General features: G+C 33.0%; 2 protein-coding genes across 3 annotated transcripts; both read right to left on the bottom strand.

Annotated features, from left to right (window-relative positions):
* Nucleotides 1–19,774: 19,774 nt before the first annotated feature.
* LOC124360828 (PHD finger protein 7-like) lies at nucleotides 19,775–39,991 on the bottom strand. Its single transcript, XM_046814766.1, has 7 exons — nucleotides 39,628–39,991; nucleotides 32,834–33,167; nucleotides 29,408–29,593; nucleotides 26,663–26,764; nucleotides 24,963–25,087; nucleotides 23,850–24,027; nucleotides 19,775–19,902 (listed from the first exon to the last, which is right to left on the bottom strand). Exons 2-7 carry the CDS (start codon nucleotides 33,032–33,034, stop codon nucleotides 19,795–19,797), a joined length of 900 nt encoding a protein of 299 aa, XP_046670722.1. The 5' UTR covers nucleotides 33,035–33,167; nucleotides 39,628–39,991; the 3' UTR covers nucleotides 19,775–19,794.
* Nucleotides 39,992–49,927: 9,936 nt separating this feature from the next.
* On the bottom strand, nucleotides 49,928–65,430 carry LOC124360825 (protein Spindly-like). Of its 2 annotated transcripts, none has more exons than XM_046814761.1 (10): nucleotides 65,273–65,430; nucleotides 63,533–63,602; nucleotides 59,725–59,886; nucleotides 57,226–57,387; nucleotides 56,037–56,216; nucleotides 55,168–55,374; nucleotides 53,957–54,055; nucleotides 53,188–53,300; nucleotides 52,261–52,433; nucleotides 49,928–50,355 (listed from the first exon to the last, which is right to left on the bottom strand). In XM_046814761.1, the coding sequence occupies exons 2-10, from the start codon at nucleotides 63,578–63,580 to the stop codon at nucleotides 50,210–50,212; spliced, it is 1,290 nt and encodes a 429-aa protein (XP_046670717.1). In that variant the 5' UTR covers nucleotides 63,581–63,602; nucleotides 65,273–65,430; the 3' UTR covers nucleotides 49,928–50,209. The 2 variants fall into 2 exon arrangements, with proteins under 2 accessions (XP_046670717.1, XP_046670716.1); XM_046814760.1 differs by having other exon boundaries at nucleotides 65,281–65,427.
* Between the last annotated feature and the right edge of the window lie 6,659 nt (nucleotides 65,431–72,089).

Genomic DNA, 72,089 nt, shown 5'->3' with positions numbered 1-72,089 from the left:
ACAAAAACCAAATTGTCTGCTTATACATTGCAAATTGCCTTTTGGCTCCGTGACTATTATGAAAGGATCTGTTATTAATTGTACATTGAATTAATTACTCTTACCGGTCATCATGCCGCCCATTTCCCTGACCTACTTAAATGACTAAATTATATAAAGTTGATATTAATTCATTAATTCATATACCACGCAAGATATCATTTCACATTGAACACATTCCACACAAAACTGCCACCAAGCAATATATCACTCGCTTCAATGATGACAAGCCAGGATAGCGCGGGCCGCCTGTATATTGCATGTCAGACCTCACTCGTCCAGTAAGTCATATGGAAAGCATCAAGATGACGTACAATAGCGAGTAATTTGCATGTCGGTCTTGCCAGCGACTTTACGATTATCAATACTATGATTTAAAACTACTATTTGTGTTTTGGCATGCAATGAATATTTAAGTAATATGAATCAATTTGTATGTTATAAAATCAGCTATTTTACTTTAGTATTTCATTTTATATCAAACAAATACCATTATCAAAACTAACATTGCCGTATTTTAGAATCTATAAAATGGTTTAATTACCACACATAACGCAGCTATGGTGGGAAGGGCTGATTCAATGTAAATGTTGAGTTTAGGTCCAGTTCACCTTTCTCTTACGTGTAGCATCTGAAATTTGATGCTTTTGCAGACTTGACTCATATAATCTGCATTCATGTTCGCCTAAATGGATCCAAAAATAGTCGGCGACAAAAAGGTCAAAACAAACCCCCCTCCCATCGTTTGGACACCAGACACACCCAGACTATAAAATATAGTGTAATCCAGGTGAAGAGGTATTCTCATTGTCTCATCAGGTGAACAATAGTTTAGTTACCGTTCAAACGAGAGAACAGTTTTAAAATCGTGTCGTTATTCGTCTTTCTGCCCATTAGAGCAATACATGTTGATAGTAATTTCCTAGAGATTTGGTACTTAGGTTCCTCCTTGTCCAAGTAATAGTCCTGTTGATTCTGGGGAGTAAACGGCAAAGGGCAGCCCATCCTTATGAAGCGGTAGCTTTTGATAGAAAGGTCCTAGGGACTTGAATGTTTCATGTAATTTTTGTAATGCAAAACCTTCGAGATTGCATGCCAGGTCGTGGGTAACTGCTAATATATATATATATATATATATATATATATATACCTTAAGGTTCGAAATATATAATTTATTAGAACCAGAATTGCTCCTACAAGCTCAAAACCTTAACTAAGAATTATTCACAATTTTACTTAACCTGTCATTTTCTTAACCTGCTAAAAAGTATATATCTTGTAAACTATACAATACAATTCCCAACCATTCAGAAGACGGCCAAGAACGTCAAACTTGATGCTAGAATGCAGAAAAACAGTGTTGAAGGATCTCGGAGTTTAGCCGATAAGCTTGGCACGGAACAGCTGTGGATTTAGGAGATTGTTCCCATCCGCATATTTCTATCAGGGGCATACTCAGGAATTTATTTCTGAGAGGTGATAGTTTAAAGATATACATGGTAAGAATTAAAACAAGGTAAAAATATTAAATTGTAAAGTTAAATGTGATATATAATAAAAGTCAGGGATTGCTACTAACTAAGCAATGGTATAGGTTTAGAAAGCTTTGTTAATCAGAACATGTTGTCCAAAATAGATGTAGGTATTTTACTATAACATATTCAAATAAAGTAAAAGACTTTGCATCCACTAAAATGTTAAGGAAAGTTAAAGACCTTTTTTACAATCCCATACAACGATTATTTGCTGGGTTTATTAGCAGATAGACATCGTTTAAAGTAAAAAAAAACTATAATCTGTTTTTCATAATGTACATATTAGTCAATAAAATCAGTCAAAATGTATACAATTGTTTCGTGTATTCGGGAAACGGAGGAAAATGAAATAGATGCCAAGAAACGTAGTTTTTAAATATACGAAAGTTTTAAACCGTATAATTTTAGGCAAACGACACCGAAGTAATTTCATGAATTCAACCACCAATCATAAAAACTAAGGAGGTTATTGTTCAATGAATAATAAAAACAGGAGACTGTACTATCATCACACTCATTCATCTTAACACTGCAGTGTATAAAGGTAATCAAAGTAAAACCCATTCATAAAACCCTAACCATGGTTGGGTTCTTTTTATCGGGGTGCAGTAACTTGCAGTAAATGAAGTCCGTTAAAACACAAATAATTAATCAATTATATACTTATCATTAGCTTAGATATATTTTTAAGCTAACATATAAACGCGTGTTTAGCCTTTCGAGTTCCAACTTTGCACTTGGAAGGACCCTGACTTCCCGATGGTTATTCCCATCCCGAGATAAAATTCTGGAACCACCACTGACAAAGACTATAGAATAGATTCAACCTCGAACAATAAATAATATAATAATATTTCTTCATTCTACCAACAAAATAAAAGTACATACGTTTTTTAATTTATTTCTTATGAAAAATCCAAATCATATAACAGTAGTGTCCATTTGAAACATAAAAATACTTCTAAAACAAAGATGAGTTTAGTTATCTCGTTATAAAGTGTGGGCCAACCTCCGAGGTCATTCAGTGATAAATTAAAATTAACGATGTATCAAGTAATTAGAGTATTTAGAGTAAAACTTTTAACTCAAAATATTAGTTAACTTGATCAGCTAAGGCGATAATAGAGCAAAGAGCGAGATTCCTTTTGCTATCGGTTGCGGCAGTTTGGGAACCTGCCATGCGATGACGCAATTTTATCCACCCCACCCCCATACAAACAAAATAATGTTTCATCAATGTTCATTGTGCTGAGGTGTTAACAAGAGTATAGCTGTTCTATATGACGTTACTAACTTTTAATGGCAGGTCTATTAAATTCTGTCATTCTTAACATATTCATTGTGACATATGCTTTTTTATTGTAATTCATGTTTTATTTATTTTTTTGATTTGTTTTAAATAGTTTTTAAAAAGCTCTGTAACGGAACAAAAATAACGCAGAGGAAACAAAAAAACTGTATAACAATACAATTCTAGAAAGGTATTTAACAATAACGAAATCAAAAACAACAGTGGACAATATACTATAGACATTATAGCAATTATGTAACAAATATACATTAGTGATAAGTAACGAATCATTTTAAATATTTTTTATTTATAACATTTTTTAATATTATTAGCTAGTAATGTTTTATATAAGTTTTCGTAAATTAACAATTTTTTCTTTGATGTTAAGAGGTACCGTATCAGTACTTAGGTCTACATATTAAAAATAAAATCTAAATATTGCCTTCTCAACTTTATGTACTATATATATATATATATATATATATATATATATATATATATATATATATATATATAATTCTAGAACCACCACTGACAAAGACTATAGAATAGATTCAACCTCGAACAATAAATAATATAATAGTATTTCTTCATTCTACCAACAAAATAAAAGTACATACTTTTTTAAATTTATTTCTTATGAAAGATCCAAATCATATAACAGTAGTGTCATTTGAAACAAAAAAATACTTCTAAAACAAAGATGAGTTTAGTTATCTCGTTATAAAGTATATATATATATATATATATATATATATAATATATATATATATATATATATATATAAAGATTATATTATTTATTTTTTACAAGGACAACAAGCCTCCGACAAAATCTTGGAGTCTCCTTACTCTTAATCACGAGGGAGACTCCTGACGTTTGGCTGTATTAGCCTATCAGAGAATTGGCTTTAATTTTCTTGTTGTGGTGCGATGTTATTTTCGGGGCAAGCGAAAATATTCGCAACTTGCCAGATAGCCAGTCGAGCTGGGTTAGAAAATTCCAGGGTTCGAGAATTTCATATAACTATTATTTATTGTTAGGAGTCGAATCAGAGGGCCCTGCGGAAGAAATTGATACTTCCAAAATAACGTTGGGCTTACTTCATCACATCAACTCCAATACAATTTTGAAGAAGAAAAAAAAAATAAAAAAAAATAATCTTGCTCAGAAAAATAAAAATTTCTTGTTCTAGGAAAGTTATTGTTCAAGCGAGTTCGATTTTCGAAAACAACTGTATTGTTTATTAATACGGTCGGTCAGTGAGGAATTACAAGTAAGCTGAGTAGTCTCCACTGATAACTTGGTCGGGGAGTCGTATACAGTAATTATTGTAAGAGCCCGGGGTTGGAATAATTAATCGGTTAAATAATGATGGTTAGTAGAAGCAAAATACAAAATCAAAGCAAAATATAAATAGCAATGGCAAACAAAAGCAATATTCAAATAACACCAATAGCAAAATATACAATCTTATAAATTGAAGATTTAGCCATGCACCAATATCACAGTGCAACTACTATATACATAAAGCAAGCACTAACCATTAACACAAAATATTTCTACGGGATGCAAAAGCTAGATGAATTTATAATATAAAAAATAGACTAAGCTGTATTTATTCTGTAGGCAAGTGTCTAGCTCCAAAATAAAATATCAAGTTTACTTTTCAGGCATAAAATTTTGGAAAATAAAAAAAACAAAGTAATCACTTATAACACACCATGCAGAATTACCCTACCACATGCAGGCTAAGATAAAGGTAAATGATTTAAACCATGCGATAAGGCTACGAAACTACTATAAATATCAGGGCTCTATAAATATGAAAGAAAACTTGAACACTCACCCTATCTGCACAGTTCACCAGAAAAATAAACTAAAATATCGTTAAATAAATATTTTGATGGAGGTTATCGAGGTGAGGGTGTCAGGACGTTCGCAAAAATAAAAAGAAAGGGTTGCGAGTCCCAAATTATATAAAGGAGAAAAATAAAAATAATTAATTACAAAAATATAAATAATTAATAAAATGAAAATTAGATTGAATTTCAATAAGAAAGAAAAATATTTCCGAGTAGATTAGAGATTCGCCAAGAAATGTGATAATAATCAGACAACAGAATGATGGTCGAGAAAACTTTATACCTAATATAAAAATTTACATCGATTGAACATAAGATTTGGTTTATGAGGACGGGGTCGGTGGGAAGAAAATATTTATAAAAGGAAGTCGTGGGTCTAGGATGCCAGTACTATCGCCGGAAAGAAAGCAGTGGTAAGGCGAGTCCCGACTGTTATAATTTTTTCCGGGTAGGAGATAATTGGTAGGAAAGTTCGTAAAGGGAAACTCGGGATGAGGTGTCAGATCGATCGCCAGGAAAAGAAATGCGAGATCTGAAAAATTTAGAAAGGAAAATTTTAACACAGTAATTAAAATTTAGTCGAAATGACAAAAAAAATAATCTGAGTAATTGAAATTCTAAATATAAGTTAAATTGAAGAAAAGAATAACTTTAGTAATTCAAGTTGAAAAAGTAATTAAAGTTTCAGTAAATTGAGAAAGTCAAATATATTCTATTTAAATTTAATGGTACCCTTAAATATCAAATAAATTATTAAGAGTATATTTAAAAATCAAACAATTATCTTATCAAAATAAATCTATAACCATCAAACATTACTAATATATTTCAGATCGATTAATTTTCATAAATGACAAATAAAATATTAAATTCTGTTTCACATAAAAAAATTTGGAAGAATTGGTTGATGGCGGAGATAAAACACTTTAGTAAGGAACAGGGTCGTTGTTCCTTACCTGGTGCTGGATATCGGCGGCGGGCGTCGAGTCGCGATGTAGTCGTTCAGCGAGCGGGGTCGGGGGAAGGGGTCGAAGTAGTGGTGAGCAGCGGTCGTCGGTGGTGTCGCGGTCACTGGCTGTCTCTCTGTGTCTTCAATCGGCCGTCATTATATAGGTTCGCGCGATCGCGGGGGTGGGGGAAGCCTTCTCCTCTCGCCGTGATCGGAGGGGAAGCGGCGATATCCGTGCGGGCACGGACCTGCCAGATAGCGTCTGACTCATCGTCAGTAAAATAATTATTTCGCTCCTCTTTACGATAATTATAAAACTCAAGTCGTTATTCGTAATTGTTAAAAAAAATGTCTGTTCTAATTTTACAATTTTACTAATGAATAATTTAGATTTAAATTTAATTTTGTATGTTGAAAAAAAAAATAACATGTTACACCCCATCTGTACTTCGGGAAACAAAAAAATAAGAAAAAAAGTTAAATGTGGTATTTGTATATAGATAAACAAAAAAGGTTACCGTAGTTTAACCTCCTCTTGTATTCGTTTTGAAAGTTTCTGAAATGAAATGAAACAAACTAAAGACTCTTTTCGTACGAAATTAATGTTTTAATCAACAAATAAAATAAAATGATAACATATTCTGGTAAGAAAATGTAACTAAAAACAAATTGCAATCTGCATAACAAAAAAAAATTATTTAACAAAACTAAAATTTACACTAAAATATATTACGGGCACAGTCTTTCACAATACATATAATTGCTAGAAAACAAAATCAGATCTCGCTTTACTAATAAAAATAAACAAAAATCGAACTCGAAAATATAAAATCTCTAAGGGAAGGATATTAGACACGCCGGGTACAGGAGAGTGGCAGTCTTACAAGGAAGAATTTGGGATAGAAAGGTGATTTGTTGTAGGAATACTAGTCTACTAAAGTAACTCTTGGCGCCAAAACAATAAACACATCGGGCAACCAAGAAATCATACAATAAAACAGATTAGTAGAAAGGAAACTATGGGCACACTATGGGGCAACACAGGGATCTAGTGTGCCTCCAAGGAAGAGTACGTCTTCAGATCCTTCGTATGGGCTCGGCCTACGTCTTTTCCTTGGAGATCTCGAAGTTCGAATATATTCCATCCTATCTTTCTATGTAGGATGTATGGTCCTTCAAACTTTGGTGCCAATTTTCCTGCTATATTCTCAGCCGCTGAGGAAAGTGTATGGCTGCGCCTCAAAACTTGTTGGCCTATTACAAAACTGTTATCTCTTCTTCTGAGATTATAGTAATGAGCTTGGCGAGTGTGTGCTTTTTCCATGTTTAGCTTACATTTTTCCCTTAATTTTAGCATGAAGTTCATTCGAGTTTCATGTATATCGATTTCGCTAGGTTTAACCGCACCTTGAGTGGTATTCTCGAATACTTGGCCGTAGATACAGTTTGGAGTTTTAAGTTCTCTACCAAAATTGAGCATGGCCGGGGTAAATTTTGTTGACTCGCTACAACATGTATTCAACGCAAATCTAAATTCATTTAAATGTTGATCCCAACTACGATGATCATTTCGCACGAACTGAGAAATCATAGTTTTTAATACGCGGTTCGTTCGCTCTGTTGGATTACTCTGCGGACTATAAGGTGCGGTTGTTTTGTGAATTATTCCCCAATCACTTGTAAGTTTTTGGAAGATTTTTGAGAGGTATTGCGTTCCGTTATCTGTCAGTACTACTTCTGGAGCACCATATCGCATCAATATAAGGTCTTCGAACTTTTCTGCCACCTTCTTAGCAGTTGCTGATGGTAATGCTACAATTTCTACCCATTTGGTAAAGGTATCTTGGAACACCAGGATAAATCTGTTTCCTTTACGAGATCGAGGTAAAGGTCCCATCAGATCGCTGGTTACTGTGAACCAAGGTCCTTGGGGGCGTCTGAAATGCATTTTCCCCACCGGTTTACATTGGTTCCACCTTGTATCTCTGGCAAGTGTCGCAATTTTTTACATATTTTTCGAATATCGTTTCTCCATCCAGGCCAAAAGTATCTGGCACTGATTTTCTGAATCGTTTTGTTTACACCTAAATGGCCAGCTGTTGCGCTGTCATGATTTTCTTTCAGTACATCGGACATTAGAGAATCTGGTACGCAAAGTTTCCAATTGGTTTTTGGGTCGGTACTTGATTTATCGATTTTTCGGTATAGTTTATTTCCTCGAATGGTGTAATCTGCATATTTATTCGGACTTGCAGATACCTTCCGAAGCATTTTCGAGTGCCAATCGGGCATAAGTTCGCCTGAAGCTTTTTCTAGCCTTGGTTCCTTGGTTTTTTTGAGCGATAGTTGCCTCCGAGAGTTATTCGAACTCTCGTTGGCGGTGCTACAACCAACGGTTGAACCGACTACAGGATCACAGCTTGACGTGTCGATCGGATACCGGGAGAGTGCGTCTGCTACTCGGTTCAGGACTCCCCTGCGGTATTGGACTTCGAAGTCATGTTGCTGTAGTTCCAGCATCCAGCGAGCAAGTCTTCCAGATGGTTTCTCCAAACTCATCAACCACTTTAAAGCTTGATGGTCAGTTATCGCAATAAACTTGTACCCTTCGAGGTACGGACGAAATTTTTGAACGGCCCATACCAGAGCTAGGCATTCTTTCTCGGTTACGGAAAATTTCTTTTCATTCTCGTGTAAAAGTCGACTCGCATATGCAATAACCTTCTCCCGCTTGCCAATAGTTTGAGTAAGCGAAGCCCCTAAACCTTCATTGGAGGCATCCACGTGGACCACAAAAGTTTCCTTGAAGTCAGGGCAGGCTAAGACCGGTGCGGTAGAAAGTTTTGCTTTAAGGGAATTGAATGCTCGTTCTTGAGAATCCGTCCATTCCCATCTATTCCCCTTTCTTAAGAGTTTCGTCAATGGCTTAGATATGTTTGCAAAGTTTTCGATAAATCGTCTGTACCAAGACGCAAGTCCCAAGAAACTCCGTACTTGTTTTACAGTTTTAGGTGCTGGAAAATCTACAATTGATTTAACCTTTTCTGGATCCGTCTGGATTCCTCTCTCGTTTATTACGTGGCCAAGGTATTTCAACTCCTTTTTACAAAAGTTACATTTTTCCATATTTGGTAATAATACTGCATTTCTAAGGCGTTCGAACACTTCTTTGAGAAGTTTTAAATGTTCTTCGAAAGTTCGGGATACCAGCACCAAATCGTCTAAATAGGCAAAAGCGTAAGGCTCAAACTCAGGTCCTATCACTTGGTCTAGCAATCTCTGAAAGGTAGCCGGAGCAGAGTGTAAGCCAAATGGCATGACCTTGAATTGGAATAACCCTCTGCCGGGAACGGTGAAAGCCGTAATTGGTCTACTGTTAACTTCGAGAGGTACCTGCCAATAGCCATCCTTTAGGTCGATCGTGGATATATAGCAAGCATTTCTCAGTTTGTCGAGTATCGCACTTATTTGGGGAAGGGGATATGCATCCTTCTCACTGACCGCATTAACTCGCCTTAAGTCGATGCAACACCTTACTTTTCCATTCGATTTCTTAACCAGCACTAGTGGAGAGCTCCAAGGACTAGATGATGGTTCAATGATGCCTGACTCCAGCATCTTGTCAACTTCTTTGTCAATGATCGCCTGCATTGCCGGGTTGTGATAATAATACCTCTGTTTAATGGGTGTATCAGTTTTAAGGCGAATTTTATGTTCCACTAATGTCGTGCGACCAATAAAACCATCGAACAAATTCAACTGATAATCAAGGAATTCTTTCAGTTTTTTTTTACTTTTTACTTCTGTTAGTGTCATAACGGCATCAGTATGAATAGTCTTTGAATTATCGCATCTAGTCACTGTTTCTGCAGTACTTTCATGAGGAGTGATATCGATCAGTTTTAAAGGCGTTATAACGTCCATACCCAAAATCATCGGCGTAGTTAAGCCTGGTAGAAACAGGGCGCGTACCTTAGTTCTAATATCGGCTATTTCACAGTTAAATTCGAAGGCCTGAGATATCTGGCTATTTGAGCTATCGGCCATATTAACATTAACATTTACGTTCTTAGGCCTACCGCCTAACTGTAATAGATGATGAGCTACTCTTTCCCCTATAATAGTCACCATTGATCCCGTATCAAGCAGTGCACAAAAGGTAGTTTCTTGAATCTTAATAGATACAAATGGTCTAGGATCGTTCGATTTAACTTCTGCACAGCTGCTTTTGTTAAATTCTTTTATTTGGTTGAGCCATTTGGGCCATTCGATTGAGGTGATTTGTTGCCCCAGAGTCCCGGGACACCTCTGACGCTCCGGGCTCCGGAAAATGTTTTCCCTGCCTGCAAGGGACACTGGACGGTTCGGATTCCTACTTTTTTACAGTTAAAACAGCGAATGGTTTTAGGGAGAGGACACTGGTGGTATTTATGCCCTTTAGTTTCGCAATTCCAACAAGTAGGAATGGTAGTCGTATCTGTAGTAAGATGCCTTGGCTGAGTAGTGTTAGTCGGGACAGTTGTAGAGGGCTCGAACCTTCGTTTATCGGTAAAAGATTTGGGTTTATCGTGATACAGTTCTGGCTTATCTATCATCTGTACTGGGTATGACTTAAAAACTCTACGTTTTGTGTCGTATGCTGTCTCAGGTACCATGGATTGAGCCGGATTTGGAGGAGGTCGGTAACTATTCTTCTCTCGCAAATAACTTTCATAACCTTCGGCAAGATGAATTAATTCACTAATCGAGTGAAAACTGTCCCTTCTGATCGTTAATTTGTATTCAGGTCTCATGTTTGAATATAATCTGTTTAGTGTTTGGTTTACAGAGAAGCCACCACGTCGTCGAATTAGAGTCGTAAGGGCTACAATAAATTTTCGCATTGGCTCACTCTCGCCCTGAGTTCTTCGAGTTATTTCCTCATCCAAGTTACGTCGGTAATCTGGAGGAAGATACTGCTCTTCGAAGCTGATTATAAAGTCGTCATAATTTGTCCAAAATGACTTATTATTTCGGTACCAGAAAAGAGCGTTTCCCTTGAAAAGTTCCGGTAATGCTTTTAGTAGACGATCGGGAGGTATTTCGTAAGATTCGGCAAGTTCATTGAGACACTCAATGAAAGAGACTGGGTCTCCATCCCCATCGAATCTCAAATTCCATTTCCGAACTTGATTGCAGATATGAGAGATATCCGGATGTCTAAGTTCAGATGTAGGCCTGCTGACCATGTTAGCGTCACTGTCCAATCCAAAATTCGGGTCACAAGGCTCATCACCTGTGAGGGATCTTGCTGTCGGCATTCTCAACGGGTGAGGTGTTGTTATATCTGGTGTGTTTGTTTGGGCTATGGAATTTACAGATTTTTTCGTGCATTAAAAGGGCTAATCGTTCCTGCACTAGTCTAAAACTAGCTGTAGGAGGGAGGTTTAACATTTCTCGAATGCTAACTTCCTCATGTTGTCTATGACCATCAATATGAGAGGCACTAATCGGTCCTAATGCTGAGGACACTACATTAGTCGCGAGGTTTTGTTCGTATGACAATAATTCTGTTCTTAGTGGAAGATGTTCAGGAGGTGTATTTCCAGACCTAAGAAAAGTCACAAGTCGCTTTCGTAGTTCAGCCACATTACCATCCGGATTCAGATTAAATTTTCTCAACTCTTCCTGTAAGTCGTTCTTTTGCAATTTATAAATCCAGCCCACACGAGGATCATTCTCCGAAGGGGAAGGAAGCATAATTTGGGGATTGGGAATAGTTGTAGGGGGGATCGGTAGGCCCATTGCAGTAGTAGTAGTACTAGTAGTAGTGGTGGTGGTAATAGTAGCAGTAGGCGTAGTAGTAATCGGTGCGACTGTAGGGGGACAAAGTTTTGGTAATGTACCAACAGAAGCCTGTGGTGTCGTAACCCGAGTTGAAGTCGTAGTGGTTGTGGTTGTTTTTCGTTTGTTTGCGTCCCCTTGTCCATCATTTCCGTTTACGTACATAAAGAATAGAATTTGATAAGGGCGGAGAAAGAGGTTTAGTAAGTACATCATTATTGTACGTATAAAATTTTCTTTAAAAAAAAGTTATTGTAAAACTTTAACAATTTTTAGTCGTAAATTGTAAAGTATATTCACAAAAAAAAAGTGTAAAGTAAATCGTAAAGTTCGTAAATTAACGTATATTACAGTCCCAGTTGTTCGGGCGCCACTTTGCGATGTTATTTTCGGGGCAAGCGAAAATATTCGCAACTTGCCAGATAGCCAGTCGAGCTGGGTTAGAAAATTCCAGGGTTCGAGAATTTCATATAACTATTATTTATTGTTAGGAGTCGAATCAGAGGGCCCTGTGGAAGAAATTGATACTTCCAAAATAACGTTGGCTTACTTCATCACATCAACTCCAATACAATTTTGAAGAAGAAAATAAAATTAAAAAAAATAATCTTGCTCAGAAAAATAAAAATTTCTTGTTCTAGGAAAGTTATTGTTCAAGCGAGTTCGATTTTCGAAAACAACTGTATTGTTTATTAATACGTCGGTCAGTGAGGAATTACAAGTGGTAAGCTGAGTAGTCTCCACTGATAACTTGGTCGGGGAGTCGTATACAGTAATTATTGTAAGAGCCCGGGGTTGGAATAATTAATCGGTTAAATAATGATGGTTAGTAGAAGCAAAATACAAAATCAAAGCAAAATATAAATAGCAATGGCAAACAAAAGCAATATTCAAATAACACCAATAGCAAAATATACAATCTTATAAATTAAAGATTTAGCCATGCACCAATATCACAGTGCAACTACTATATACATAAAGCAAGCACTAACCATTAACACAAAATATTTCTACGGGATGCAAAAGCTAGATGAATTTATAATATAAAAATAGACAAAAGCTGTATTTATTCTGTAGGCAAGTGTCTAGCTCCAAAATAAAATATCAAGTTTACTTTTCAGGCATAAAATTTTGGAAAATAAAAAAAACAAAGTAATCACTTATAACACACCATGCAGAATTACCCTACCACATGCAGGCTAAGATAAAGGTAAATGATTTAAACCATGCGATAAGGCTACGAAACTACTATAAATATCAGGGCTCTATAAATATGAAAGAAAACTTGAACACTCACCCTATCTGCACAGTTCACCAGAAAAATAAACTAAAATATCGTTAAATAAATATTTTGATGGAGGTTATCGAGGTGAGGGTGTCAGGACGTTCGCAAAAATAAAAAGAAAGGGTTGCGAGTCCCAAATTATATAAAGGAGAAAAATAAAAATAATTAATTACAAAAATATAAATAATTAATAAAATGAAAATTAGATTGAATTTCAATAAGAAAGAAAAATATTTCCGAGTAGATTAGAGATTCGCCAAGAAATGTGATAATAATCAGACAACAAGAATGATGGTCGAGAAAACTTTATACCTAATATAAAAATTTACATCGATTGAACATAAGATTTGGTTTTATGAGGACGGGGTCGGTGGGAAGAAAATATTTATAAAAGGAAGTCGTGGGTCTAGGATGCCAGTACTATCGCCGGAAAGAAAGCAGTGGTAAGGCGAGTCCCGACTGTTATAATTTTTTCCGGGTAGGAGATAATTGGTAGGAAAGTTCGTAAAGGGAAACTCGGGATGAGGTGTCAGATCGATCGCCAGGAAAAGAAATGCGAGATCTGAAAAATTTAGAAAGGAAAATTTTAACACAGTAATTAAAATTTAGTCGAAATGACAAAAAAAATAATCTGAGTAATTGAAATTCTAAATATAAGTTAAATTGAAGAAAAGAATAACTTTAGTAATTCAAGTTGAAAAAGTAATTAAAGTTTCAGTAAATTGAGAAAGTCAAATATATTCTATTTAAATTTAATGGTACCCTTAAATATCAAATAAATTATTAAGAGTATATTTAAAATCAAACAATTATCTTATCAAAATAAATCTATAACCATCAAACATTACTAATATATTTCAGATCGATTAATTTTCATAAATGACAAATAAAATATTAAATTCTGTTTCACATAAAAAAATTTGGAAGAATTGTTGATGGCGGAGATAAAACACTTTAGTAAGGAACAGGGTCGTTGTTCCTTACCTGGTGCTGGATATCGGCGGCGGGCGTCGAGTCGCGATGTAGTCGTTCAGCGAGCGGGGTCGGGGGAAGGGGTCGAAGTAGTGGTGAGCAGCGGTCGTCGGCGGTGTCGCGGTCACTGGCTGTCTCTCTGTGTTTTCAATCGGCCGTCATTATATAGGTTCGCGCGATCGCGGGGGTGGGGGAAGCCTTCTCCTCTCGCCGTGATCGGAGGGGAAGCGGCGATATCCGTGCGGGCACGGACCTGCCAGATAGCGTCTGACTCATCGTCAGTAAAATAATTATTTCGCTCCTCTTTACGATAACTATAAAACACAAGTCGTTATTCGTAATTGTTAAAAAAAATGTCTGTTCTAATTTTACAATTTTACTAATGAATAATTTAGATTTAAATTTAATTTTGTAGCCTATGTTGAAAAAAAATAACATGTTACAGTGGTTTGAGTGAAACAAACAGAAGACTGTGAAAATACGGTAGACTGTATAGTTTTCGATCAAGCTTTGTGTATTGATTCTCTTCTACATGTTGTTCCGTATACCTTTTAATCAAATCAGTACATCCTTTACCATTTTCACTATCCCATCACTCCTGTGTTTCTCTCTTTGTATCATGCAATATTAAAACTAAAACAAACAAATTTTTTGCTTTGCTGTAAAGAGAGAAAAGTAGGACAAATAGAGTCAAATAGATTAAAAAGAAGAATTAAGTAAACCTTGTACTTACATCTCTAGTAATCTAAATCTTATATTTTATTATTTTATACAATGTTAACTCATTCTGAACTCGCACTTATGGAATTTTAATGAATTATCTGCTGTTAAAGCACCTTCAATTTAATGACTCTACATTATTTCCACCATTTTGCTTAAGCCTGTCGGTTACTATTTTGCAATATGCAATTAGTGTAATACCTCTTACAGAAATAGGGCGCCGGAGAAGTTATAAACTGTATATGTTTAAGCGCAGCACTTCCCTTACTTCCCTAACAGCTTGTATTTACTGCATCGCAAGCGTCACTTTATATGCATTAAACCGTTACCATTTCCAATAAATTTACCTGAGCTCTCCATATATGTTTCTAGAACATTCTTTACAAATCAGTCTTTAAGGTCTTGCACAGGAAACACGGTTTTATGTGTCAGAATTGCTGGTCTAGCTGTGAAATATCCAAATTCTGGTGTGTTGGCTGAGTTCATTCACAAAAATATTGCTAGATAACGAATAGATTATACTCACTCTTCCTATCGTAGATTTATTAAACGAATTAAAAAAAAAATGTATACTAATGCATACAACATACTTTGCAGTTTTGGCATTGTCAAAAATACATTAAATATTTGGATCAATGCCATATCTTTGAGAGCCGTAGCAGAAACTACATTTATTAAGTAATATTGTAATAAAATTATTAGTATTTTTAAAAGTAAACAATGATAGAATCGTAATTTAAAATCAAAAAAGTTTTGTGGTATGTGTGAAAAAGAGGTAAACACCAATTTTCATTGCTTTAGATAACTTCGCAAAAAATACATAACATTACATTATACTATATAACATTTAAAATTAGCATTTCATAGTGTTGATTAATACGAGTTATTTATTAAATACCAGAGTAAATCTTATAACACAAAACAAAAAGCTGAAAGAAATCTGAAATGCAATATGATATTTGCATGACTTCTGGTGAGCAAATGTTTTTCATTATTATGTCGACAACATATGCTTTGTTTTCATCATTTTCAGGAATATTTTGATTATTATCATTATTAGGAGGAGAAGTGTTCAGTGTCTAATGCACTGTAAAGTATTTTTGTTTGTAAAACTGTAATGTGTTGATTTAAAACTATCAATCAACTAACAATAAATATCCAGGAGAAGTGACTTTCTAAGATAATAATGTTCCAAATAAATTACCGCACCACCACACAATCGCTCGTCATTCTATACCGGTATCATTAGCTGTGTTTGTGGAATAAAGCCGCGCGATCTTCAATTCTTTTTGCTCATTTGATTAATGTCCTCCAAAGGCGAGGTCGTATATCATGTCACAGTTTGATACCGTTTCTTTTACTTTTGCTCTAATATATCTTCCAACACTTTTATACTTAAACTTTTGTAATATTATTTACAAATTTAAGATTACTTGTACGTGTGATTCTATAATTATTGGTATCCAATATTATTAGTATGTTTTCACATATTATACAAAGACCTTAAATTCCAATATTTTTTATTCATTTTATACTTATGGACACATTGTATATAAAGGACATAAAGGATCCAAGCATGTAAAAGGAAAAATTTGACAGCCCCTTGTTTACACAGGTTGGCACAAAGGTGTCTCGTGAAGGGGTTTGTGATTTAGGTGTTGTTAACATCAACAATGAAAACAATAACATTACTCAGGAAGGGAAACTTTTGTATTATAGCTGAACTAATACAACCTCCATAACTCTTCACTGAGAGTTTCCCACCTGCACGTTCTTTTGTTTAGAAATACATGAGACAAACAAGAACATATATACAGTACTTTAAATCGATATTTCATAAAAATTGTCTTATTAAAATTATTATAACGAGTATGCAGAATTACTTTGTATGCATGCATTATTTATCATGCTCGTGAATATGCATCATACTGGTATTTAACTATTACTACTGTTATTATTGTAGAAGTTATATCATTGAGTAGTTTGATGAGATTGCCCCTTTTTAAACTGATATTTAAAAAAAATTATTTTTAGGTTTTAAGTTACCTTTTTTTTAAGGAAAAATCGTCCTTCTCGACGTATTGTCTTCCTGTCTCTCTGTCTGTCCAAATAATAACTATGAATGAAAAGGTCACCTTTAAAAAAAAAAGTTCACCAATAAGGCCCTAGAACCTTCAACCTTGGTAACTTTTACAGGGTTTTTGGGGGTGGGGGGGGGGGGGGGTGGGGGGGGGGGGGGGTGGGGGGGGGGGGGGGTGGGGGGGGGGGGGGGTGGGGGGGGGGGGGGGTGGGGGGGGGGGGGAAAGAATAAGTAATAATACATCTTTTCATGTTACAATATGAAATTTTGATAACTTAATACAGTACATTTCCCTCTATGTATCATCAATTGGTTTGCTAACAGATGTTCCAACCTGATTAGAAAGAGATTGAATGACCTGTCACAACCAAGATGACAAGCCAGGACAGGAATATCTATTCAAAGTCCAGCTATAAAATATAAATAACATGGAATAAATAATAACCAACAAACATAAAGCATGCAAATTAATGGATCATTAACTCATTAATGGATCGTAAATCATTTTTATTTTTGAGATTTTCTTGGTTGGCACGACTCCTATATTTCTTCTATCAGCTGTTATAACTTACTAAACTTGACAGCTGTTCTTTTCTTATATATTTCTGCCAAAAAAACACTATTTTGTTTCTAATTACCAATTTTTTTGCTCATTTTGCTAAAATCTGAGACCTAAGATTTCTTTGTGTTAGCCATGGACATCATGCCAAGAAAGAGATAAGCTATTGTAACAATGACTGAAAGGGGGATTGCTAGTGAGTGTGGTGTGAGCCACGAAGTTGTGAGCAAGATTGACAATTTGAAAGAGTTCAGGCTCATTTTCCCTACAAGGAGATGGGACAATTTGGTAGGAAGAGATCAATTGCTGCCAGGAATGATGTTTCTCTATTGAGACAAAGTAAGATTAATACACCCAAGAAAAAGTTTGAACTTCAGAAATATTTGGCAGCCATCAGACCTCAAATTTATGATTCAAAAATCCATTGTCACTAATTGCATAATCATCGGCCACTGAAAAAAAAAACAATTGCTAACTGTAGGTTTGAAGGAAAAGTGCCTTAAATGAGCAAGAAAATACAAATATTTTTCTCAATATAGATTTGAAAAATTTTTCTCTGATTTAAGTAATTTTTTGTGCAAGCAGTTGCGAGAGGTCTAGGTGATGAGAAGACCTCATGTAAGCATATTGCTTGTTTTGTGAAACACACGCCTGAAATAAGATGTTTAAAAAACTGTATCCAGATGGTTCGGGTATTTTCGCAACAGTATCTACAATCCCGTCACACATCAAAAAATTTACAAAGTTCTTCACACAGAACGTATTAAAAGCACAAGATTGCACGGGAAACTCCCTGACTTAAATCCCATTAAAATCTTTGGCCTACCTGCAAAGGAAGATGGATTTACACAACAAATGACAGAATGATTTCTTTTACTTTTTAAAATCTGGTTCGGGGGATGAAAGGATTGTCCTGGTCAATTTATAGCCTAGATAGGTGAAAATGGTAATAGACAGGGTGGCCACAACACTAACTAGTAAATGTTATTTTGTAAACAAATATTCTGCTGTTTATACAAATTGATTTTTTACTTATAAGAATTGCCTTGAATCCATTATTTTTTTACAAGTGTGTACTGTCACAGACAGTATTCTTACTTTTTAATCTAACATCAGGACTTTTAACTGTTTTCCGACTATCTCCACAATAACAGGTTGGCCACTCAAATTATTTTAAATTCCAGTTTTTTTTAGGTTTCTCTGGTAAAAAAACTAACCATTCCCACTGTTTATTTTCAAATTATTTGCTACTGTAATACTATACTCGTCAATATTTTTAGTACTACAATTACGGTCTTGAGCCACCATTTATTTTGAACTAATTTGTTTACATTTCTGTGTTTCAATTTTCTTATGTGGGCGACAACATTCTGTGGTAGAAAAACTATCCAATCTGGAAAAAAAGAACACACACACACAAACACAACAAACAGCATTTTCCGGCCATCATCTCGGCAGCACACAATAGTTCGGTTCTGCCACCATTAGAAGTCTGCAGTGCACCAAACTCTGTGTTTCAGTAGAGTACAATATATAGAATTGATATCAGTTTCAACCAATATTTAAACTGGTACAAGATTGTTTCGATTAATTTAAAAAATTGAAAACTAAACTAAATAATTAATGCTGATCTGAATTTAATAATGTTTTAAAACAATAACAAATTGATAAAATATTTTATAATTTAGAATATTCCTTGAATATAACTTATCATATCATGAAAATAGCTATTGCAAAACATTGCCAAAACAAATACCATAAAATAAAGCTAGCTGTAATACTGTCAACTTAACTTGTCCATCTGCAATTACAAAATAACCCAATACATCAGATCCTTGTTTTTTACACAGTATTCAGAATCCTTTATATCAGATTCTGGCCTTTTTCACATGTAGTAGACCAGGATTTGATATATTAAACTCTATTCTTAAATAGTTACAAATAAACTCCTCTGTTTAGCAAAAGGAAATGAAGATAATAAATTAAAGCGATCTATTGAATGTACCATTTATCCCACTTAATTCATTGCTATGGTGGTTAGATTTTCACGGCGTAAACCCTTCTAGTAGTTCACTGACACTATACTACCCCCCTTTACACCCAAGAACCCACTATGTCCAAATCAGAATAATAAATATTTTATTAATTAAAAAAATAATTATATAGCTGTTTATTTGGTTTTTTAATAGTAAATAAAGATATAGAAAATATTTTACCTATGTATGAGCCTAAAAAACCAAGAAACAAATTCTGTGCAAAACATATTGAATCTATAACAGTAATACATGTATATTTTTTTATTTACTTTTATGCTGTCATTGTAACAATAACAATAAATCAACAAATAACACTAAACAAGAAAACAATTAAGATAACCACAGTAGAACACTAACCACTAAATATAGACAAACCAGACAAAATTGCTGTTTTTTTCTCAGATACATTAGCTGAAAACTGTCTACGGACATCCAAAGTGAAAATTCACAACACTTTTGGAAGAAGATTCTTTTAGCAGCCAGTACCATTACATGATAACTACAATGTATTTTAAGAAATGTGATCCTCGCAATTTATGACTCAATCATGGAATTGCTCCAAAGTAATGCTGAAGCACTAAAAGGGTTAATTGAATTGTGAGAAGATACGAGTTCCACTTTTCTATACATAAAAAAACACTTACTGTTCAGGAATGTATATTCCAAACTCCTTCATGGACTGTTGAAATACATCCTTATTATTGCAGAGCGGACATTTGAAGAAATAACCGGCACTCGTAGCTAATTTCTGAAAATATCAATAAATTATTAAAAGAATTATTTAGCTTAGTACAGTTATTTACTAAATATCCATGTCACAGACACACATAACTTGCTGTGAGTATACATCCACATAAGCGAAAGAAAATATATTGAACTCTTTTTATCAGAAAAAAACGTGACCCAGCAGACATTTTTATTTTCAATGATTCGTATACATAATTTAAATGGACTTGTTTGGTGTGGAGAAACTAGACATTTTATAAATCTTAGATTTTAATGTCGAAGTTTTTTTGTTCTTCATATGTATCTCTATTTCATACATTTTGGAAACAATCAAGACTTTTTATAATTTATTATTAATTATTTTATGAACAGTATATACCAGTTTTACTTGTACAGAAAATTACTGATTCATTTCAACACGTGTTGCAATGAACCGTTACATCAGCTGTTACTGTACATTTGACTTCATTCATCTGTTTTTCAGACATGTCAATTAACAACAAAAGATATGACTCTAGTATGCCACAGCGCGAACAGCTGGTAGTCAGTAGGGGTATAGCTACACCATATCAAATAGATTTAAACTATCGTGCAGGACTCAAAATAGAGAATTTAAAGTTGTTTTGCTCCACGTTAGGCATTTAAAATACATAGTTAACTATTTTTTCCTGCATAAATTGCAGAGAAATAATTGATACCTATAAAAGAAAAAGAGATTGACATTGAAACTTTATTTAACAGTTTTCTAAAAACATATAACAATATTTGGTATCTATCATCTCCATTAGTTAAAATTGGTGTTAAAAGCAAGCAGACAAAGAAACTTTTGTGGTACAATGAAGATTTAAAAAGAGGTAGAGAAATAATGCTAGGTTATTTTGATGTTTTTAAGAATCTTAGAAAAACTGGGTCTCAGCATATGGAAGCCGCATATAACCTTTATAAATTCTTCAAAAAAGAGTATAGAAAAAAGCTCAACCTAGCAAAAAGGGCTTGTTTTGAAAATCATATAGAGGGAGCTAGTAATAAATGTAAGGCTGCCTGGGAGGTAATTTCCTCAGAAACACAAAACAACACAGGTGTGACACCAACAAACACTTGATCCACACCTAACTAACCAGTATTTCATACAGTCGGTGGCAGACATTCAAACTAACATTGATAACACTGACATATTGGCAACCAACCTACTGGCTAACACTTTAACTAACTGTGTACCTCAATTTACTTGGTCATTAATCACCCCAACTGATGTAACTAAGGTAGCTGCTAAATTGTCAAACTCTAAAACTTCCGACTTTTATGGTATATCTAATTATATTGTCAAGAACACAATAAAACACATCAGTTCACCATTAGCTTTCATCTTCAATCAATGCTTATTACATGGATATTTTCCTGATCTTCTAAAAATTTCCAAGGTATTGCCAGTCTACAAAAAAGGGGACAGATCTCTGCCCCAAAGCTATCGCCCAATTTCTATAGTCCCCATCTTATCAAAAGTTTTTGAATCTATAATGTATCATCAACTTAATCAACATTTTGAGTCCAATAATATAATCAGTAATAACCAACATGGCTTTCGTACCAATAAATCTACAACTTCTGCCGTTACAGAAATAGTCGTTAAAGCACTTCATGCTTTTGAACAAAAGGAGTCAGTTGCTTTAACACTCATTGATTTAAGTAAGGCGTTCGATTGCGTGAATCATGGCATCCTCCTCGACAAACTTAAGATCTATGGTATATCAGAAAATTCCATTAATATATTGCAGTCATATCTATCGAATAGAGTACAATATGTTTCTGTTCAAGCTCAGCAGTCTACCACTCTTTCTGTGGCCACAGGTGTACCACAGGGTTCAGTTTTAGGACCATTCTTATTCATCATTTTTATAAATGATCTGCCCTCTAATGTGTTGTCTAACATTGTTATTTATGCTGATGACACCACTCTTTTTTCATCTAATAAGCAGTTGAATACTCTGAAAGAAAACATGGATGCATCTCACAGCTTGGCTTTTAAATTGGTTCACTTCTAATAGACTGATATGTAATCAGGAGAAAACGCAAAATCTGCTTCTCAGCTTATCTGAAAATTATGAAGATCAATCTGTAAAATTGTTGGGTTTTCATCTTGACAGCAAGCTTAATTGGAAATCACACATTGACCATGTATGTAGAAAAATATCTAGAGTCTTGTATCTAATGTGGAAACTGAGGGATTTTGTTAGCTGTGAATATTTGAGAGTGGCATATTTTGCCTTTTTTCAATCACACATTTCCTATGGCATTGTTTTGTGGGGTCACTCCAATGCTGTGAATGATATTCTTCTCATTCAAAAAAAAGTAGTTAGAACCATCAGTAGAAGCAGCTCTCTAGAACATTGCAAACCACTTTTTATCAATCTCAAATTCATGACAGTTATTAACCTTTACATTTTTCATATACTAGTCTATACAAAATTACAAATTACAGATTTCAATACCAGACAAGATTTTCATCAACACAATACCAGGGGTAAAAACAAATTAGATCTCCCTCAGCACAGGCTAGTCAAAACCGGCAACTCTTTTAAATTCAATTGCATAACTTTTTATAATAAGCTGCCTGCATCTGCTACAATGACTCCTTTCAATATTTTTAAACTAAAGATAAGTAACTGGCTCATATGCAATCCATTCTACTCTTTAAAAGAATTTTTAGATTCTGACATAAATATCATTTTTTGATTAGTTTGATTTGTAGATTTCTGATTTTTCTATACTGTATTAGCTATAACGTAATTAACAAACCATGTGCACACTCTTCATAGATTATATTAAACCTGTTACTTGGTCATAAAATTAGTATAATTATAGTACAATATTGTAATAACTAATTTTGTTGTTGTAAATATCAGTGCTGTATATTTTGACGATGCCTATTTCATATTGTTGTGACCAATGGCTAATAAACTTCTTGATTCTTGATTCTTGAGTATGTACTGTATAGACTATTTAAAAAATATCAAATACATACTTAAAACTTGTTTAAAAAAGTGTTGTATTATTAATTTAATTCTTTTGTAGAAAGTTTTAATATAGATACAATGTTTTGAAATAAAATGTTCTACTGATTTAAATGTCATATTACAAAACAGAGAAACGTTTAGTTTAAACAATATTTAAAATTACATTGCAAAATATATATATATATATATAAAAGTATAGCACAAATGATACATTTTCACCAAAATTAATTAGTGGCCTAGACCTGTAGGGGCTTAAATAATCATTATCTCAATGGAAAACAACTAATTCTACATCACCATTCATAACTACGCAATATGTTAGTTTCTTGACAAGTGCTGTACTCTAGATGAGATACTAGGAACTATTTCGACTGGATAATGTCCCAGTTCTTTTTTTTCACTTGCTTTTCACATTTCTGCACATGGTTATTTGTCGTTATATTTTAGTATCGTAGCGAACATAGCGAGTTCAAGTTGTAACATCAGTTGCAGCGAAATAGATCGTGAATTTCGCTATAGACATTCATTTGGCTTCGACATAAGTCAATGTTATAAGTATGCTGTTTTAAAATTATTTTACATTGTATCTTTGCTCTAATGTTAAAAATAGAATGGTTACATCACAAATGGAGACAAAAAACTAAAAGTATTTTATTTATTACATTGTGGTGCTTTAGTCAGTATTAGTTTTAAAGGCACTTTTCTAAGCTTTAAAACAGTGCTAAAAACATAATTTTATTAAATAAAAAGTTAACCCCTAGTTTTTTGCTTGAGCACCTGGATAATAGGTCTTGCTACGAGCACGTCGGCACTACTTAATACATACGAGAGGGTTACATCAGGCGACAATGTGGAAAACATGAGACAGTTGGAGTGTTAAAAAGTAACTCTTAGCTACATATAATTAATGTGGCTATTTATCTATCTACAGCTAAATCTTCTGTCAACTGCTTACTTGTACGCAGTCTCTGTGGAAGAACGCACTCTTCTGACAACAAGGTGCCCACAGAGTCTCGTGGATGGGGCGAGGTATCACTTTCTCGTAACAAATGCCACACATTGCGCCTTTACTTGATTCCGCCAAGATCTTCTCACTTATCCTCTGTACTGGCCGGTGTTTCGCACAAAAGGATCTGTGAACCAGCATCTCTTATTTGAGATTGTTATGAGACATACAAATATTCAAAAACTAAATAATTGATATTTACAATGCTTTTATTGGTTGTTTAAAACAAAAATCTGAAACTAATTTTGTTTTTCATTGATTACCATATTTAAAAAGAATATATTTAACATGAAAAACTGACGTGTTTGGATACGTATTGATAAGATCTCCCATGATTCAACGATACATAATAAAGGTGTAACAGTGTTTGGAGTTTAAATTGTTCTTTTGAGACAAAACTCACAGTTGTTTCACTACAGTCGGCTCTTAGTCTTAACATTTTAAATTAATCACTTTTTTTAGTGTTGGCCGGTGTGTTATCTGACAGTAACGAAGAAAGTGAAGTAAATATTTTCAGTTGTGAAAGATGTTATGATTTTATTTTGAATAAGCTATTTTGTGATGCAGACTCAGCTATGATATAGGCTGTCTCGATGACCCAATATATATATATAATATGCCGAAACATCAATAACAATAAATAAATAAATAATAATCTAAATAGATTTTATAGGTATATGATATTCCAGGAGCAAATAATAACTGTAATGAACAATAATCTCTATTCCTGGCTGTTGAAGAATCCATTTTATAGCTTAAATGAATGTTTCAAAATTAAAAATATGGATTTTTAATGATTATTGCGTTTTTGTATTCTGTTACAATCACTGTAGTGCCATATAAGATTAATTTATGTTAGTTTTATGATTTTGATGTGGCTGTAATAATGAGCTGCATTTATCACTTTGTCAATGATGTACATTTTTGTGGCAAATAAAAAATCACGAAATTAAATTAAACAATAATTAAGTGCCAAAAAAAACCTGGGTCAGGGGTACCTGTACTACAACAACGCAGTACTCAACAGGTTAATCACTTTATGTAGTCTCAAACTTCACTTACTTGAATTCACCGAAGAATTGATGAAGGGTGCCATGCTTCATGCCACAAGGCAAGTGGAACACCACCTTACACCTGGAGATATCACAGCCCAACGTAGCTCCTCCTTCTCGACAGAATGAACAATACTGAAGAAAAAAAAAACCTTGGGGTTAGTTCTCATTAAAACGTGTTAATATCCATTGTATATATCCTTCACACAAACATTTTGTCCATGAGGTGGATCAGTTTAGTTCCTACATTCTTAATGAACTCTTGATCGTGAAACAGTTTTTCTTTCTAGAGTGTAATTTTTTAATCTTATTTGCAACTAAAAATGCTAACAGTTCCTTCCAGTGTAACCACATAGGAACAGCGATGTGTCACTTCTGTTCAGCTAGTTTCCTTTTCGTGCGAGAGGACATGACTTGAGATTAGTGCCCTAACTACTTATGGATTTCAACAGGAGGCAGTCCCTATCCCCAACCTAACCCATCCAGAATATCTTGTCACTCAAGAACAATGCTAACAGTATTGCTAATTGCACTGTAAATCCCTCAGCGTAGACAAAGCTGCATTCACAAGACAGTTATCCTTGGGGAACACTAGTTACAAGCAAGTCCAAATTGTTGCTCCCTGTTACTTTACAACAATGGAATTGACAGTAGCCCGCAATAAAAACGCAATACTAAAAAATTTGGTTAGAAGTGTTTTAATATGAAACCAGTAAGGAAAATAATAAATTAATATATTAATAAAAAATTTACTTAGTTATAAATTCATAATTTCATGCTTTTTGACTAAAACTACTATATTTATTTCAGCTATAGATAAACAGGAATCTATATTCTTCTCCAAAAACATTGAGCTCTAAGTTTTTTCACCCACTAGCAAAACTGAGGTCAAAAATATAATTTTAAATTTTCTGAGCAACAGTAGTTCAAGTGGGATGAAACCCCTAATAAGATACTTATACATTTTAGAAATGCTTAAATTAGTACATAAGAATCCTGATCAATTTGAAAAATACAAATTTAATAATTTGTAATTATAGATATCACAGAAGAAATTGTAATTTGTTTCAATATCCGGCACATAAACTAAAAAAAATTTGAAACTGGTCCTCTTTATCTAGGTTTGGAATTGTGTAACAATATTCCAACAGTAATATAAACCACTTCCCTTATCTAAATTTACAAAAAAATTTAAAAGTACTTTGTTAAAAAACACATTATAATGTAAATGAATTCTTTGATGACAGTTTATGATGAAAACGAATAATATAAATATACATTTTTAAAAAAATGGTAAAATGGGTTTGTCTTGGATTTAATCAATGTTTTTTATGTTTTATAACGGTTTTATATCAATAATATATATATATATATATATATATATATATATATATATATATATACATATATATATATATATATATATCAAAATACATGTTTCAGAACAAGCTTAGTTTATATAGTTTTAATCATTGACTATGTACCAGTTTATTACATTGTGATAACAGAAAACATACTGTACAATAAATATTTGTCTACTGTTTATTGTCCAGTTGAGTTTTTCCCAATCTGTGGTTATCAAAATGACTTGAGTTTAACACAGTACAAAGTGATAATAGTTTCTATCCTAATCATTTTTTCAAGATAACACATTTTTTAAATGATACCGAATGAAGCTGGAACAGTGAACACATTTAGGTGATTGCTTACCAGTCGCATTCCTCTCCTGACTTCTTTGTTGATATCGTTGGGAAGGAAACCGAGAATACCATCGCAATCTCTTCCATTCTGCCCCATATTAGATGACAAGAGCTAGAAACACGAGTTACTGCATTTTAATCACATAAAAGGTGACTTTTTTATAGGTGCGGTTTTTAAAAACTAAATAAAAAAATGAAAAACAACCTGCATTGACATAAAAATGCATTTATTTGAACTACAGTGTCATGACATTAACGTTTTAAAAATGATTTCTGGCATATGGGCTCCATTTCGTTCGCGTAGAAAGCCCAATCGAGAAGTCCAATTTTCGAATACTCTTTCCAGCAGCTGTGGTTGAATTCCGCCAATAACTCGACGAATGTTAGCTTCCAAGTCATTTAAAGTTTGTGGCTTGTCAGCGTATACTTGAGACTTAACATCCCCACAGAAAGTAGTCTGTTGGCGTGATATCACACGACCGTGGGGGCCAGTTGACACTACCTCTAAATGAGATGATACGTTCACCAAATGTTTCTGCCAAGAGGCCAATTGTGTCGTTTGCCGTGTGGCATGTCGTGCCGTCTTGTTGGAACCAGACATTTTCTAAATCCACTTCAAGTTCGTTTAGCTGAGGAAAGAAAAATTCCCGTAACATTGCCCGATAGCGTTGACCATTTACCGTAACAGTCTGGCCAGCATTGTCTTTAAAAAAAATAAGGGCCAATAACACCACCTGCCCAAATGGCGCACCAAACGGTAAGTTTTTGTGGATGAAGGGGCATACCAACAAATTCTTTTGGGTTTTCATCACTCCAAATCCGACAATTCTGTTTGTTGACAAAGCCGCATAACCAGAAATGAGCCTCATCACTGAAAAAAATCTTGCCTGCAAAAGCTGGGTCACGTGTTATCTTATGTTGAGCCCGTTCAACGAAATCAAGACGCTTGCGATAGTCTAATCGTTTCAGTTCTTGCACCAACTGAATCTTGTATGGATATAGGCGTAGATCCTTCCATAAAAATATTCCATAGAGTTGAGTAGCAGATCGCTAATTGCTGCGCACAATGACGAATCGACACACTTGGATCCTCTTCAACACTATGAGCAACAGCATCAACAGCCTCTTCGGTCCTTGCTGTGCGGCGTCTCTGCCGACGCTTGTCAACAAGAGTGTGGGTATTACGAAAACGATTAACCAAAGCTCGAATACCTGACTCTGATGGACGATTATGAGGTCCGTAAATCGGACGAAGAGCTCGGTAAGTTTGCCCGAACTGAACTGCGGTTTTCAAAATAAATTTGCACTATTCGCAAACGCTCTTCTTTTGAAGTCTGTTCATGGTTACTATACAATAATACAATAATACTAGACAATACAAATATCGAAATGACATAAGATAATAAACAAAGATCAGCTGTTTTATTTAAATTTAATTGTTGTGTTTAATAGTGGTGCCAACTTAAAAACCACACCAATAAAAAAAAATCACCCTTTATTAGATGACAAGAGCTAGAAACACAAGTTATTGCATTTTAATCACATATTTGATGACAAGAGCTAGAAACACAAGTTATTGCATTTTAATCACATATTAGATGACAAGAGCTAGAAACACAAGTTATTACATTTTAATCAATCTCACTATAAGCGAGATTATTAAATGAATTTATACAATGTAAATATGTAAAATTGAAGTAACTGATATCAATGAAACAAATGTGTTATAACACATTTTTTTCTTTATTTTCAGTATTCTGGCTAATAGGGCAGGAATCCAAATGTTACAGCCTACTATTTTTCATTCTTTCCCTGCCTCTGGCTGGGAAAGACATTTCAATTGCATATTTGTTTCGTTTCTTTTGTTTGTACCTGCAGCTGCAGCATTCCACCAATTGGCTCATTACAGTTGGGGTAACTTGTGCAATAAATATTTGTATTATTATTTTGCTGCATTGTAGCTGTTTTGTTTCTATTTTTTACATCTAAACTGAATATTATTTAGCAAAAAGTAGTTATATTATGATACTTGTATAGATTTTTGTGCTATTTACAGTGGATATTCTAAAAAACTTACAAAACCTTATAGGTACACTTCAGTTAAAAGTCGGAACTTTAATTTTTATTTTTATGTGATTTTTTTCTATTTAAATAAATAAATAATACACTCTTTAACCTAAATTTCTATAGTTCTTTTGACTTTTGAGATAAGCTTATGCTTTTACAACATGGTAAAAATTAGAACAAAATATGCTGAAAACAGACACCATGGAAATCTTCTAAAAATATCCTCTACCATGAAATAACATACACTAAAAGGGTTAAAAATTTACGTTGCACTGGCACTGGGTTTCAATATGGCACTTACTGAAATCTAACAGCCACTGGACCAAATACTACAGAATTTTTCATAGAACTATGTTATCACATGGTTGCTCAATAAGAACTATTTGTCCTCCGTCTTTGAAGTTGGACATCCAATAATTCGGAAATTGAAAATAAATACCCATATGTGGGCAGAGGGGGGATCCAGATAGGGACCATCTTCCAATGACCATGACTTATCTCGGGAATGCTCAGTACGGTATTTAGAAATTAGAAACCACCAAGTGGCGGGGAAATTTGTACGAAACCAAAGATAAAAAATAGAAGTAACCTCTGGAAATTTGCACCACATATCTGAACTGTAAAACGAATTGCAAACTTCTGGTTATTAGTGTACCAATGCAGATTTTACAGAGGTTATCAGACTTACCAGACAATAATAGTGAGTGATGATGTTTTTGTGCATGTATATGGGCCCATACTTCAGTTCGTCAATATCTTGGGTGTGACAGAACACGCACTTTTGTGTCCCCGTCAGAGTTTCCAATTTCTTACATTCCACTTTGGTCTTCCCCATATCAGGTTCTTTGTGCCTTCGCCTGTCTGCAGGGTCGACCTACAACACACAATTGGGAATTGGGAAATCCATGGGTTAACCTGTCACATAGTCACTTATTCACTTTTCAATATAAATCTTGAAAACACTTATCAAATTCTTTAACCCTTTTGGTACTAACGTTCAGATATTCACACGAGTGAAGCCGAAACGAAGAAAGACTGAGTGCATTCGTTAAGAGTTGAAAACTGTGATACTATTTTGTTGAAAAAGTTTACAAGAAATAATGGTTGTATAGTTGTATGTTTACCCAACTTGCCACTAATAACTGTTGAAGAAATAACTGTTAAAAATTACTTTTCCTGTTAATATCTAAACTGTTGAAAAATACTAAATTTCCTGTTTACCCAACTTGCCTATAATAACTGTTTGAAAAATACTAATTTCCTGTTTACCCAACTTGCCTATAATAACTGTTGAAACTACTAATTTCCTGTTTACCCAACTTGCCTATAATAACTGTTGAAAAATACTAATTTCCTGTTTACCCAACCAACTTGCCTATAATAACTGTTGAAAAATATACTAATTTCCTGTTTACACAACTTGCCTATAATAACTGTTGAAATATACTAATTTTCCTGTTTACCCAACCTTGCCTATATACCTGTTGAAAAAAATACTAATTATCCCTGTTTTTACCCAACATGCCTATAATAACTGTTGAAAAAATACTTAATTTCCTGTTTACCCCAACTTGCCTATAATAACTGTTGAAAAATACTAATTTCCTGTTTACCCAACTTGCCTTATAATAACTGTTGAAAAATACACACGTACTGAATATCAGAATGTTACAAATTTTATATTGGTAATTTTTACTTTTCAATTTAAATTAATTGCATTTCTACTACATCTTGAAATATGGGTGTTCCCACTGACATTTTGTGATTGTGAATACATTACAAAATTTATCAATGTAACCTAAAACTTATGTACAAAATCAAACGTACACAATTGTTTTGTACGTTATTGTAAAAACCAATAAAATATTTGTGATTTGCTTATAGTTTTATCATGGAGTATTTACTGAAATAAAACATTTCGCATTCAGAATTTTCCGTAAAGAATGTTATTTTTTATGAAAGTAAAAAGATTTTTGCAGTAATTTACTTTTTTATAAATAATTTTAAATTTTTAAATTTGTTTTTTTTTTAATACCAGTTTTTAAAGAAATGATTATGTTGGGATGTACCAGAAAAATGTAAAATAGTGAACAATAGCCTAAAAATTCTTTAGTAATTTTTGTTTACAAGATGCTGGATACCTCAGACACAAAGAAAAACATTTTTGTCTGGTATCTATAGGGTTACATAAAATTAACAATGGGCATTGTCACACAAGCTACACAGAAGTGAAGAACTAAATTAATAAATTACTATTATTATTCAAGAAGCGTAATCAGGTCATCTTAACTTTACAAGGTATTAAATTATGCTAATGTGGTTCTACCATTCACAAGCTCTAAAGAGGTAACATTTTGATTATGGGGTCGACAATAGTCACTAATGAGTCTGTAAATTGCGTAACAGATTTTGGCACTCTAAAAGAGGTAATATCTTTTGATTATAGGATCAGCAATAGACACTAATGAGTCTGTAAATTGTGTAACAGATTTTGGCACTCTAAAGAGGTAATATATTTTGATTATAGGATCGGCAATAGTCACTAATGAGTCTGTAAATTGTGTAACAGATTTTGACACAATTTTTTGCATAATCTAACCCATACCTAAGCATATCCACGCTACATACCTATTAGGGCAGAAGATTCTGAGGTGCCAATATAGTCTTCGTTTAGTTGTAAATATATCACTGCCTATTGAAAGTTATTAATGGAGTTGTAGAAGATTTAATAGGAGCTTTATACAAGCATACGTTGGATATGAAAAATGTTATATTGTATCTTAAATGTTTTGTAATACTTTATACATTCCTTGACAAAATAAAACCATGTGATTTTGTAATATGAGGTAATTTATGTCCTATAAGGGGGCATGAAAGATTGATGATAACTGAATTACATATATTTATGTCCAACAAAATGTAGCAATTACAACCATAACATTGGCTTTTAACTATTGATCAGAATCAGTCTTTATTGTTATATAAACGTTTATACATAGCATTGCTATAGAAACAGGTAACATTGTCATAAATTAATGTAATAAATTGTATTGTATATATATATATATATACATACATACATACATACATAAAAGAGGTCAAGACAGCATAAAAAATTTAATGTAATCTATGTTAAAATACAATTTTAAAATTCAGGATCCATCAAATACTCATCCAATACTATATAATAGTTTTTTCAAACAAAAAATCTGTTAATTTGCTTTTAAATGTTTTTGAATTGATTAAATGTTTGTATTTTTGAGGTAACTTATTGCATAGTTTTTTTGCCATGTATATTGGAGTTTTTTCTACAAGGCGTAGTCGATGTATGGGATATTGAGAATTGGCTTTAAATCTTGTATTGTAATTATGATCAAAGTTATCACGTGATAAGTTTTCAAGGTTTGATTGCACTGTTAGTAGGCTTTTCAGAAAGTATAAATTTGGAAGTGATAAGATATTTAATTCTTTAAACAGAGGTTTGCAAGAAGTTCTAAATGATGAAAAAGTCATTAATCTTATAATTTTTTTCTGGATATTAAAAACTTTATCGAAGTCAGAAGATGTTCCCCAAAAATTCAATACTAAGAATAAATTGAATTATGAATTATTGAATACTGAATTAATTAAAAAAAAAAAGACAGAGTAGTAAATTATTATTCTAGTTTCCAAATTAATTGACTTTCGCAACACTAGGATTTGATAACATGCAGAGTTCAATCTCCTAATAATATTTTCAATACATTTTTTCCAAGAAAAGTTTATGTCCAGATCAATACCTAAAAATTTTACACTATCACATAATTTTACTTGCTGGCCATGGAAAATCACGTCCTTATTATAACCCTCCTTTACTTGTGCCATTCGAAAATTTAGTAGTTGAGTTTTCTCTAGATTTAATTTCAATCCGTTAACCTCAAACCAGTATGCCAATTCATAAAAAGTTTGATTTAATTTATTTTCCATTTGAAAGTGAGAGTCAGCTTTAACAACTGCGGTTGTGTCATCACTTCCCTTCTTTATGTATTACAGGCTATTTAATAACCAACGTCCTCTGCACTTCAACTAGGTTTAAAGTTACACACTACTGAGCTTAAATCAACTTTGAACTTACCTCCTGTTTAATCTCACGTGTTAATTTTTTACACTTTCTACAAACCCAATCTTCTTGCCCCTTACTAAGCTTTAAGTAAACGTCTAATGTCATTCCCAAACATTCTCTGTGATGCCACAACGAACACTGACCATCGCACTGTATAGCCTCGTCAGTATCCAACACGTGAACTTTACAGATACCACACGGATGACGAGCCATAGCGCATCACAGGACCTCCTCACTTTGTACACTCTTATATCTCATTTTCACCTTATGTTTCACCACCACGAAAACAAGTGTCATTATACATTTATGATTTACTTATTCATTCCTTATACAAACTCTGTAGAAACTGTCAAAAGTAAATAAATTATATTAATAATTCAAACCCAAGATACAACATAAAAAATAGCAAAATTACCCAAGCTTCGTAATGACTTGCAAGTAAATGAGTGTGGGTAAAATAAACGAGCAAAATCCTAGAAAAGACATCAGGATTTAAGACATTTGCTATCGTTATATGTTACAAAAGGTATAACACAGCGTTTCGAGGATGGAAACGTATCCTTGAAACATTGTGATATACCTTTTGTAACATATAATGATGGCAAATGTCCAAAATCCTGTCATCCTTTCACACCTTCCATCGTCAATAACAAGGTTTAAAAAAGAAAAGTCCTAGATCTGAGAGATTTGGCGCTGTTACAATGGAACTGAGATCAGGTGCAGCCAAACGAACATAGGAGGTGCAGACTAGCAAAATTCTAGATTTGGTACTCTAGTGCTTGAGTGTGGATATACTGTACTGTGATCAATTGAAAGTAAATGAGTGTGGGTAGTGCAGACTAACAAAGTCCTAGATCTGAGACGAGTTTAATAAGATGGAACTGGGATCAGTTCCTTTTCTCCCTCCCTTTCTATGCAATTTCAATGATCAACAACAAAAATTTATGATATAATTTATTGGCAATAATACGAGGGGTGTTCAAAAAGTAAGTACCGTTTTTATTACTTTTTTAACACAATTTTATTTCTACATGAGAGCCCGAACCTTAAAACAATTTTTCGACATAGTTTCCATCGATGTTCAAACACTTGTCAAAGCGGGTTATCTATTAGTTTGTACCCTCTTCGTAGAAGGTTCCCGCCAACGAATGTAGCCAAGACTCCACAACAGATTCGTCAGTTTCAAAGCGTTGGCCGCCTAGCTCACGCTTCATGTGTAGGAAACAAGTGGTAGTCAGACAGTGCCAAGTCAGGGCTGTAGGGCTGGTGATCGAGAACTGCTCCCAACAAAATTGTCGAACCAATATTTGAGTGTAACCAGCGGTATAGGGCCAAGCATTACTATGGAGCAACAATTCCGTTTCTGAGCATTCCTCTCCGTTTGTTTTGAATTGCCCGCCTCAGTTTTCTTAAGATTTCGCAATATCTTGCTGCATTAATGGTTTCACCACTTGGGACAAAATCAGTCAGCAAAACACCTTTCTGATCCCAAAAGACAGTGCACATGATTTTTTCTGCAGACATTGTCGTATTGAATTTTTGTTTCTTACTCCATTGACAGCTGCCATTCACCATACAATTCTACCATTATCTTTGTCGCCAAACATAATAGCAAAAGTTAGACTATTAGGCTATAAGTTATTAATTAGTTATCTCAAAACGTTTGTACGTCGTGCTTCCTGGCTAGCTCGGCAACACACTTGAAACATTATTTGAGATATTTAACAAGTATTTAATTTTTATCGATAAATACGAGTTATACTATTTATTCCTCTCTGCTTGGTCTGTAAACAGCTTTATAATCATGCCACGATCTTGTTCTCCATCACCAGACATAATGGTTGAAGGAAGCGTATGCCATGATATGTATTTATGTTTTTTTACGTGCCAGTTTTAGTATATATTGGTAAAATATAATTATAGTTTATACTTATTAGTGTTATTCTATTTGTTGCATTACAATCCTGTGACGGAGTTTTATAAAGTAAAAATATAGTTCTTCATTAGTCTGACTGTTTCCCAGTAACCAAGCGTGAAAAAGGGTGTTGGTACCCAATTTAGACTGTTTTTTTTACAATGTGATTTCTGTTTTAATGAACTATTTCTTTAAGAGAGTTGTTTCTAAAAAAAATAAAATCATACATATGAAAATAAAATATTTCTTTCACAATTACTTTTTTTCCTAAACACATGCAATTTTTAGAAAATATTCACATTAGCTCACACACCATAATGTGCATTTTCAATTTGAATAACAACATTAAGTATTAACTTGGTTAGATTTCATGGTATTTTTTACATGGTACAGCTAGAAGAAATTATTTTTTTAATTATACATATAGCACAAAATTTGCGTTGAACTTAAAATATCAAAAAAGTAATACAATTATAGTTTTCCTTTTTTATTTTAAAATGAACATATATATATGTCAATATGAAGTCAGCAACACACATATATATGTTTATACATATATAAACATATATATGTGTATATGTGTGTTGCTGACTTCATTACAAAAAAAAGGATTATTAAAATAGGTTGGATAAAATTTTACAATTTTTTCTAAAAGTGTGCACATCTAAAAATAATAGATCCGGCATCTTATGCATAACTTAAATGCACATTTTTTATATTGGTTTTCAAAAAATCCTTTTATGACAAAGTATTTTGTGTTGTACATCAAAAGAAAGAGAATTTAAAACTGAGTAAAATGACACAACTCCCATCTCACTAGCTCGATTAAAAGAAAATCTATGTTAATTTCAAAATTTGTTAAGGTAATTTCTAAGCAATATATGGGTCAACCTCGATTTTTCTCATATTAGAATATAATGTTCCAATAGTCAATTAGAAAAGGAAATGACTAGAATTTCTTGCCGGAAAGCAGTTATAGGGAGCAGGCAACCGCCAGACGGTCATATATTGCTTAGAGTTACCTATTAGTAATCAGGGGCACTGACGTGATCTGGGCTTCAAATTTGGAACTACTTGAGTTAATTTTTTTTTCCAAAAGAGCAAGCAGCGCGAAGCGCTGCGCAGCGGGCAGGCATCGTGCGTGATCCTTTTTTTATTAAAAATTTCTGATAAATTGTTATTACATATTACAATATAATGTAAGTAATGTATGTAAAACAATTTTAAACACATAATTACATGAGGGAAAGCAAAGTAAACCAATATAATCCGCCCAATACAAAATCTCCGTAAAAATCTGGTAAAGGAATCTGTGTCATTCCTTTGGCCTGAATCAATTCAGTATATACGAAGATCACGCACGACGCTTGCCCGCTGCGCAGCGCTTCGCGCTGCTTGCTCTTTTAGAAAAAAAATTAACTCGAGTAGTTCCACATTTGAAGCCTGATCACTAATAGGTAATTCTCGCGGTTGTCTGCTCCCTATAACTGCTTTCCAGCAAGAAATTCTAGTAATTTCCTTTTCTAATTGACTATTGGAACATTATATTGTAATATGAGTTGCCTGCTCCCTATAACTGCTTTCCGGCAAGAAATTCTAGTCATTTCCTTTTCTAATTGACTATTGGAACATTATATTGTAATATGAGAAAAATCGAGGTTGACCCATATATTGCTTAGAATTACCTTTGTTAATTGTGGATTTTTGCTGGATTTTGAGAAACTTTAAATAGTTGTAATTCTAAAACCGTTTGAAATATTTGGGCCATTATCATTCTTCATATCAAATTCTGAGGTGGTTAAGTAAATTTTTTTTATTGTAGTGTGCTGATTTCATATGGAATGATCCTGAGAAAAAAATGCTGGATTGATGCTGCAAAACCCAACATAAAAGCAGTGTAGTGCATTAATAAAAACTAGAGTCAAATGGATGTAGTTTTTTTTTCAGTAGAAGTACTGTATTTCAATTTCAGTTTCCTTGTAGCCTAATGCTTTTAGTTCTTAGTTATAATTTTTAGTTCTTTATATTTTGTTATTTTGAAATAAGAGTAGAAGCATAGACCTAGAAATTATTAATTTATTAAATTCTGTTATTATATAACTATCCTAATAATATTATAAATACGAAAGTGCCTTTGTTTGTTTTGCTTATACTCATAAATTATTCAACCAATTGTACTGAAATTTTACATGGACATTCGCAGGGATTTTCCCTGGGATGAATACAGGCCTATTCTTATTTTGAAAATTACTCCAGACTAAGCCCCACTGGTCTCTAAAGCAATTAAAAATCCTATCTTGGTCTCTAAAGTTACAACATATTATCTGAAAGAACCTGTTAAATGTAATCAACTGTTGTGTGAAAACATTGTTTTATGGCAGCACAATCATATGTTTAATAAATTAATTTAACTACTATTTTCAATTTGTTTACATATTTATAGTGTGAAATCATAGAGTAAGCTTTCACAGTAACACCACTTCTTATTTCAACTTTTTCTGCCACCAATGTTGAGCACAGAGTGAGTAAATACACAGACAAAAATTGTTTATAAAAATATACTTTTAACTGTATATGTCTACTAATTATTAGGGGCAGTACGATAAGCGGACCCGGTTTTTATATCACTTATTACAATCATCGATACCGTACCTTACATATCGAATAATAGAACTATCAATTGATATCAACGTATCTAAAATACTAAATTAAAGTCATGTGTTTGAAATTAAAAGAAATAGTTTAAACAACTATGTAATGTCATAAATAATAAAGGAACCATAACCTTTAATCAGATGATAAAATTAAGACAGGTGACAGGAAAAATGTAATTTAAATTGTAAAGAAAATGTAACATCAAAACAAACATCTTGAAACCAAGAAAGACTCAGTAAATCATTTTTAAGTGTTATTTTGTTTAGTTTTCTAAAGTTAACTATCTTTTGGTATCAATTTACATTAACGTGACCATGGAAAGGTATGTTCATTTTTTTTTTCCTGAAAACTAAAATTTTTCCTGAAAACAATATTGAAGAAAAAATTCGTCGGCAACGAAAATCAAAGGAGCTACAATTTTTTTTAATCCTCTGAAAACTCCGTTTTTGACAGTTTCCTATAACTCCGCGTCTGCTAAAACTCAGTATAGCCAGATTTTAAAAACCGATTATCATACAAACAACGAGAAAATATCGTACTTTCATATAAAATAATCGTACCAAACACATGAAAAAGTATGTTATGTTCGTATAATAAATTATGTTATAAATAACTTTTGATTTGTTACTTGTATAAATCTGTAAAAAGTCTTTCATGGTACGATAATAACTACCCATTGTGTATCTTACCGGCTCATAAAATCAATGAAATTATCGTACCTTTACGATAATTATCGTACCTCTGGCAACACTATCCATATTTGACAGTTTGGTATTACTCGCGCCTTCTCAAATAAAGAAGGGACGCCATTTTGAACTACTGTTGTTCCTCCGCGTCTATTCTTAACCTCCTAGTTCAGTAGTGGTAATGGCACACCTTTGTGTTGGATGTTCGGTATCTCACGTGGAAGCAATTCGTAAAGACGAGTATGGAGTTTTACAATTTTATGTAAACCACGGGGCTTATAACCGGACTAGGCGTTATGGTAATAGAAAGTGTGGCAACGAACTTGTTGTAAACGAATTTTGGGACTTCCATTTTCGGTGTGGAAAGTAGGCTACTATAAGTGATAAGTTACTGAAATGATGCTGACTAATACGTTAATCATGTCAACGATGCCTGCCCGCTACGCAGTGCTGCGCATTGCTTGCTCTTTTAGAAAAAAAAAATAATGCTCCTTAATGCAATAATTTCCGAAAGGCATCAATATAATACAATAATATACTTTCCCCCCAGTTCATATGCACCTGTGATAATAATACTTGGCTATAAATGCCCAACCCATGAAAAAAAAGTTCATTTTCCATGGTCACGCTAATGTAAATAAATACCTATCTTTTTTTACAAAAAAGAAGTTATTTATAAAACAAATTGTGTTTAGAACATGAAAATTTGTATACAGACACAAGTGTGACATATGCGATCGCAGCTTCAACCCTGGCTTATGTACATGTTATATTTGTGTCGTACACGTTTATCCTTCCAAAATAGTAAAAAGTAAGAACATTTTATACTGTTTTGTTTGTTATATTTTATAAATTCACATAGCCTACATTATTTTTTATTCACCATAACATTATTACTTTTTATATTGAAATTTGAAATACCTATAAAGTAAGAAGATGGTTTAAGAAGTTATATCGAGGATTCTTAACTCATGAATATCAATGATTCGATAATATCGATCATTCGAGTGTTGGACGCTTATATACTGCAGCCTTGAAAATAGTGATGAATATGAGAGTGAAAGTTCATGGCGAGTGGTCAAAGAAGTTGAGAAGTGCTCACGTGCAACTATCTGGACAAGCTGTAAGTATTGTAATCTCTTGACATGTAAGTCTAGGCTCAGTTGGTTTTGTTATTTTTTATTGTTATTGTTAAATTTTTGTTTTAATGTAATGTGTTATTCTTGTTGTGTAGGATTATTAAATAATACCCAAGTTGGATCATGTATCGAATTATTTTGGACAATGAGTATAGGACACTTACTGGTTTCCCTTACTAAGGCCCTAGCCTATGTGTTTTACTCTTTCTGTCTTATTTTTAAACATTGTGTACCCCGAGTAGATGTCAGCTTCAATAATTCTAAAGAATTGTCATCATAATAAGTAGCCTAGACTAAAACTAGATAAATAAGAAGAAAGAATAAGAATTTGAAAATCAAAAGAAATGGCTGAAGAGTTCTCTGACAAGAAGCAGGGTTAATCGTACTATTAACAAAACACAAACAACATACCTGAGGCGTTTAACTAAGTAACACAACGTAGAAAATAAAGATTAACATGTTATAAAAATAATAAAAATGAAGATAAAATGTAACAAAACTTATATATTTAAAATCGGTCTATTCAGTTGAACCATTCTTCCATAACATGAAAACAACCAACATGGCGGTACGGATAACTGACAAGACAGTAGAAGCCAACAAACGGTCACAAAAGGCGGTAAAAGCAATGGCGATGTTCAAATTACTGATTTAAAAAATGTCTATTCACCAATACAAATGCTATATGAAAATACGAACACTAAAATTATAGAAATTTCTTGACAGGAAGACCTCAGTGAAAAAAAAGAAACGATAACACTTATGATATTCAAACAAGTTGTCTTTTATTTTATTGTAATACAAGTTGAGGTAAAAATCATTACTGCGCCAGCGCGTAACACGTTTTGATATTTATCATTATCTGTTTTTCGTACATTAGCTTAATAATTTTAATAATGATAATATATTTTATCTGTCACAAATGAGCTAACGCTTGTTATTATATTGTTATTTCTTGTGTGATTAATAAAGCAATACGTGTGAGTAGCGGTATCTAAAATAATACAAAAGTACAAAATAATTCCTTGGAAAATGAAATAATTGCAACAAACACTGCATGAATATCTTGTCTTGAATCAATAAGTGATGTATATTATTTTCAAATTAAAAACAGTTATAAAGCAATAAATAGCTTTACATGCAAAATCTCTATCACGACAAACTAAAAGTAGATATCAGTTTTATTATCGTGGCTCATAGCCAGTGGCGGATTTCCCATTAGGCACGATAGGCAACTGCCTAGGGGCCGCAGGTCTAAAGGGGCCACAAACCCCAAAAATAAAAAAAGATTTTCCTCCAGTACATAAAATTGTTTTATTCATATAAAACGAGTTTTTCAATGTACAGTAGACTAGAATCCCGATTTACCACGAGCGTAGTCTTAATGTACCAGAAAAGAATGTTAACTTTGATTTAACTGATCCAAATTGTTGGGGGCCATTGACCAACGAAAGGAAAGACATTATAATTAAAAGCTTACCACAGCACCTACCAAAAATTACAGATTGTGACTTTTCAACATCTAAGCGTGTGTATTCAGATAAAACAACGCGTTATGCCAACAAGAGCATGCTGTTTACGCGCAGGGGGAAATGGGCTGATGTATTCACACTCTGCTGGTTGTTTTTATTGTGTCCCTTGTACCCTATTTCACAATGAATCAATTAATTGTGACACTGCTTTTACAAATGGATTTAATGATTGGAAGAATGTAAGCCGCCTTTCACAACATGAAAAAAGTTCAGCTCATAGAAATAACACCCTTTCTTTTCTTAAGAGAGGAAATGTTCTTGGTAAAATTGATTCTGCATTGCATCAACAGTACATGAAAGAAGTGGACTACTGGCGTAAAGTTTTATCACGCGTTATTCACGTAATAAAGATCCTTGGGTCTCGGGGATTGGCCTTTCGGGGTTCTAAGAATGAAGTGTTTGGTTCTTTAACAAATGGGAACTTCATGGGAATACTAGAGGTTGTAGCTGAGTATAACGATTTTTTAAAGCACATCTTCAAACGCATGGCAATCCTGGAACAGGAAAAGTGAGTTACTTGTCAACAACGATATGCAATGAATTGGCTGAAATAATGCATAAAAAAATTGTTTCAACCATCGTCGAGGAGTTAAAATTAAGCAAATACTATTCTATCAGTATTGATTCTACACCCGATATAATTCATCACGATCAGTTAACATTTATTGTTCGTTACATTTTAGATGATGGGTGTCCAATAGAAAGATTTTTAAGCTTTATCAGAATAGACGATCACAATGGTGCCGGAATGGAAGAAGTTGTTTTGAACATGTTGGCTTCCCTAAAAATACCTTTAGATGATATGAGAGGCCAGTCGTACGACAATGCCGCGAATATGTCTGGTCAGTACTCAGGACTTCAATCACGAATCAAAGGCCACAATCAACTTGCGGAATTCATTCCATGTTCCGCTCATTCGTTGAATTTAGTAGGAACACATGCAGCTAGCTCTTGCCTTCAAGCAACCAAGTTATTTATGTTTATACAAGAACTGTATGTTTTCTTTAGTGCATCAACTTCAAGGTGGGTGACCATTGAAAACCTTATAAAGGATAGCGATAGTAAACAAAAGCTTTTACTTAAGAGACTTAATACTACAAGATGGTTAGCCAAGTGGAATGCGTCAAGAGCTTTAATTGTTAACTACTGGGAGTTTCATGCAGCACTTGAAAAAATAGCGGAGAACCCACAAGAAAAACCAGAATGTAGAGTTGCAGCTGAGTCTATGCAATTCGTTTGGCAAAATTGAAATAGCAATACTACTGGTAGTTTGGAATGATATCCTTGAACGTTTCAACGCTGCTAGTAAAACCATGCAAAGCACAAGTGCTGACTTGGGAATTGTTTGTAATCTGTATAAATCACTTAAAGATTACGTACAGACCCTTAGAGAGAGATATGATTTCTATGAACAGAAGGGTATGGAATTAATAAAAAGTGAGGTAGCTAACTACGAGGAAGACACGAAAAGGAGAGGGAAGAGAAATAGAATGTCAGACGAAGACGAATTAAATGGCACTGATAATGATACCAGTAGCTTTGATGGAAAACAAAACATGATTGTAAATACATTTTGTATTGTTATTGACAATATAACCCAGGAATTAGACAACAGGTCAAAAATTTATTTTGATCAAAATGAGGTTTTTGGTGTTTTGTATAACATGGACAAACTAAATGATGAAGAAATTCGTCAAAAAGCGTGTGGTTTGGTGGATAAATGTTCCTCGGATCTCACATCTGAACTTGGGGAAGAACTGATCCATTCTATAGCGTTTGTGGAAGAAGCTGAAGGTATAGAAGAAAACGCAAAAGAACATCATTTACCTGCCTACTATTTAAAATTTATCAGGGAGAAACAACTGACAACACTCTTCCCAAACATTGATACTGCACTAAAAATCTTATTATGCATGATGTCTTCAAATGCATCGGGAGAACGTTCATTCAGCATTCTCAAACGTGTGAAGAATTACCTACGCAACTCAACCACTGACACCAGGCTGTCCAGCCTAGTTGGGTTTTCTGCAAATGCTGAACTGTTGAATGAACTGAATTTTGATGATATTGTAGACGAGTTTGCTGCATTAAAAGCTAGAAAAGTTGATTTGTAAGGAAATATAAAACATAAAACTATTCATGTAATCAATGTATAATGTCACTAATATGATTTGAATATTATAAAGTGTACAAAGCCACTAACTTAGTTTTAATTGTAAGTCCCAACCTTTTTTATTTTGTGTAGTTCTGTTTTTTTAGGTAGGGGGGCCGTAAGTTAACATGGGCCTAGGGGCCTCTAAGGTCATAATCCGCCACTGCTCATAGCACACTGGGAATGTAGTATTCGTTAACAAACCCTTACTACAATTAATAGCCTTAGGGTTACATTGAGCGTATACAAAAGCATTTATGGTCATATCTTTCTCGATCAGCGTAAAAATATTGTGAGCGCTTGCATCTTGCAAACATTATTTAAAAGTAAAGGGTCGTTTAGACGCTACGATAAATTGCTGAAATTTATTGTAGCGATCTAATTGCTGCAACTTATCAGTGCGTGTAAAGCCGAAAGTACCGAAGGGCCAGAATCGGAAGAAGAGTAAAATACCACAGATCCAAAGAGAGCATACTATTAGGAGGGGAGAACTTTATCGTTAGTTATCATAGGATGTAGGGTTATGTGTTGGGATTCCAATAAAACTTAGTTAAAGAATTCTTCACATGAGTTGAATGATAGCATCCGTTTTATTCCTTTTAATATTAAAATATACGATCGTTCTATGGGTCTTATTCTGTCCATGGACAAAAGGAGTGTACAAAGGAATTTAGAAGAGAATATATTCTGGGTTGGAGTCGAGAATGTGAGGACCATTACCGTGAATTTGATTAAACTGGAGAGGCTTCTAGTGCCTCAATACTACTAGAAGACTAACTTTGGATAACAACTGTAAAACTCTTTAAAAGTTACCCATAGCAGTTGAAAAGCTTCGCTAATTTTGAGAAAACTTTCCACCATAAAGTGTGCTAGCCAAAATGCATATTTGAAACAGGCCTGTTGGATATTGTTGGTTTATTTTATAAGTCGTGATAAAAAAGTTGACTATGATCAAAATTAAAGTTAACCGTTGTGTTAAAAAGCTTGTACACAAAATATTAAAAAAAGAAAGTAATAAACACAAAGTTAATTAGTACGAGTGAAGAAACTACAGAAAATATAAAAATTTAAAATAATCAACCAAAAGAAAACGGAAAAACATATTGAAGGGGGAAATTATAAAATGAAAATCAATTACTAGGAGTACTAGTAGATTGAAGGTAGCCTAAACAAGAATGATAGTTGGCTTATAGAAGCTATGTGAATTTACATAGTATGTATGTATATTGTATCTGAATCGTTCATGCTTTTAGAGAGCCTACTAATTAGTCTGATACTAATCTTTTGCGGCAGATTTTGTGGTCATGGCAGCCTCTGATGCTGAGTTTGGAAGATTCCCATGCCAATCGTTTTCATAATGAAAAACATCCGTGACGTGAACTGAGTTATATCTTGACCGGCAGTACAGTGACCCTTAAAATATAAAAGCAGTACAGAATCAGAACTCCTGAAAGATCAATATATTTTGGACATAAGAATCGTTTTAGGGATTTTTGCAAACAATATTCAAATCATAACTCTGGCTAAATGCTAGAATGATATTGATATCTTCAAAATGATTTTGAAATTTCAAGGACTTGTTTTAAAAATAATCACTCAGATGGCAAACATTTTTTTTAACAACATTTTATTTATTTACAATCTAGCCTATTCAATTTGAGAAGAATAATAAGTAAGTATAGGCAAACATTTTAAAATTAAAAACAGACCGCACAATTTTTATTTTTAATGAAATGTCCCCAATTGTGAACCAGACAGCCAACTTGTTTCACCAACACCAATTAATCAGACTCCACCTGATATTTTCTGACCACCACTATTTAGCCCTTTAGTGTCATTTGGTTTGGCTATTTCTAAAGGCATTATTAAAATTCCAAGAAGACGCAGTCTTAAATTATACAGTTTCCAGCTGATTAAACCACCACACTTTGTCAAAACCTTGAAGTTATCGGCTCTTTGTATTCCGTGCGTAAATGTTGCAGTTCTTAGTTTGAAGGAGCTCAAAATCATTCAAAAACTGAAATAAACTGTATAAAACTAAATATTTAAAAAAAATCACTCATTTTCCAAATTTACACTGTTTTCTATCGGATTTTTGTACAAAGATGCCCTGTTAGTTGTATGATGAAACAAAATCCCAGACATGCGGTGTCGCCGTCAGGGTTTTGGAGGATAAGTTCTTTTAACGGGTTGTCCTTCCGTCATTTAAGAAATACCGTATGTAAAATGTTCGGCATTTTGTTACATTACGTAAAAGTAGCAGACACTATGTACATATTATTGAATGAAGTTGCGAAGCAATATCCTTATTAATATAAGTTGTTTCTGAGCCAACCTTGTTATGCTTAACATAAAATAAAACACAGAAAAATATATTTAGCTTGAGTAATATAAATATTTTTAAAGATAGTGTTAACCTACTGGGCATAACCCTAGATGGTAAGTTAGTTTTGCATGAGCATGTACATATTTTAATTAGTTATCTAGTTAATAAAATTATATAGAGTAATAACTTATATATATATATATATATATATATATATATATATATATATATATATATATATATATATATCTTGAGAAAATTAAGGGACTGCGTCCCTATTGAATATGTCCAGACAGTATATTTTGCATATTTTTAAAGCCTAATCCAGTATGGGCTAATTCTATGGGGAGGCAGTTCTGGTGTAAATAGTGTTTTAATACTTCAAAAGAAAGCTTTTTCATATATGTAAAGTTAACTCAAGAACTAGCTGTAGACCATTGTTTATAACCCAGAATATCATGACTGTGGTTAATCTATATATTTTAAATCATCATCATAAGCATCATTATAACTATTAAGGACAATTATGAGAGATTAATATTAAGAAGTAATGTCTATAGATATAATACTAGGAATAGTCTTATTGATAATCCATACAAAAGATTTACTAAATCTAAATCTAACCTGCATCACCAAGGTATTATATTTTCAATAAACTTCCAGGTTCGTCTCGGACCTTGAATATATCATAATTTAAAAAAATTATGGTTGCCTGTAAAGTCGGTTTTACGGGCGAAGATTTTACGTGACAACGTCTTTTTCTCGGTAGAATATTTATTGATATGAATATTATTAAATTGCACAATAGGAACAAGGAATTGAATGAAAATAAGAATTGCACAAATTTTAACTATAGAAATATATTTTGTTTACTAAAACATTGTACATAATTTGAAATTAATTAAAATTTGTTATTGTAAATGGTAAAGTTGAATAAAACATTTACTAAAATTGGAATTTGAAATTCTTGCTAAACACAGTTAAATTCTAACTCCGCGCGCGTGGTGATTGGTCGGTTTAGTTCGTTTGTTTGGTCGCACTGTTATGACAGGTTAGAGGTTATAATTTGTTATTTTAAATGTTTGACTAGCAATACGCGCTGTTTCTTCTCAATCGACTGAATTACGATTGATTGCAGAGTGATTTAAACTAATAATTTACTTAACACTATCAACATTTGTCAATAGTATTACATAACCTATAAACTCAGTTTCTCAACTTTTGTGTCAATCTAACAATTAATCAATCAATCATAGTTTACGATAATGAAATATCAGTGTACAATTATTTACCTTTATTGTTGTAGTTGTTGTAAATGACGAATCTAAGCACTCCACATTTTCACGAATAAACATAGTTATCTGCTTTATCCCGTGCGGCGGACCCACAGTTATCTGCTTTATCCCGTGCGGCGGACCCACTGGACGGGCATCGTAACGTTACCGGGCGTTACACTTTTTCATGAGTGACTCCGAGCCGCAACCTAATTTAAGACGTTGTCACGTGAAAAACAAACTGACAGCTTTCTTATTCGCAAACCCATTCTACGACTAAACCTAATATATATATATATATATAAGGTAATGATGTAAAATAAGCCAGTAAAAATTGTAAGTAAACGTTAAGAAAATCAATTTTTAATTAAATAAATAACGTACGAAGAATAGAGAAAATCGGTTACACTTTTTTTCTTATATATATATATATATATATATATATATATATATATATATATATATATATATATATATATTATATATATATATAAAGTATATGCTACTTGTTAAACTGTTAGTTGTCTATTGTCTAAGGATAACATACTTTTGTCATTCAAACATTTCTTCACATAATCACTTCCTATATAATACTGCGGTAACGTATCGATTTCATTCATGCAACATTGGATTCGGGAATAAATGCTAACGAAAAATAAATTCCAGTGATTATTCCAAACCTAAATGAATGAAAATGTCAACCGTTTGTTGTAAACGCCGTCTTGCCGGCGTTGCTTTCTGTTTTGTCTTTGCCGAATCGTGTACAAGTTTTAGGAGTATTATGTTACCCGTGTTTTAGTATCGTATTAAATAATTAGTGTGTTGTTGAATTTTCTAATAGTGCAAAGAAATATATTTTAAAATAAAAAAATTTTCTTTTTATCGAAATCTAATAAATTATCGGCTATGGGTAGGGTCTTATAGTTCGTTTGGCTAAACTTCATTTCACGTAGGCCTCGTTATTTTTTTCACTTTTATGTTATTAGTCGTTATAATTCAGCAATGTTCAGGCTAATGTAAAATAATAAAGATTAGCTAATTTAGTAACTGAGTATGTTGTGGATTTGAATTATTCCTAACCGGTGCGCATTATCTATGTTTAGATATAGTTTATGGTTTTAGAAAACTACAATATTATTTCCTATCAGTAATAAACCATAAATATTGATATAGCACAACATTTCAAAAATATTGTAAACTTTGCCTATGAAAACGGTTTAAAAGCTTTGGAATAATAACAAAAAGTAACTTTTTAAAAATGAATTACAAAATTTATTTTATTGTTTCTGTATAGTTCATTTCATTTTGAGTAAGAAAATACACATATGACATACATCCATGTACAATTTTACAAGTAAATTTTGTATTACCAAATTCTCACGTAGAGACCCGATTTTCATAATTTATGTGCATAAACCACTTTTTGTTTTATAGCTTTATAATGTTATATTTGGTTCCTCCACACATTTATATTAGTCTTTCAATATAAAATTGAAGGATCCCAAAAAGAACTGATATCCATTGTAGAGGTAAGAGCTTACATAGAGTTCCTTCAAGACAGACATAGAGAGAAATAGTTGCCTTTAAAAGTAAGAAGCATACTGAAAAATATCAGGAATGAGGGACAGCTTGAAAATTGTGGTGATTTTGTTAATGATGTAGTAATGCTCTATTCCTCTCTTCAGGACTATTTAAAGAAATAGACCACTCAGTTAGATGAGTTTCAGAGTGGGTGGATGAATTTGAATAAGGAATCAAAATCTTTTAAATTTGAAATGTTACTCCCAAGTTTAACCTACCTTTTAAGAAAGAGGGGTTAATGTAGCAGACGACACACTTTTTGACTAATTACAGGTTTTGCAAAAAATCTAAAGGTAATCCACACGAAGATAACCTCTTCTTTAGTCAGTTGCTTCACATGAAATGTGTATATTTTTTGCCAAATGCCCAAATACTAACAAATTAGAACGTAAAGATTAATTTTTGTTTTCTTTGATTGAGAAGAATATTTTCTATGATTAACGTTCACTGGAGTGATGAGAGGAATAAGTTGAAAATCAGCATTATTAAGGGCATATTAGCAGTAAAATACAATTTTAAAAACACGACTTTCACAAATATATATTTTTGAATCCAGAGTTGTTAGGAAAAATGTCATCAATTGTAAAGTATCAGTAATAGATGATTGTTTACACAGTGTTACCACTTCTTAAAATTTACAAAACTTATCAATATAAATATTACTTTTTTTGTTTTTATCCAAATAATATTACTTCTTTTAATTAAACTGTTGCAGTACATAATATAAGACACTTATATGTACATACAGATTAAATGAATTATAAAGTTTCGAATATGTATGTGTGAATGGATTTGTCCTCCTTTTCTGTGTGTCGTCTATCTGAAAAATTTGGTCTGGTCACCCTGGTTGGGAGTGATGGTAAACCTGGTGTAGATTAGAGGTGGGCCAAACGGCTACTTGGCTGTAACTGCTACATCGGCTCCGGCTACTTTGAAGTAGCGGTTACAAGTAGCCGCTTCGGCTACTTTCGGCTACTCTAGATTTCGGAGCTGAAATCCTTGTTTATTGTAGCGATTACTTGTAGCCATGTAGCAGTAGCAGTAACTGTAACTATGTTCACTTTGGTTTTTGTTAATGGAATAACTACATTCAAATATTGCTTGAAATTTAATTTTTTGTAACGTTCAAGTTGAGTTTATGGTTATTATAGCTCGCCAAACTTAAAATCTTGGCGTTTACTACTGAGTTTGTAGCGTTTGCCACCATGCGCGCCAGTGTCGTACTGCTTTGTCACATGTCACCACTGCAGCAGTAGCAGGGAGCGCGTTAGTAGCTGTACCGCTTCATGGCCCGATCCGAAGCGACTACTTTCGCACCAGTCGAGTAGCGGTTACAAAGTAGCGGTTCCAGCTACTTGAAGCCATCTCTAGTGTAGATGGCCTTGAGACTTCTTCTGCCCAACAGCTCAGGCTCGACTCGGTGCTGCCGTGCTCGTCCGTCTACCTTTCACCTGATATTTTATAATTAAAAAAAATATATTTGCATTATTAGGTTTGAATAATAAATAAACCAAAACCTTGTACAAGGAGTCACGCGTTCCTAGTTGGTATAGCTAATTAAAAGAGTTCAGTAGCACCGTGAATACCTAAGTGGGAGGGGGGTTCTGATTTTTCAAGATATAGGTAATAAACACAGTTTATTACTTCAAATGTAAATTAAATTAACCTGGTAGTCTTAGGCCTACAGAATGCAATAAAGAGAATATAAAGCAACATGAATTACAAGATAATTATTATGTTAATGTATCATTGAATAATAGGAGTGGAGAGGAAAAAATTAGATGAATTCATATTGACAAAAATGTTTTTCCCATAAGAGGTTGGTCTGACAATAATTTTTAATCGGTTTAAAAAATAGTAAATAGGTTTATTAAAAATATGAGATACTAATACACAATAGAAGTCAATAAATATTCTTCTTACAAAATATACATATGAATAGCGAATAATATTTTAAAATACAATATGTACAATATAGTATTTTCAATGGACTATCTTCACTTTGAGTTGATTATAACTTATTATTTAAAAATACTCAAAGTGCACATTGTTGAGCAGTACAAATTTAATATTAGACAATGACAACTACTATCTTGAGTTCTAGAGGTGAATGTAGATGAAATGCTTATTAGTTTTCTTTATCATTGTCTTCCTTTACTTTTGTTGCACTACGTTCTTGTAAAACCTTCTGAAATTGAACACACTTCTGTTTTTTATATTCTATAATAACATCTATAGCTGGTGGGGAGATTCCATCTTCTACATTTTGATTGCCTGAAAAAGAAATAATAATAATCTTCAAAACAGGATTAGGAAAAACTAAACAAAAACCATATATTACGTATATGGTATAATTTTTATGTTCTGAAGAAAACGTACACAATGTCCAAAAAAAAAAAAAAAAAAAAAAAAAAAAAAAAAACAGTTTGGGATTGGATTCAACATGGTTTCCACTGTTCACAAAAATGTCATTAATGTTTGAAAAGGTTATTTTTTAATGCTATACACTTAAAAACCTGGTCTTTTACAAATCCTCAGACAAAATATCACATGATTTTATGTCTGGGCATGATTTTACCAAGAGATGGCACCACCACACCCAATCCATCGACGACAGAAACTTTTATAAACTGATCCTCTTATAATTTAGTTCCAGTGTAGAGGTCTACCACTGACAAATAACACAAGGCTATCTTCAAGATGTGGGTATGCATAGTTTTCTAGCATGTCTGCATAAATGTGACCATTTATTGTTTTATCACTGAAGTAAACCAGGCCAATAAGTCTGTCATAGGAGATAACTCTACACATTGGGGCTGTCTCAAACTTGATATGGTCTTCTCTACCCTATACCCCCATATTGTTCATTAACTTTCCCCCTTACATGGAATGTGGCTTAATCAGAAAACACTAGCTTCTATAGAAAATTTTCATCAGTAGATAAACGAACAAGCTCAGTAACTACAAAGTGTTTATGTTTAAGTTTCCCCATTTGGGTTAATTTGTTGCAAAAGTTACTACAACTTATAAGGTTTCGTTTTAAAATTTTTTGAACACTGAATGTTGATCAATTTAACTCAAGGGGGCCCCTACTACCTAACCTTACCCATCCTGAATATCCTGTCACTCCGGAAGCAGCACTAAGGACTATTTATAAGCTTCTTGTCCTAAGAGAACAACAACAACAAAAGCCCTACCTGGTGCTGAAGTTTTTTGATCAGCCTCGTTGTTATCTAAATCACGACCACTTATTACACTTTTGTCCTCAGAAATAGCAAAATCAGGATCAATGTCATCATAGTAACTATCAAAATCAAACAGTGCATCCTCACTGTCTTGCAAAACATTATCATCACCTTGTTGACACCATTTCAGAAAAGAAAACTCACTTTATATGTTTATTTGATGACAACTAAATAATCGTAATAAATTTGTATCTATTCCTAAACAATCGACTTCCAAAGAAATGTTTAACCAAACCGCAGCAGATGCTACAAGTCGTCGGTTGCCTGAAAATAAACACTACACAGGTTTTCAACTAAGCATCGCAATAATGCCAGAAGTAAATCCATAGGTAACCTGTGACTGGTTATTTAAAACCCTTTCACAAGATCTACAGAGATGTTGCATCGATCAAATATAAGTCAGAATGACTTTTTTTGTTAGATATTCACGTTGCAACAGAGGTTGGACTGAGTCTGGCCTTAGACCGGAATGGCAGAGATAGCGATGTCGGACTGACTTCACCTATGGACCCCAAAAGGTTAATAAAATAAAACAAGTTTCCAACAACACTGATTATCTAAACCAGAAATCTATAAATAATAAAACATTTAACAGCTTTTTATATAACACAACTAAACAAAAAAACAGATTTTTAAACAATGCAACACAACAAATTAAATACAAGATTACGTCAAACTCTTAAGTTCAACCAGTCCAAAAACTATTGCTGATTGACAGTTTGCTTAAATGTTAATAACAGCTGATCATTTTGTAACATTATTTTCTCAACTGGATTCTACACACGACCTCTGGACACACCCATTATAATGGACAGATACAGTATGTTGGTGACTTCTATTTTCCTACTCCTAAGATTTTTCTACAGGACATAATATAACATATGTTAAAGTGTATGTTATTATACAAAATTATCAATTATATGCTGTAAATTACCCGCTTTTAGCGTATCCAACTGTAATCGTAACTCATCAATCTCGGATTGCATTCTTAATATGATTCTTTTCAACTTTCGGTTCTCCTTCTGGGACTCGAACAGTTGATTCCCTTGGGACACATAATTGGAACCTCTTTGTTCTAATTGTTCCTGTAAAGTTCTAACTTCTTTCCTGAAACAAATTTTATACGAGTTAATTTTAACTTCAACTAGTAATGTCGTTGCTCACAATTTTTAAAGCACTTGGCATTGCGATGGAAGATCACATAATTTTTCTGATTTGTGATTTAGTACTTTTCCAAAACTACAATAGTAATTGTAAAATATTTATGCTTCACCCGGTTCTTGACTAAACATTCTTTATTCAAAATTGTTAATTATTGGCTGAGCGTTAGCGAAGCCTATCATTATTGAGAGGCTGGAAAAAATTTAATTTTTCTTTGTAAAGTAACGTAAAGACGTTTTATTTTACCAGGTGAAGTTAGGGTTAAGAAGCCTTCTCAGAATTGGTCAAGTTATTGAGCTTATAGCCATTATTTTTTATTTTAAATGCCATTTATTTCTGTAAACATAAGTTAAAACTATAGTCTTTAACACCACTTTAATTAAACAGATTTTAATCAAAGATAATTTACCGTGGCTACACCTGCTAGTTGGAACGTGTGAATCCCCAGAATTTAGCTTTATTAGTTAGTTTGTGGTTAACGTTCAAACTCGGGTGTCTATACTTTACGAATGGGTAGGCTTTTTCCAACCAGACGGTTCGTCCGATGGTGGCACTGCACGGTGTCTAATATTTTATACATGAAATTAAATGTGATGACAAAATATATGGTCTTATAGTATCATTGAAAAATAATATTTTTAACGCTGTAAACTTAACTTTCAAAATGTGATATACTTTTCAAACTAAAAACTGAGTTTACCTAGTGTTCTCTATAGTGGTGCTGCACCACTGTAGCTGAGTGCTGAATTCACCAGAGAATACAATAGGTTGATCGTTCCGCTGCTGCAATGTTCTTAAGTCTTTCTCAAGTTCCTTAAACAATAATAACGCTTTAGAGCAACAATAGTTTATTTATTTTCATATACAGTTTAAGGATCACATTCATTACAAAGTTGAACATATTTTGTAGTGCTATAAATGGCTGGACAAAGCTTGGCTTAAACCTAGTAAATTTACTTTTTACAAACGATACCTCAAAAAAGGAACCTATTACAAATAAATACTATTGAAAACAATAATAACAGTTCAAATAAAAATCACGATATTCAAACAATCAATAAAGTAACACTTTATTTTAAAATTAAAACTAATTGTGCTTTACACTTTATTAATTAGGCCTTAAAACTATCTAGAGGCCAACTCCATATTTAGTTGTTTGAACATGGTGATTGTTCAGTGGAAGCTAATGGCGTACATGATGAGTAACCGTAAAATACAAACTTGTGTATATCTCACAACAGCATGGTTGAAAGAGTCCATTTTATGAGAGAAACCTAGAAGAGTTGAAAGCTGAAATATATAATTCTTAGCACAACCTTATGGATTTAATAGGGGAAAAGGGTAGCTGTCTGAACAAAGTTGAAGTTTTAATCCACGATACTTGAAAATTGTGCTGTATTGCGACAAGGATTCTTAGAACACAAAAGACATTTACGCTACTTACAATTGTAAACATATTTTGTACTTACTGAAACTCTTTCTTTATAAGTACGAATAAGTTCAGAATACTCTCGATGAATGTTCTTGTCGTCCTCTTTTTCTTCTCTACGAAATTTAATAATCTCCAACTGAAAAACAAAAATTAAAATTAATCTAAAAGAAAACATTTTGATTGTAATATTAAATAAGAGTTTTCCTTGCTGCCAAACTTTACAAAAAATAAATTGCTTTACTATCAAATTACTGAAAATCAACACATTTTAAAAATTATTTAATAATTAAATCCACAGGTCCGACAAATGTAAAATCTTGTCAATATCCGTCCAAAAGAGCAAACATGAACAACTTAAAAAAAATAACACTTGACTTATAAAATAACAGGTTCTATTAATTTATTGAATGAACATATTATGATTGAGTAAAGGAATTCAATGAATATCTACGATTTATCATTACTACTTAGTGTTTGAGTAATGACAAATCATTCCCTCTATTTCAGTTTCAGATGAAGAAAATTAGTCTATTTCATACGACTTATTAAAGAATAAAATTCATGCAAAAGTGTTAATTTGCTGAGTTTAATGTGGGTAATATGTTAGAGCGACCCGCACCAAAATTGTCCTATGTTGACTGTTGCGTTTTAATCTCCCATCTACACTCTGTACCCAACATTGTTGCCAATTTCACTTGTATGAGAAATTACTGATCCGTCTGAACAGCAGCTATATGGAACAGTACGGTGGTCAGCAGCTATATGGAAACACTTAAATGTCATCTCACTATTTTGGCTGCTCTAGTTGTATAGTCTTTATTGCACTTAAACCAGCATCTCAATTAGACCTATTTAATATCATCTTCTTCTAACCTTGAGATACAATCCCAAAAAAGATAAAACACAAGTTTCACTGAAATATGGTTTACAACATGATCCATCGGCCAGACTTAGGGAATACCATTTATCGGACTCAGAGCAACCCAAGCAAATCTTTACTAAGTAACGTCGGGATAATATAACATATATACTGTTAACAGGTACCCAATCACATAATATACATTGTTTCTGTAACATATCTGACGGAAATATATAAATATTAAATAATTTATACACAAAAGAAAGAGTTTTATGATGTAGGCCTAATTGTAGCATTCTAGTCCAGCAAGTGAGATATCCATGTTCATGCCACGGAATAGTGAGTATTTTTGATCATAAATCTTTATTTTATATATATATATATATTACCTTTAATTTATTGTTTTCAGATTGCTTTTGGCTAAGCTCTTTTTTTAGATTTAAGTATTTCATTTTTAATAGCTCTCTCTGGGCAGCCATTTTCTGTCGGTTTTCTTCCACCTCAGCGAATAGAGAATTGCCTCTTGGAGCATGTGTGTCAGCAGCCTTCAGAACTTGCATTTCAGTGCTCAGTAATGCTTTCTCTTCTCTGACACTCTGGAAGAAACCAAACATCAATTCCACTAAATATTCAAATCTGTACATGTCTCCAACATTTATAGTAAATTATTTATATGTAACATTCTTTATTAATATATCATAAGATTTGATAAATGCTAATTTTTTGTTTACAAAAAATAATAGTTTACATGTTTAGGTAAGGACGTAAATTAAAGTCTGTTCAAATACTGATGATACCATGTGTGATAATTCTTACTGTTTTACCATTTACAGTGAGGTTTACATAAATTTAACGTAAATTATTTACAGATAATTTAAAACATGCTTTAGCCATCTGCTATTTTTTATAATTTAAATCAGCTGACTATAATTCAGGTGCACCAATTCCTCTCCCTTTTTAAGAACTACAATCACAGAAAAGTATTCATGAGATTTACATTTTATTCTAATTATCCGTAGAAAATATAGAAAGACTTTTATTATTATATTTGTAAAACATACACGGTTTTACATCTTTTCTGAGTATATAATCCGCACATGACTTACTGTGTGTTTAATAAACATAGTCAAATGAAATAACAGACCATAAATTTAGCTGACCCATTCTACTAATAAAATAAAATTATAGAGTATGACCCCCATTTCCCAAATACTAAAACTATGTACTAACATTTATATTAAGTTACCTATAAACCTACCTCAAGAGATGTTTTGACATTTTGTAGATCATTAGTTTTCTGCTGAAGAAGCTCCTTAATTTCAGTTAATTCATCTTGCAATATTTGCCTTTCACGTTTCAGCTGACAATTAGCATCTACCAATTCACTATTTTCTTCTACAAGTTTGTTAATTTTTATTTGTGAATCCTCTTGCTCTGACTAAAAATACAAGTCATGATTAAAAAAAATGGCTTTGTTTAAACTATTATACGAAAACGACAAAGTGTGATTGATCTTAAAATTGGTTATCAACTGATACATCTGGAGGAGAACTAAAAAAATAATTACCAAATAAGTATTTTCTATGTCATTTTTAATCAGGAACAAATTATAATAATAAGTTTCCCTCCTCTAATATTACAACACAACACAAACATGGAATATCTCGTAGACATATATTGAACTAAAACACTAACAATGTCAACAGACTTGTTAGAACTAATCCAAACAGCCAAATAAAACATAAATTTTAACAATACATTGGAATTGAAAATTAAATGAACTAAAATAAATCTCATGCATGTTGGAAAATTAACCTTATTAACATGTTGATAGGCATATGGTATCTGTCTTGCATAATGACAACCACACCTGAACATGTGTTTTACCAGTAACAGACACCAGATAGCACCACCATACAGAACTAGCACTGCACCATACAAAACTAGCTCTATGCCATACAAAAATAGCACTGCACCATACAGAACTAGCACTGCACCATACAGAACTAGCACTGCACCACACAGAACTAGCACTGCACCATACAGAACTAGCACTGCAACATACAGAACTAGCACTGCTCTATACAAGAACTCGTGCTACCAGGTTGGCTGACAAGGGTCTCTATAGGGTGGGGTTTTTTGTCTCTATAAATTATGAAACAAATTTCAGTAACATGCTTTAAATAACCTTTCTTTCTCTTCTTGTGCATATTATTCTTAGTACACAAACGATTGCAAGACACAATCATTTGGACATAATCCATTTATGACAATGGAAAATGAATATATTCGAAGAAATGTAGAAAAATTAGGAACTATAAAACTGTCTCCGAGTTGTTAAGACTTTCACGCCTACCATTTCTCCTGTTTGCACTATCGTGAGTATGGTCAATCCAAACACTAAACTTATATTTTACATATTAATATGGTTAACCAAAACCACTTACCTCTAACTTTTGTATTTGCTCTTTAAAACCAGTTATTTCCTCTTCATTAGGAGCATTTACTACTTTTTCATCATTAACTTTATCTTTTCTCTCACTTATTTCTATTCTTAACATATGATTATTTAATTTCTCCTCTTCCAGTAAGGATTCTAGTTCTTGTATCTGAAACATAGATGAAAATAATATAAAAGAAAGTCGTGTTAGTTACACTATTTATAACTCAAGAACGGCTGAACCGATTTGGCTGAAAATTGGTAAGGAGGTAGCTAAGAACTGGGAGAAGAAGGACATAGGATACTTTTTATCCCGTTCCCGATTCCACCCCACTGGTCTCTAAAAGTTACAGAAATACCCGTAAGAAATGCATTGCAGCAAACATATGTTATTAAGTGAAAGAGCCTTTTCAAATTTAATCAGCTGTTCTTTGTAAACATATATAATGCGACAAAAGAAATATATGTTTTTATAATTTAATTATTATTTTAAATTTCTTTACACTTATAGTTTGAAAGCATAGAGAAAGCTTAAGAGAAACAGCAAATTTTCTGTTTCTGCAATCACTGTTAAACATATACTTTACTATCCAGACAATACAATTCAAGTTTGACGTAAAAATCCATCTTTAACTGCAATATTTATCTAATATAAACCATGCTCATGCTTGATCAGAAGAGCAATGCAGATATCAAAATTACTATCTTACGTTGGCTACAAATATAAAGAATGTTATAAAACCAACCTTAGTTGTTTTTTTTTGACAGAAGTATGGTTCTCGAAACTCCGTGTGTACATATTCTCTCGATCGAGACAACAAAGCAAGCTCAATCATGGCATCGGAGATATAACTAATTTGATCCAGAAGTGATACACGTGCAAAGCCTAAAATAAAAACCATACGCAATTTCGCTTAACATCTGAAGCTCATAATCATTAGACTGTAATAATATGTACCTAAAATATGCCTATTTTCGTTTCAAAATTACATTGAGCGCCATCATTTATTACATTGTATATAATTGTAACTTTTTGACTCGTGTCCACGATGGTCTAATATAGTTCAATTGTATACAAAAATCATAGAATATTGGAGAAAAAATTCCAGTTATTTCACAGGTGCATATTGAGATTGTTTTAACATTTAAATCTTAAATAGATCATGAGCTTGGAGTATCTTACAGTGACTATAATTTATCTCAGAAGGGTAATAACGACGTTCAAAAGAAATATGCCTCCTATGTCCCAATTTTTCTGAAGGAAATCGTGTGCGAAGCCGTGGGTATCTGGGTATTTGGTATTTTATTGAAAATCAAGAGTTTTCGTTATAAAATACTACGAATTTATTGACGAACTAGCTGTTACCCGCAGCCAATCGCGCATAATTGCTTTTACTAAGTAATATAAGGACTTCGGTTCTTAAGATTTGCGTGCGAAGCCGTGGGTAACAGCTAGTCTATAATAAATGCACGCAGCTACAAAAAAAACTTTTACTAAATAATAAAAAATCTATAAAGGTACCTAGTACCTTTCCAGTACCAACAGCTAGTAACAGACCTCTGCCATATAACACTGCTTATCACGATTCTACTACCAGACACATGTACTACAAGGAGTTACTAGTATAGTGTATCTGAATTACTTCAAAATAAATGTATGTTGAATGTGCATTGTCCAGGAGCCAAAGTCAATTTGCATTGTAAAAGCATACAACCCAGTTTTTCATAACTAAATAAGAGAGATTTCAAAACATGGTTGTTAAAGACTTTTGGTTGAGTTATCTTCCTGTTTACCGAAGCTTCCTGTTGCTTTGGAAGCCGCAAATTTGTTGATGCAATTTTTATCCACATATCTCCGTGAGCCTGGATTTTAAAATTTGGCTTATCTAGAAAGTCAATATTTTAAGCAAGACTTGATATCGAAAGTTACTTGCGTAGTGCTTTATCACAATTATAACCAGTTATTAACAAAATTGAGGTAATATTAAACGTATTGTAAGAAATGTATCAACTATTTATTTTAAAACGTGCAAGTCTAACCTATAACCTAACCCACAAATTAAAATGTTACTATTTTTGTTGACCACATAAGGTGATGTTGATATAGGGGAGGCGTAACCAAATGTCAGTGTACTAAGGGAGGTACAAAGTTTAAAAAGTTAAAAACCCCTGCTCCATGGGATATGCCAACTATAAAAATGTATCTCTGTAAAGGGTTTCTGATTAAGGAATCATTCTAGATAATTACAATCTTTCAATTAAGGAAAGGATTTTGTAATTTAATAATTAGTATTATTTCCACTCTCTTATCCTCTAAGGAAGAATTATTTGAAGCTACCTGAACACAGATTGTTGATTACAGTACACATAATACCTTGTGCTTGTAATGTTATAATTGGTATTATTCCACTCTCTTATACTCTAAGCTGAATTAGTTGAATATACCTGAACACAGGATGTTGATTACGGTACACATAACACCTTGATACCTACGGTAGATCCTCACCTTTGATGTTGCATACTCTAACTCGTTTTTTGTACACTTTAGTTTTGATTGGTCTTCACTTCTTTGGTCACTTAAAAATGACAATTCACTTTCATATTCCGATATTACTTTATCCATGACTTCAACTTTCCTCTTCACTTCATAGAGTTCCTGATTGAGTGCCTTGAACAAAAGTCATATAGCAATAACTAATGTAGACTACTTAATTTAGAAATAAATTTTAATAATTGTAAGGCAACTAAACATATTCTTTATTTGCAAATTATGTGAGAATTACAACACCATCAAGAGATTAAAATAATAATACAGGGTTTATTTTCTGTGTTACTTGGTCCTCTAGTTTAAGAACTCATCCAGGCCATAGAAAGGTGAATGAATGAATGAATGAATAATATTTATTTCCTAAATACAAATTAATAACACGTACAATGTATCTATATTACTATAAATCCTACATCCATTATTAACATAATAGATAATCATCTAAATATGGTAAAAAACGGCTGCAAAATATTCAATAATACTATTCCATCAGGGAAAAATAGGGTCTACATGGGCAAGTAGCCTGTGCGTAGACCCGAGTCATTATGGCAACGATATAGGAACGGATTTTTAGAAAAAAAAAATTAGTTATATGTGATATAATATTTTGTAATTAAGAAAAAATTAAAATAGTAAAACAATAAAAGGAAATACAATACATTAATGTTTATAGTTTTGGAGCAATCAGTTAACGATGACAACAAACCCACCTCTTTAAGCTAAAAATAAAAAATAAAAGAATAAATAAAAATATATCAAACCATAACAATCTAATATCTGTCGGATACAACTATTTCCTTCCAGGGGCAGCCGGACGCAACAATACATGACGCAATGACCGAGGGGTAGGTGAGGGGGGGGTCAAGGTCAGGTCCGCCTGTTGCACCCGGTCACAATGAGGGCCTCGACTTCCTCGTCACTGAGACTGATAAGCAGCTCCGACACTTTCCTTTTAAAAGTCGATAATGCAGTTGTTTTGAAAAAAAGTTCTACGCCTTCATATTATAAGCACAAATTTCGGTAGAGTAGTTGAGAAATGTAATAACAATTAGTAGTTGAAAAAGATTTAATAAGATTGGAGGTAGTAATTGCTATGTTTCTAGAGTATCTAGTGCTGTAATTATGAGTAATTGGAATAAATATTTCGGTAAAATTATTGAACGTGTGTATTAATACAGTTTTTAATGAAAATTTGTCTGACCGTAAAAACTCTAGTCTCTTGGAATAGGGTACTGGTCGGGCAACGCTTACTCTTCCTAAAAGCAGCTTTTAATATTGATTTTTGAATATTATACTAAGGTTATGAATTAAAGTTTTATTTGCTCCACCCCACGCAATAATACCAAAAAAGACAGAATTGACTGCACAAATGCAAAATAAGCTACTCTAATTTTCGTTTACGTTCAGAATATTTGTTAACTCTTTAAAAGCAAAAATATATTTCCTTAATCTGTTTTTCAAATACTCAACATGTTCCGTCCATTTCATACGATTATCAATTATGATTCCCAGATATTTGTAGCTGCTAACACGCTGTATATTTCCACAGTTACAATTAGTGTTTGTGTAATTTCCACAAGAGTGAATGGTCAAGTCAGAGAGTACATTAATCTGATTGTGTAGACAACGAAATTGGCATAAATTTAGTTTTTGAAATGTTTAGTGTTTAAAATATTTTGATCGAGCCATGTTTTTCACTATTGCCAATTCACTTAGAGCATTTAATCGTACTTCATTCCAGGTCTTTCCCCGCGTTAAAATACGAGTGTCATCGGCAAAAAGAACTAATTTACTTGTTATATTCAACTTAGATATAATTATTGATATATAATAGAAATAAAATGGGCCCAAGTGTGCTTCCTTGGATCACTCCGTAATTTAATGGGCATTTGATCGCTGTTGACACCACAGATCCGTTGTTATCTGTCGCCTATCTGTGAGGTAGGACTGGAAACCACGAAAAGAGTGCCGCCCCGAACACCCACAAGCCTAGAGATTATCTAAGAGCTTAATTCCTGTTTACAGAATCAAATGCCTTTTTTAGATCTAAAAAAAATTAACATTAGACGCTCCTGACTTGCTATTGCTTGATTTAATTTCTCTGCAGACATCGAATAGAGCATTTGAAATGTTTTTGTCTGACCGGAATCCATACTGATTCTTCGACATAATATCATGAGTTAAAGAGATATTCAACCCAGCTGTTCTTATATTATTTTTTTCCAATATTTTAGACAAAACACTTCGCAGAGATATCGGTCGGAAATTACTTTTAATCGGTATATTCGTCAGCTTTATGAATCGGTATAACTTTAGCTATTTTAAAAATATTTGAAAATAGGTAAAGTAATAAACCATTCTTTATGTTCACACTTTGGCGATTTTACACAAGTTGTGCTGTGTAGCATGATGCTTTTCTGACAAATCTAGTCAATTTTATAGTCACATGCTACAATGTTCGCAGAATAAAAACTTTTTATCATCTTACGACACAACTTTCCACTCCACATGGTCATTTAGTGTAGTTGTTTGTATTGTTTATAAAGTTTATTCTATTTTGATTCCATATGAATAGATTATATATATATATATATATATATATATATATATATATATACACACACACACACACACACACACATATACACAAATGGGTTTATTATTTTTGAGAAAAAAGCCATTGCATAATAATTTAAAACATTTATAAATTATCATATATCTAGTACACATCTTCAGATAAACTGTATAAATATTTACAAGAAATATGAAGAAAAAGAAAGTGAGGATTCAAACCTCTAAATAAACGAGTAAATATATATATATATATATATATATATATATATATATATATATATATATATATATATATTATTGCTGAATAAGTTCAGATAAAGTAACACTGGATTGAGGACTATAGGCCTCATCAAGTTCTGTGGATTCGAAGGAAGGATAAATTTTATACATATAAAATAAAGCTGTATAACGCTTACTGGGCCAAAAGTATGACATGTCGATTAAAAGTGTAAAATCAATCACATCATCTCGGTTGTCCGCAATGACTAATACTTCCTGCTTCAAGTTAACAGAGGTGCATAAATGTTGGCTAAGGTTAGGTTTGCGTCAATGGCATGCTTTCAACAGCATGCGCTAAATGCAAGAAGAAACAAATGCTGGAAATAAAGTCGAAATTGAAGTTGCCTAAGTGTGGACATATTTCATGCAGTCTTCATGTGTTTTCCTTGCTTTCAGGTCATCTGGAAGATGCAGAGCTTCGACATCCTTCTCATACGGTGTGCTTTGGACCAATCTAAGCGTAATTTTGAAGCACGCCTTGTATTGTACATAAACACGTCTGGGTAATGATTTGTCATGCACGAGCAGGTCAACGACTGGCATTTTGGTTAAGAAAGAGAAGGGGAAAAGATGATTCTGGCAGCTCTTTATTGATGCATTAGGATTTTCTCCAGGTTCCTTACAAAGTAGCTGTCTTAAAATGTTAATAGCCAGGAGCAAGATTCAAACTGTAGGGAGATAGGTCAAATTGTTCTTACCCAAAACTGGTCACACTGCTAATCCCTCACATAATGCTAAAACTTACACTACCTCCCAAATTCTTTAAAACTTATGTGTCCCAGTGTGAGGGTAAACATTTGCATGGATAAAAAAAACATTCCACAGTGCTCAGTATTGCAGTTCTTTTAAGTAAAAAAGAAGTGTCACACCCAGTTTTTTAATACAAGCAAAAAGTACCATTGTCATAACTCACCTCGTATTTTTCTTCCATTAAAACCAAATCTCTTGCTTTGGCTTCCATTGAAAAATCTTCCAATTTGCCTCTAAAACAATAGAATTAAAATATATTATTTCCCAACGGTTTTAAATTATATTTGAGGATAATGCTCCCACATTCTGATACAGGTCTGATAATGTTATTTAATTATTTACTTAAATACTGTGTTAGTTCTATCAAATTTACAGGTACAGACCACCAAACATTTTTGAAGTACAAGGTAAGTGAAGTCCTTGCAAGCATACATTGAGTCATGTCAATATTTTTTCTACTGTGTGGTTTTGTGGTCATGGATGTTCAGGCTTTTGGCATGTCATTATTCCTAATCAGGAAAAGGCCTATGACATTAAAATTACTCTAGCCTTTTGGTTAATCCTCACGACCACATGCAAAGTCCCTGTCTACTCTGCAGCAAATAGGTATGATTCCAGGACTGCAGTATAAGCAGCCAACACACAACCTTGTTAGCTTGGTAAAGGGTTATAGACAAATAACAGTATTTCCCATCTTTACTGGCCAAAATAGCATACACATGACAACATTGTTATTATGTAAAATATTCACTAAGCTCAAGCTCAATACAAACTACTCCTAGACAATAAATTCGGGTAGAGTACGATAAGCTGACCCGGTTTTTATAACAAAATTACCAAACAATATTTAATTATTATTCACATTGATATAATCAACCAATAGTAATTAATTTGAATAGTAACTAAATCTTCTCTACCAACTGTATACACATTGTAATATTCTAAACACAATTTGTTCTATAAGTAATTTGTTTTAAATAAAAAAAGATAGTTAACTTAAGAAAACTAAATGAAATAACACTTAAAGATTATTTACCGAGTCTTTCTTGGTTTCAAGATGTTTGTTTTGTTATTACATTTTCTTTATTATTAAAATGACATTTTTCCTGTCACCTATCTTAATTTATCGTTTGATTAATGGTTATGGTTCCTTCATTATTCATGACACTACATAAATGTTTAAACTATTTCTATTAATTGAAACATGTGACTTTAATTTAATATTTTAGATATGTTGATATCGATTGACAGTTCTGTTATGATATATAAGGTATCAATGATTGTAATGCGTGATATAAAAACCGGGTCCGCTTATCGTACTCTGCTCATAAATTCTTATAGAAAGAACAAATATATTACTACTAGTCAAATAATAAAAATCGATTAAGTTTTTGGTCACAACGTAATTTTGGCATGTGACTAATATCTTAATTATTATCTGCACCAACAATAACATTTATATCATTGTGATGTTATTTCTTTCTTATTTGAAATGTATAATGCTTTAGATTTTCTTTATGGTGAATTCTTACTCTATTTCAAAAGGTCCTTTATTATCTTACTTAATTTAGTACTTTTATTTGCCATTTTCCTTAGCTTATTTGTACATTGTTCCCTCATAAATATCTATAATCCCTTTTTTGTGTTTTAACCCATTGGTAACATTAAAACAAACTGTTGAAAGTTAATTTCTATATTACTAAAATAGTAGTTTTACTTGCAGATGAAGATATAAAATATCAGGTTTACATAAGAAAATATGAAGGGCTGAAGTATTGAATTACCTCGCAAAATAAATAAAATAGTCTAGTCCTGAACATTTTACTTTAATCTAAATCTAATACAATGTATAAAGCGCTACATGATACTAAATTGTTCACTTAATTACTTTAACTTAACTTACTTGTTTAATTTCTTTTGCAGTCACAAGTTGTAACGCACAGATTGTAAGCGAACCGATGATGACATGTCAGATCATGTGGTGACATGAGCCGTGTTAAATGTTTAAACATATCTATGTTAGATCGACTTGATAGATATCGTTCATTGATAACTCAGCCAACTCGCGAACCATCCCGACCCGCGAGCTGAGAGTTAGCATCCGGTTTGTTTGCACAGTTTTTGTAAATTTCAAACATATGTTACATGTTTGCCAATGACAACTGTTGTGCTGAAAATTCCCAGGGCTAAACTTTTATCTTGATTACCTTCTAAGCCATCAACTTCAAACCAATACGTATTCCTGCATCCTACCGTCGATCAATTTACACTCTAATACCGTCCTATACCATAAAACGGTTAAAAACTAAATACCGCAAATTTAAAGTACTCTACTAAAATAAAAACGTCATATATTGTATATGGAAAATCGGACATAATCCTATTGGAATTTATTTTAGAAAACAATGCCAGATACGGTGCTTTTTAACAAAATATGCCAGAAGAATTCGTTAATACTGGGTACATATTTCTGAAGTAAACGTAAATGATCATATCAAAACGAACTGTTTACATATAGTTTCGAGATCAGACATACCTAGACTGCAGAGGAGCTGTATGTCAAATTACTAAGCAGACACCCAATGTAATCTAGGTGAAAAGTTGGTCTTATTGTATCATCGGGTGCACAATTTAGTGTATTAAGATGTTTTAGACAAGATTCCAAAGCACGGCGGAGCAACCAAGTTTTCTAAACATAACGTAGCTACGGTGGGAAGTGTTGATTTAATGTTACAGTGTCAGATTTCATACATTGCAAGAAGTGGAAGGTGAAAAGGAACTAGCTTATCATTCACATTGGACCAGTCCTCACCATAGCTACGTTGTTAACCTATCCATAATTTCCAATTTTCCCTGCATCTTTTCTTTCTTGCTCTATCGCCACATGCTCACTTTGTTACTTTTCTTACTCATAAATAGAATACATTTAATCTCATCAACCGTTCTAGTATTGATCGATAGTACAAAATAATGGACTAAAGTGTTCTTTCACCATATGAAGTGTTAATCATCCTTCGAAGAACATGCTAGAAAACAAAAATACCCGAAACTTTTTAACTCTCGACATTAGTACTGTAAACCTCCTGTAACCCAATATTATCATTACTTCATCTCTGTACGTTTATCTTAAAACTGTTATTATTTGATAGCCATAAATGACCTCAATCACGATTGTGAGGAAATCTTATTTTTACTGGTGAGGTAATCCTGATTACAAAACTTAATTAACACAGGCACAAAGCTGATCAGAGTGTTCTTTCTTATCAAGAATGATTTATTTTCTTTGACGAATAATAATTCGAGTAGAACAAGTCAATTAAGCCAGTAGGTCAGTTATATCTAGACCTACTGTGTTTACAAAAAGCAGTTACACCTTGACAAATGTATACACAATAAAATAGTAATTGTATAAAAAGAATAAATAAGTCTTTTAACTTAAACAATAATAATAAATAGGTGGTATAAAGCAATATCAATATGCGAATCAAGGAATTCAGAGACAGAGAAAAATGTATTTTCAATTAACCAATTATAAATTATAATTTGAAGTTATAATGAGTGGTGGTCCAGGCCATCCTTGAGAGCATACAATATAGAAACTTTAAACAATTAATTGTGAAAGAATTACCTGTAAGTGCAAGCCTGTGCTATAATATGTCAAGAATGGTTGATGGTATGTCAAAAACTGAAGAACTTGTTAACCAAACCCACTTAACTATGCCTTGTTCTAGTGTCACGTCAGTTATGACACTCTTATATGGGACCGTGCATCTAAGTTTAATCACTTGGCTTTGGGCCTAGTGAACATTGTCATTCCTTACTTCAAGAACTGGAAATGCTAGCTGACTACAACCAGTTTAACTTGTTAGTATATTTTACATCCAAGATAATATGGACAGATCCACTATAAATACGGGAGACTTAAGAGACAGGAATAACCGAGCTAGAGAGAGATATAGCTGAATCTTAGAACAATTATTTTTCTTCTCAGATTATTAAAATATACAAATGGTCGCTGGAATGTTTGAAGAGCCTAAATCGGATGAGATTTGGTTGCAGGGTAAAGCGCTGTCTAGCTAAAAAAGGTTGCGTTTTTAGTTAGGGGGTTTCAGTTACGTTTATACTATAATGCTGCCAATCCAAGTAGTCAAAGGTGGAGAGGAACTCAATATGGTTATCATAGCATTACTTCAAATTTGCAAGCGTAGCTGGAAAGCACGAGCTCCAATCTTTATTTTATTCCTTTTGTCGGATCCTTGAAGTCAATGACGTAATTGTGCGATATGGCCTGGCAGGAAGCAGTTTCCCGATAGCCTTTTTGGAGAGCTTTGGTCTGGTTACAATCGAATACCCGTTCCAGCAAAGTTTGAAGAAAGGTGAATATCAAGGACGTCATCTTGAAATATCACATTGAAAAGGCATTTCTGTTATACAAATACTAAAATAGGCATGTACGTTTTTCTAAAATGTGGAATTTGCATGAGTGCAATCAGTTAGAAATGTAAGCTCATTCTCTTTAAGTGCTCCGATATATCGTATAGTTTTCAAATATTCGTCACTATTCTAAAAACTTATGTGCTATCTAAAAACTTTAAGAATGTGCATTGTTGTGAATGATTTATGAACTCGGGGTTTAGTAGGCGGGACTTATTAATAAGATTTATTACAGCCTGCTGGAATTATGAGACAATGACTTTTAAAATTAAGATAATGAAACTGATTAAGATAGAACTATTTTTGTTCTAATATAAATATATTGTCCTAGAATTACCTTTCAATGTTTGTTTTGTTGTTAGAACACTCTAAATACAATTTTATTTAAGGACCTAAAGATTCACTAATTTTAATATATACAATACGATGGAGAATTAGTTGAGCAAGAAAATACCTCCCTCAATGAGACACTAAGGATCTAGCAAGACACAACCCTATCACGTACACCCCAAATCATTTAAATGCTTTTAATAATCACCAAAACGTCTCTGGGAGCTATTGATCCTCTTTCAGCAGGTTTTATAAATGCCTTGTAAAGGTGTTTGCACATGAGAAGACGACTGCGGCGTCCCCTCAGAGGCTAAATATTAGGCTTTCTTCATCAGCTAAACGGAATTGTTCTGAGTTTCTTCAACCTCGTCCCTCTTTATAGGAGTGGGTTATCATGAATGGCCTATGGTAAGAAAACAAATTCCGATCTTCAGTCCACCGAAATCATCTCTAGTTATATCCTAAAATCTTCATAACATAACCCAAGAAGTAACGACATCAATGTATTGCAACTTAACACAAATAACTAAAACCTAAGTTGAGTTAAAAAGTAATGTATTATTCTCTTTTTTTATCCAACTGTAGTAAAATTATTAAAAATTACAAAGTAATCACAAATTTAATAGAGAATGGTGAGGTTTCATGTTAAATAACCAAACATGAAATTGTGCAAGTAGAAAAATTCGAGAAAAACATCAACAACAAAGCCGATTTTAGGTTAGTTTGAATAGAGGAAGGGAGGTTATATTTTATTCCTTCTTTCTAATTAAGCCTGTAATGTTATATTAACATTAAATGTGACAAGAAGACGCCATTTACAATATACTAAGAAATTTTCACTTAACATATAGGAACAGAATTCAAAGAGAATGTTTTCTTTTATAAGTTTAAGGGTATGTATATCTATATAGGCAGAATTGTTTCATATTTTACATCTGAGTTGTTAATATATCTAAGAAATTCCTATTAAATGTATCCTCTCTTTAGTTTTAATTTAAGTATTTAGCAATATTTCACAGCCAACACAACAATCTAATTGGTACCAAATTATCCATTAGAAATACCCAAACTATTGAATACAGAAACATTCTAATTATAGTTATTTATCATTGCCAGCTCTTTGTTAATGTATTGAATAACAATATTGTTCCACATTATTTTAAATTCAAATAATTTGCAGGTTTTAGTATAGTAAGCGACCACCACCACAATCAAATCATGATTAGTCTATTGATTAGAAATATTGAAACTAGGCTAGGCAATCTAATACACCATTTGATCTATAGATATTCATTATTAATCATTGTTAGCTGTTTCTGTCATTTATGTACTGAGTAAGCTAGTTACATCGCAAGAACCTTGGCGATATTCAATTATTGTCTCAAAATGTAGCCTATTTTTAAACATTGAACAATGTTTTAAATGGTTACAAGATAATGAACTTGCTCCTTTAAATCCGAAGAGTCCAGTTTGTAGTGAGGATATGAAGACTAGAATTAAAGGTGGAAATCAAATAGTGTTTCACTGAAAGAAAAGTCAGGACCAACACGACCATGTAAAAAAACGAATCTCGGAAGACTTTTTTGAACATTCTGATTTGGAATTATGAATATATGGAGAATCATGTACTATTTTAAATGAAATCAAACAAACTGTGACATACCATTTCAGATTGGCGTAAGTAGGCTAATCATAAGGGGTAGACTTTAAAAAGTGGCCTACACTCGTAATTCGATTGCTATTATCAAATGGTTTTATTGTTTTTATCCAAAGAAGTAATTCGATTTACTTTTCCATTTTAATTTTATTAAACAATCTTTAATGTACAGTACTGTACGTGTGCTTAATACAAATGTACGATATTGTAAATACATACGGTATTTCAATTGCTGTACTGTACTTTTTATTTTAAGACTGTATTACATCTTTATGGTAAGAATTGACTTTTTGAGTAACAATACATTCTATTATATAATTTAAACTTTTTTTCATATGAACTCCATTAATCCGGTTTTTTGACGTATCTGACATATATCTGATCTTAATTGTGTTGGATTAGTGAGAGACTACTGTAGTTGTATCACGCAATATTGTGTGGTAATGTTGACATATAAACCGTGTCCGCTTATCATACCCATTTGGCTACAGTAAGGTACGATAAGCAGGTGCAGTTTGTATATTTGGATAGCTTACATAAAATTTGAGTGTATAACAACTTATATTTTCTTCTCAAGCGTAAAGAGCAGCAAAAGCAAAACACATTTTCACAGATTAAAAATAAATGCTTGCAGGAACAATAGAAACAGCCTAGCATCTTAGGAAAAAATTACCAGCAGTTAAAAGGTTAATTGGGTCAGTTGGAGCTACAGAAAATTAGCCGGATTGGTTCAGATAGACTAGGGCAAGTGTTGGTGCAGTGAAATATAAACTCAGATATATACATGGTTCTAGAAGGAACAAGTATTATTTGACAGTACTAGAGCAAAACGTTAAATTCATATTAATCTTTTCTTGAAACAGAATGTTATGTGTTTATAAGGTGTATTTAATAATGAAGTGATTTGCTCTGTTTTCAGAGACCATTGATAACAGCGTTTAAGTATGGTAGTGCAGATTTGAAAAAGTCTCTACCTCAGAGAGTACTAGTATCAGGTCTACAAACTTCTGTGTTTAGTGCTGAGAAACATTTGACTCAACTTGATGTCCAAAGTAATATTGATGAGGTATGTATGTTTTGTTTGAATATGATTTAATAACAAACTTTACCATTAGCTTAATAATATACATTTTTATTGAATATTCAGTTTATATTTTTATGGCTGGAATGGTTTACTATTATTGGAAATAAAACATTGTATACACCAACTAGATTAACCCGTAAAGAGCTGTGTTTTCAACACTTTCACAATGACGGCTTATTTCCGGAATTTTTTACTTGCCGTTGAATTTTTCAATAATAATGCCAAAAAAATCGTAATATAATCTTTTTACATTAAGCGTCTTAATATAATGAGAAATGTATGTTGGCTTCGCAATTTTGTAAAAAAATTATTTCAATATTTTTTTCAACGTTTCTACGTGTACCCCAAGGGGTACCTAAAAATTAAGCAGTTGTGCAACCAACGGAGTACACAGTAGTCTAAGGTATTTATTTAAGCATGGAATCACATTTAACAAACCACCAAGACAGGCAAATAATAAGAACGCAATGAGGAAATGCGTAGCAATGTATACTCCATCAGGCGCACAGCACGCTTTATGAAAGTCCGGTGTGTACCTACGATGGCAGTTGTGAAAGATCCTGTGTAACCGATGGGTTACACGATGTCGTGAACGTGTTAATGTATATAATTGTCTCCTCAGCTTGTAGCGTTCCTTAGGGTGGCTATGTTAGTTCTGATTGGAGGATTATGACGTTCATACCCTCAGCTCAACAGCCATATTGATTGTCCCCCCTATTTCCAGTTAACGGACGGCCACTATGTGTGGCCCACTGTATTTCACAGTTTCAAAATCCTAGTCGGCCAATAAGGGGCTAAATTGATATTTCACTATTTGCAGCACATACCATAGCAAACATCGTTTTGAGTTGTTTTTTGTCTGAATTTAAATGCCACTGTTGTGGCTAGTGTATGCAATTAAATCAAAATTCCTTTATCTGTAACAGCATCTTCAAGATATGTAATAGAGTTAAGTTACACATGTTTGATACAATAAGGTAAGGTATTAACAAGAATTGTAACAATATAGAAATAAGTGAAGTCATAATTTAAAGTCAAGTGCAAAGGAATTCCTTCCAGTGAATAGAAAGGATTTTCCTTCAGCACTACTAAAGGTGTTGTTTAATATTTACAATACTATTTAGTTAGAGTAGGCTTTAGTTTAGTTTTTTCAGAATTAGACTCCTTGCTATCGGTTAAAATAGTTCAGGGAATTCCAGAGCTGACTGAGTGAAC

The sequence above is a fragment of the Homalodisca vitripennis genome, chromosome 4 (genome assembly GCF_021130785.1).
Source record: "Homalodisca vitripennis isolate AUS2020 chromosome 4, UT_GWSS_2.1, whole genome shotgun sequence".
Taxonomy (NCBI): domain Eukaryota; kingdom Metazoa; phylum Arthropoda; class Insecta; order Hemiptera; family Cicadellidae; genus Homalodisca; species Homalodisca vitripennis.
This window is presented reverse-complemented; position numbering and strand designations above follow the sequence as displayed.

Coding starts and splice junctions, on each gene's coding strand:
- LOC124360828 (XM_046814766.1), bottom strand. CDS start 33,034: ATGGCTCGTCATCCGTGTGGTATCTGTAAAGTTCACGTGTTGGATACT. Junction 29,594..32,833: donor CACGTGAGATTAAACAGGAG/GTAAGTTCAAAG, acceptor TGTGTGTTGTAG/GTCGACCCTGCAGACAGGCG. Junction 24,028..24,962: donor CAATTCTTCGGTGAATTCAA/GTAAGTGAAGTT, acceptor GCTGGTTCACAG/ATCCTTTTGTGCGAAACACC.
- LOC124360825 (XM_046814760.1), bottom strand. CDS start 65,381: ATGTTTAAACATTTAACACGGCTCATGTCACCACATGATCTGACATGT. Junction 57,388..59,724: donor TAGAGTATGCAACATCAAAG/GTGAGGATCTAC, acceptor TCTATGTTTCAG/ATACAAGAACTAGAATCCTT. Junction 50,356..52,260: donor GTTGGATACGCTAAAAGCGG/GTAATTTACAGC, acceptor TTTCTTTTTCAG/GCAATCAAAATGTAGAAGAT.